Genomic DNA, 72089 nt, shown 5'->3' with positions numbered 1-72089 from the left:
CATCTATCCCTAGGGTCATCTGTTTTTATGCATCTCTTCATTTTATAAGTTGACCCTTTTGATATTTTTATTGCAGTTTGATTTCTCATATGAAAGCAATTTTTGTGCTTGGCTGGAAAGTTCCTCAAAACAGTCTATAAAACATTGCTTTTTCTCATTTTTGTGTTGAGCATATGATAGACTTTATATCATATATCTTGCCTTTTCTTGAATTCAACATTTCATGCTTCAATTTATCCAAAACTTAAAATATTTTGGCTTCTATCTCTCTTCTTTCTTAGATTTACTTACTTTATCTTCTCTTACATCATCAGCCAACTTTTTATTTCTGTTTTGTTTTGTGGGGAGAAGTATATGGGAGGACATTTTCAGAGAAAATCAAGGAAAGTTTTATTACTTAACAATAACTATGGAGATCAGACTAATAGGAGCTGTGTTGAACTATAGATTTTGGATCATTGTCCAGGGTCAGTTGCTAAAATCATACTCACCTTACACTCAATTCCTTTTTTTTTTTTTGCAAAGTTAGACATTACCAAGATGTCCTGAAGCTTCAGTGTTTTTCACATTTAGTTAAACCCATGCTTAATCCTTGAATGTCAAAACTAAAAGTAATCCAGAGTTTATAAACTATGCTGGTATAGAAGGCTGATTTTAGAATCAGTTATTTTTATGCCTTGACATTAAATACAGTAATACTAGCTAACAGCTATTGAATGTATCCTATGTATTGAGTACTGGTCTCAACATTTTCTGTGTATTAATTACCTTAATTTTATAACAATTTTTTGAGGCAGGTAATATTATTACTATGGGCTCCCCAGGTGGCACAGTGGTAAAGAATCTGCATGCCAATGCAGGAGAGACAGGAGATGCAGGTTTGATCCCTGACTTGGGAAGATCCTCTAGAGGAGGAAATGGCAACCCACTCCAGTATTCTTGCCTGGAAAATCCCATGGACAGAGGAGCCTGGTGTGGGCTACAGTCCATGGGGACGCAAAGAGTTGGAAGCACCTGAGGACACAAATACATTATTATTACTTTCATTGTAAACACAAAAGAGCTTGAGTCATAGGGAGTTTAGAAGCTCCTCCAAGGTCACAGTATTTAAAATGTCCCTGGGATTTGTCTTAGCCAGGTATAGCAAAATGTGCACATGTGAAAATGACTATCATGAAGAAGTTTTTACTCAGAGTTCTCTGGAAATAGGAGGCACAGACCATCACACAGGGCCACATGGGGAAGTACCAGGGTTGATCAGGAGGAAAACATAGGTAAAGTCTTCGTTGTGGTGTCCAAGGGAAGGAAGGGATAGAAGAGGCAGAGTAAGGAAGCAGAGGGCTGGGTAGTTTGAGTATTCAATTTCAGTGGGTTGTGGGGCCTGGGGACACCTCTCGTTTTCTGCTACCTGACCCTGGGATGATTAGGGCAGAAGAATAGAAGAATATTGTTCCCTGGTGGGTAAGAGCCAGATACAGGGATTGGTTTTGAATCCTGCCTTTGGACTAGTTAGTTTGCATATGAAAAGTGTGCTTAAACTGAGTAGGGTTGCAATCTGACTAGAGTGGCAATCTCAGAAAGGTCCTAGATGCTAGGGCATCAAGAATACAGGAAATCAGAAAATATAGTTAATGCAGTCACACAACTAGTGAATACTAGAGCAAGGATTCCTCTGTAATATTAAAAAAATATTTATTTATTTAGCTGGGTCAAGTCTTTGTTGCAGCACGCAGATCTTCACTGGGCCATGTGGGGCCTTTCATTGCCTTGTGTGGACTCTCTAGTTGTGGCATGTGGGCATAGTTGCCCCACAGCACGTAGGATCCTAGTTCCCTGACCAGGGATTGTACCCACACCCCCTGCATTGCAAGGTGGAATCTTAACCACTGGACCACCAGGGAAATGTCCTCTGTAATTTTTTTATCTAGGGCCTTCTGAAGTCATCTTAATTAATACTAATGGATTCTAGACAATTATAAAATATGACAGATGGATTAACATGCCGTCCAGAGTAATCTTAACTGTGCCCTCACATAACTGAGTGAAGAGCTTCAAAAGCGACATGGTAATACTGCTCGAAAGCTGTTATTTGACTTTTATTGGGTCCCAGTGGTGTGCTCAGTCCATCCCCATATATTGAGGTGAAGCAGCAGCAGCTGGTCCTACTTTGTAGATTGATTGATTTCAGTTGTGATCATTAGCCAGGCCACGATGGACAAAAAGCTATTAGCTTTTAGGTTATGGGACCCATGATAAAAAATAATGATCCTGACATGTAGTTCAATGCAAAGCTGTAATCAGTTGTAAAAGGACCTTTTACAAATTACTTTAACTGACCTTAAGCTAGACTTTTAAAACATTTATGCTTTTCCCAGCTCTATGCAAGATGCTATAGGGGGAAAAGCTCCCAAATTTGTCTATATTGGGAGACAAGGCCATAAGGACAATAAATAAATGTCAAAGTCTGGATGAAACATACTAAAGTGCAATGTGAATTTAGACAAAAGAATTTTGAGATGAGGGCAATTGGTTACTTAATGTTCTTTGAGCTTCAGTTATTTTATTTGTAAAATCAGAAACTAAAAAGAAGGCTGTCTTCACTGGCTTGACTCCTAGGATTGTGTGATGAAAGTGATACAATGTGTGTAAAATACTAGAGTACTGAATATTAGTTATAAATCAGTTCAAATGGGCTATTATACTTGTATATAGTATGTATATAAATTCTATATATGTATGAATCTATCAATCACAGATACAACTGCTTCACTACTAAGATATTAAGTCTCTTTCCCTTCTCTTTTATATCAGTAAAAATAAAGATGTGTTATTTCCAGAATCCATTGTTATAGGTAACTTTAAAGGGCTTCCCTGGTGGATTAGCAGCAAAGAATCTGCCTGCTCATGCAGGAGATGCGGGTTTGATCTATGGGTAAAAAAGATCTCCTGGAGAAGGCAATGGCTATTCGCTCCAGTATTCTTGCCTGGGAAATCCCATGGACAGAGGTGTCTGGCGGGCTACAGTCCATGGAGTTGAAAAAGAGTTGACATAACTTAGTGACTTCACAACATCGATAACAAAACAACAAAGAACTGATACCTTCTCTCCCATACGCAGGACATGGGATGGGAATCGATAACTGACAATACTACTAATACACTCATTTTCTCCTTTTTAAAACATGTGATAACAAGAGCTGTTCTGAGTTTGGTCACATTGGAGGTTTGATATCGCCATCCTGACTTCTGGAAAGGTCCTGTCTCAACAGATAGGCTGCGTCTTACTGGGCAGCTGCTGTCTTTCTGAGTCACTACAAGAGAGAGGACTTCTTGGGTTCCGAGGATCTGCTAGATCAGATTTAGCTGGTGTGCATCAGAAGGGACTTGATCTCCATGAAATTATAACTATGTGTCTTTTAAAACTTTTTATATTGTTGTAAAAACCTAATAACTTGAGATCTACTTTCTTAAAATTAATATACAGTTGTTATTGTTGTTTAGTCACTCAGCTGTGCCCAACTCTCTTGTGACCCCTTGGACTGTAGCCCACCAGGCTCCTCTGTCCGTGAGATTTCCCAGGCAAGAATACTGGAGTGGGTTGCCATGCCCTTCTCCAGGGGATCTTCCAGACCCAGGGTTCGAACCCACTCCTTCTGCATTGCAGGCAGATTCTTTACTGCGGAGCCACCAGGAAAGGCCGATATAGTACAATATTGTCAGCTGTAAGTACAGTGCTTACAAAGCAAATCTGTAAAACTTTTTCATCTTGCATGATTGAAATTCTTTACCCCTTAAATGGTAACTCTCTATCCACCCTGCCACCCCCGACCTTGGCAGTCTCTATTCTATTTTGTTTCTGTGCGTTTGATTGCTTTTGATACCTTGTGTAAGTGAAATCATGCACTTTGTCCTTCCGTGACTGGCTTATTTCACTTGGTGTAATGTGTGCTGCTATGAAAAACAGTATAGAGGCTCCTCAAAAAATTAAAAATAGAAGCTACTGTATGATCCCTCAATCCTGCTTCTGAGTATTTATCCAAAAGAATTGAAATCTGGATCTCAAAGAAATATGTGCCCTCCTATGGTTCATTTCAGCATTATTTACAATGACCAAGATGTGGAAACAGCCTAAATTTGTATCCACAGATAAGTGGATGATACAACATGGATTCCATCTATGTTTCAGGGGGAAGGTTGGGGGGAGAAATTTGTAGCTTTCTATCATATTCTCAGAAGGACCTGGGGTCCAAAGAGAGTAAAGTATGACTGAATTAGGGCAGGCTTAACAATGAACAAACACAGGATAGGTTAGACCTGCCCTTATCCTTCTGTATCTGGGCCTACTCCAACTTTTAAAGATTCCTCTTCTTGGGCTCTAAATCACTGTGGCGGGTGACTGCAGCCATGAAATTAAAAGACACTTGTTCCTTGAAAGAAAAACTATGACAAACCTAGACAGTGTGTTAAAAAGCAGAGACATTACTTTGCCGACAAAGGTTCATATAGTCAAAGCTATGGTTTTTCCAGTTGTCGTGTACAGATGTGAGAGCTGGGCCATAAAGAAGGCTAAGTGCCTAAGAATTGATGCTTTTGAACTGTGGTGCTGGAGAGGACTCTTGAGAGTCTCTTGGACTGCAAGGAGACCAAGCCAGTCAATCCTAAAGGAAATCAACCCTGACTATTCATTGGAAAGACTGATGCTGAAGCTGAAGCTCCAATACTTTGGCTACCTGATGTGAAGAGCCAACTCATTGGAAAACACCCTGATGCTGGGGAAGATTAAAGACAGGAGGAGGGGAGGATGATAGAGGTTGAGATGGTTGGATGGCATCACCGACTTAATGGATCTGAGTTTGAGCAAGCTCCAGGAGATAGTGAAGGATAGGGAAGCCTGGCATGCTTCAGAGTTGGATACGACTGAGCCATTGAACAATAATAACTTCTGTAGTTGCTCACTTCACTCTCTGCTTTCTGGATGGAGCTGGAGTTAGGAACGTCATGGTCCCAGCCTTTAAAACATCCTTGTCCCAGCACTGCTGTTTGCCAGGTAAATGAAAATGTTCTGAGCCCAGATTCAATGACTCGCCTTTCTCAGATGTGGGTAATTTCTATGAAATTTGTAGGACCAAAGCTTAAGAATGCAGAGAGTAGATGTGGAGCCCAGGGGTGACTTAGAATGGTGGAAGAGGGTCATACCCAGGTCCTGATTTATTTCTTGGGATTCCAGGCAACATGCTGTCCTAGTCATTACCCTTTCAGTTTTTTCTCCCTTTTGCTGGCTACTTGAAATTTTATCTCCCTTTCTGTGCACAAGAAAGCTGCTTTGATGTCATAACTTGTGTCCTTTCTACCTTGTGTCTTATAGTAAATTCTATGCTCAGAACTGAAAATCCTGTGTCAGTAGGAAAAAGAGAAATTGTAGGATTAAAACAAAATTGGTTTCCCTGAAAGTAAAGTCAATTATCTTAGTTGTATCCAAGTATAATCTAAAACTTAGTTGACTCCTTCTAAGTCATTAGTATCATTGATTTTATTTATTTCTATTTTAATTTTAAATTAATTTTTATTGGCATATAGTAGATTTACAATGTTGTTAGTTCCACGTGTACAGCAAAGTGAATGTATCAACTTTTTTAGGTCATAGGGCATATGCATTCTCCACGTGCAACTCAGATCAACTTATTTTTTTTAAAAAGAAACAGATCCTTTTAACAATGTGATCTAAAATTAATTTCTGAATCTTCAAGAAGGTTTTCTTAATAATACTTTCTAGGAAATGTATCCATTATTATAATTGCCTTTCTTAGGATCACAATTTCAGGGGTTAAGGGTTCTGTTAGTTTTTCCTCTGTGTAAGAGTTTGTGGCCAGAGGTTTCTGTCACAGAGGACTGAAGAATAAATCTTAGGTGAAAGTTTAACTTTTTTTTTTTTCCTCTCAGGACACTTCTAAGAGACCTATTTTTTTCCAAAGCAGTTTCCTAGTAACGTAATGATTTGGTAGTGAGAAAAGAAATTCCAAATTTGTTTTACTTATTGTTCCCGTCTACCTTTTTTCCTTTTTTTTTTTTTTAATTTATTTATTTTGATGATACTAGGTCTTAGTTTCAGCATGTGAAATCTTTGCTGGGGGATGTGGGATCTAGTTCCCTGACCAGGGATCCGAACCCTGGGCCCCCTGCATTGGGTGGGTGGAGTTTTAGTTAATGAGCCACCAGGGAAGTCTCTCCCCACTACCTTTCAGTTCAGTTCAGTCGCTCAGTCGTGTCCGACTCTTTGTGACCCTATGAACCACAGCACGCCAGGCTGCCCTGTCCATCACCAACTCCTGGAGTCCACCCAAACCCACGTCCATCGAGTTGGTGATGCCATCCAACCATCTCATCCTCTGTTGTCCCCTTTTCCTCCTGCCCTAAACCTTTCCCAGCATCAGGGTCTTTTCAAATAAGCCAGTTCTTTGGATCAGGTGACCAGAGTATTGGAGTTTCAGCTTCAACGTCAGTCCTTCCAATGAACACCCAGAACTGATCTCCTTTAGGATGGACTGGTTTGATCTCCTTGCAGTCCAAGGGACTCTCAAGAGTCTTCTCCAACACCACCGTTCAAAAGCATCAGTTCTTCGGTGCTCAGCTTTCTTTATAGTCCAACTCTCACATCCATACATGACCACTGGAAAAACCTTTAAATAAGCTTTATTTAAAAGATACCTTAAAATAATAAAATAAAAATAAAAGATACCTTATCCTCGTGCATGATCTTTTGTAAAATGTGTGTAATTCATTTAATGAAGCCTGTTAAAGGTACACTGAGAAGCTTGTGTATTTCCTATGGATTTTATTAATAAGTATTTGGATAAACTCAAAGTATAGAAACTTTGAGTTTCTAAACTCTGTATAGAATACTTTGTTCTTAGAGTTTACACTGCTTTCTGATTTAAAAACTAAAGAGAAGCCTGTAGTCACTGGCTTAAAGATTGATTACAAATAAATCTGTAGAAATAGTGCTTCTCACCCCCAGCTTCATTCCCATTTTATCCCCATTTTTTCTTTTTTTTTTTAATTTTTATTTTTCAGTGGGTTTTGTCATACATTGATATGAATCAGCCATAGAGTTACACGAATTCCCCATCCCGGTCTCCCATCCCACCTCCCTCTCCCTCTCCACCCGATTCCTCTGAATCTTCCCAGCCCAACAGGCCCGAGCACTTGACTCATGCCTCCCACCTGGGCTCATTATCAGAGAAATGCAAATCAAAACCACAATGAGGTACCATTACACGCCAGTCAGGATGGCTGCTATCCAAAAGTCTACAAGCAATAGATGCTGGAGAGGGTGTGGAGAAAAGGGAACCCTCTTACACTGTTGGTGGGAATGCAAACTAGTACAGCCATTATGGAAAACAGTGTGGAGATTTCTTAAAAAACTGGAAATAGAACTCCCCATTTTTTCTTACAAATCAGACTGACATTTAAATATTTCTCCAATTTTATTGGCATAACCAACTTTGTCAAAGAGCCATATGGTTTGTGCAAACACAGAGATAATCTTGGAACATTGACATATGTAAGTTTAATTTTAAAAGCCTATGAAAATAGTGGGAAGCAGATGGAGAGTTGCCATGGAAGTCATTAACACATAGAAGAAGAAAAATGTTACTTTAGGGCCATTGTCATTCCTAAAGGTATAGTCAGATGTGCAAGGGTTTTTCCCACCAAGTTGTCACTCAAAAAAAAATTGTTGGCATGTCATATTTTTTGTTTACCTATGATTTTGTAATGCTTCTATTGTACTCAGTATAAGTATGCATATTTTCATTGGTAAAGATATTTTTGTCAGGAAGAGATAATTAAGCCAGTTATTCACCAGTATTTTATTGCTATTATTTTAATTTTTGGCTGCCCTGGGTCTTCGTCATTGAGCTCAGGCATTTTTCCTCTAGTTGCAGTGAGTGGGGGCTGCTCTTTGCTGCAGTATGTGAGCTTCTCACTGCAGTGGCTTCTCTTGTTCCTGAGCACAGGCTCTAGGGAGTGTGGGCTCTAGAGCTTGGGCTCGGTAGTTGTGAGGCATGGGCTTTGTTGTCCTGTGGCATGTGGGATCTTCCCAGACCAGGGATTGAACCCTTGTCCCCTGCGTTGTCAGGCAGATTCTTAACCACTGGACCACCGGGGACACCCCAGTATTTTAAATTAAAATATTAGTCTCCATTTTTTTTCTGAGTGAAATTTAGAAAACAACTTTGTCACTTACTAGTTTTTGTTATCTATAAACAAGTTTTCGTCTTGGTAAAACAGAAAATTGAGTCTCAGGATTACATAGTCTTTAAAAGAAGTTAAATGTACATTTATGGGTTAATTGTTTTAGCTGTCAGAAATAGAGACTTAGGTCTGGATAGCTCAATGAGAGTGATTAAAAAACATTGCTTAGGCCTGATTTTTTATTAGAAATTATAATTGCTTGGCACTGCTCTTTATTATAGCTTAATCATAAACTTAAAAACCCCAGTAGGAATTCATTTGCTTTGCTTATTTTTGTATACTCCTTACCATGCCCTTTGGAAAATTCAATAACTAAATTCTATTTCTTTCCCATTTCTTCCAAGGCAGTTTAAGTTGCTTTGGTTTTGATGGAAAAGACTCATCAAATATAGAAAAAAGAATTAGAACTGGGGCCAAGGGAGATTTGAAGCATCTGCGTAAAAGAGAGTGTTAGTTGTTCAGTAGTGTCTGACTCTTTGTGACCCCATGGACTGTAGCCTGCCAGACTCCTCTGTCCATGGCATTTTCTATGTGAGAATACTGGAGTGGGTTGCCATTCCCTCCTCCAGAGGATCTTTAAGACCCAGGGATTGAAACTGTGTCTCCTGCATTGCAGGTGGATTCTTTACCATCTGAGCCACCAGGGAAACCCTTGAAGCATCTACATAACATTTTAAAAAATGTAAAGTTGAATTAATGCTGCTTTTAATCTTGAAAGTAAATAAGAATAATAAAGGGATATACATCTATTCCAGTTTGCAGTAGGAATTCATGAAATTTTTTTTTTTTACTAAAATACTAAAATTGCACAGTGAAAATCAATGGGAATTTAAAATGAAAATGTAGAAATCAAGGTAAAACCATGGTACATTTTTAAAAGAATACAGATGGATTAGCATCTAAATGATTAGTTTTTGGGTTTTCCTGGTAGATTTGGATGGCAAATTGCCTTTCTGCAATTGTGTTATGGCTACCATTGAAATTCAGTTCAGTTCATTTGCTCAGTTGTGTCTGACTCTTTGTGACAACATGGACTGCAGCACACCAGGCCTCCCTGTCCATCACCAACTCCTGGAGCTTGCTCAAACTCATGTCCACTGAGTCGGTGATGTCATCCAACCATCTGATCCTCTGTCGTCCCCTTCTTCTCCCACCTTCAATCTTTCCCAGCATCAGGGGCTTTTCAAATCAGTCAGTTCTTTGCATCAGTGTCCAAAGTGTTGGAATTTCAGCTTCAGCATCAGTCCTTCCAATGAACATTCAGGACTGATTTCCTTTAGGATGGACTGGTTTGATCTTGCAGTCCAAGGGATTCTCAAGAGTTTTCTCCAACACCACAGTTCAAAAGCATCAATTCTTCGATGCTCAGCTTTCTTTATAGTCCAACTCTCACATCCATACATGACTACTGGACAAACCATAGCTTTGACTAGACGGATCTTTGTCAGTAAAGTAATGTCTCTGCTTTTTAATATGCTGTCTAGGTTGGTCATAACTTTTCTTCCCTGGTGGCTCAGAGGTTAAAGCATCTGCCTGCAATGCGGGAGACCTGGGTTCGATCCCTGGGTTAGGAAGATGCCCTGGAGAAGGAAATGGCAACCCACTCCAGTATTCTTGCCTGGAGAAGCCAGTGGATGGGGGAGCCTGGTGGGCTACAGCCCACGAAGTCGCAAAGAGTTGGACATGACTGAGAGACTTCAGTTTCACTTTCACTTTTTCTCCCAAGGAGCAAGCATCTATTAATTTCACGGCTGCAATCACTATCTGCAGTGATTTTGGAGCCCAAAATATAAAGTCTCACTGTTTCTACTGTTTCTCCTTCTATTTGCCATGAAGTGATGAGACCGGATGCCATGATCTTAGCTTTCTGAATGTTGAGCTTTATGCCAACTTTTTGACTCTCCTCTTTCACTTTCATCAAAAGGCTCTTTGTTCTTCGCTTTCTGCCATAAGGGTGGTGTCATCTGCATATCTGAGGTTACTGATATTTCTCCCAGCAATCTTGACTCCAGTTTGTGCTTCATCCATCCAGGCATTTCACATGATGTACTCTGCATATAAGTTAAATAAGAATGATGACAATATACAGCCTTGATGTACTTCTTTCCTGATTTGGAACCAGTCTGTTGTTCCCATATCCAGTTCTAACTGTTGCTTCCTGACCTGCATACAGATTTCTGAGGAGGCAGGTCAGGTGGTCTCATATTCCCATCTCTTGAAGAATTTTCCACAGTTTATTGTGCTCCACACAGTCAAAGGCTTTGGCATAGTCAATAAAGAAGATATTTTTCTGGTGTTCTCTTTCTTTTTCAATGATCCGGTGGATGTTGGCAATTTGATCTCTGGTTCCTCTGCCTTTTCTAAATCCAGCTTGAATATCTGGAAGTTCACGGTTCATGTTCTGTTGAAGCCTGGCTTGGGAAATTTTGAGCATTACTTTGGAAGAGCGTGAGATGACTGCAATTGTGTGGTATCTTGAACATTCTTTGGCATTGCCTTTCTTTGGGATTGGAATGAAAACTGACCTTCCAGTCCTGTGACCACTGCTGTTTTCCAAATTTGCTGGCATATTGAGTGAAGCACTTTCACAGCATCATCTTTTAGGATTTGAAATAACTGGAATTCCGTCACCTCCACTAGCTTTGTTTGTAGTGATGCTTCCTAAGGCCCACTTGACTTCACATTCCAGGATGTCTGGCTCTGAGTGAGTAATCACACCATCGTGATTATGCAGGTCATGATGATCTTTTTTGTATAGTTCTTCAGAGTATTCTTGCCCCCTCTTCTTAACATCTTCTGCTTCTGTTAGGTCCATACCATTTCTGGCCTTTATTGTGCCCATCTTTGCATGAAATTTTCCCTTGGTATCTCTAATTTTCTAGAAGAGAATTAAGACCATTGCAATTAAGAAATGGAAAATCAGTTTCTGAGATCCAACAGAGTCTGTTATCGTCAGCATTAGAACCATGTAAGGAAAGCAAAAACAAAACACAGATTTAAGAAAATGGCAAAAAAGAAAGATGAGCAAGAATGGGAAAAACACTCAGAAGTGGCACCGCTGAATCTTTGAATAAAGCAGCCTTAGGAAAACTGCAACCAGAGACCTCTGTCATTAGTGAATGGGCAAAGGTTTAGTTGGCTTTATACCTGAGGGTTTGGGTGGACTCCGGGAGTTGGTGATGGACAGGGAGGCCTGGCATGCTGTGGTTCATGGGATCGCAGAGTCGGACATGACTGAGCAACTGAACTGAACTAAACTGATACCTGAGCCAGGAGTTCTTGAGAGCCCTCATTTGCTGTGGGCAAAGATGAATGAATGTTTCTATTTTGCGGAATGCTTTGGGAATTTAAATGTTTTGTTGAAGTATAACATACACACCGAGACAGACACAGACCATAAGGTGTAGCTCAATCACTTTCCACAAAGTGAAGGCAGTTGTTCCCAGAACAAGAAACAGGCTATTACCAGAAACTCTAGTTACTTTCTTCCCCACTGATAGAACTTCCTGTCACTGTGGTCCTCAGTGTAACTACCACCCTGACTTCTAAGCCCTAGAGCAGTTTTGTCTACTTCTGAATTTTATGTAAATTTAACCATAGAGGATTTGCTTTCTTCTTGGTAGCAGAGTATTATGCTTGTGAGATTTATTCCTTTTGCATGTAACAGTGTTAATTTTCAGTGCTCCATAGTTTTCTATGGTATGAGAAATCCATGGTTTTTGCCTAATACTAACAGTGTTGCTGTGAATATTCTTATAAAGTGTCTTTCTTATAGGAAACAGAGGTACACATTTCTTTTTGCACATACCTAGGAGTAGAATTGCTGGGGCATATGGTAATCATCTTTTGTGGAAACTGCTGAATAGTTTTTCCAAAGTGGTTTTATGAGCATTCTGTTCAGTTTGCTTCTTATCCTTGCCAACTCTTGTTATTACCAAGTCACTTTTATTTTTGGCCATAATGGCAGATGGTAGTGGTATCTCATAGTGGTTTTAATTTGTATTTCAACCAAAGAAATTGAACATGTTTACATGTATTTGTTGACTTTTCAGATATCCTTTGGCTAAGTGCCTCTTTAAGTTTCTTGACCAGCTTTTTTATTGGATTGTCTGTCTTTTTCTTACTGATTTTGGAAGTTCTCTTGGTTCTGGGTATGAGACCTTTGTCAGTAAGATGTATTGTGGGGCATTATATTTCTTAATTTTCATATGTTAAAATTTGTCAATTTTGTTACACTTTTGATTAGTGCTTTCTGTATTCTAAGAATTCTCTTTCTATCCAAGTCACAAAAATGTCTTCTTATGATATATTTCAGAAGCCCAAATGTTTTAAGCTTTCATGTTGAGATCAACATTATACCTGGAACTGACATTTGCTCATGGTATAAGATAGAGTTTCAAGATTGGAAAATTTCAGATTTAGTCTCTATGGATATACAACTGGCCCAGCAACACTGACTGAAAACCATCCTCTTCCTAATTAATCGTGTGTTACCTTTGTCATACATCATGTGTATTCTTTGAATGTTTGAATCCATCTCTCAAGTTCCTTAAAAAATATCTAGCTAGGATTTTGGTTGGGATTCATGAAATCTACAGATCAATTTTGGAGGAGGATTTGATATTTTTACAACATTGAATCTTCAAATCCATGAATATGATACATCTCTCCTAATAATATTTTCCAATTTTTTGACTACATATTATTACATATAACTCAGTGGATTTATTCCTGAGTTACTGATACTTTTTTTTAGTTATGATACTTTTAAACTGTTATTTAAAGCATTTCATCTTGTCTTTTTCATGCCAGTATATATTAGTACAATTACAAATGATTTTTGTATGTTGCCTTTGTGTCTAGAAACTTTGTTGAATTCCTGATGTTTGTCTGTAATCTTTTGATTTTTTTAAATATACACAGTCATGTTATCTGCCAATAATGAGAGATTTACTGTTTTATCTCTTCCTTTCAAATACTGAGAACTTATTTTATACCTGTTACTTTTTTTTTTTTTGCTTTTTTTTGCACTGACTGAGTTCAAGATTCCCAGTACCATGTTGATTAGAAGTGGTGATAACAAGTCTCTTATCTTCTTTATCTCATGGAGAAAGCTTTCAATATTTTATTATTATGTTTTCTGTAAGCCTAGAAAGATTTTATGTAAAGTTGTTCATGTAAGTTTTTTTAAAGTGATCTGAAATTTTTATGCCTTCTCTTTTATAACCAGGAAGCATTTGCAATTTCTATACCCACATAAAGAAGAAAAAAATTCTTTCTAAGATCTCAGACAATATGTACAAAGTTGTCTTCAGAGCTGTTTATATTCTTCATGAGGTCTGAAATTCCGGAAGCTGACATCATGTTAAATGTGGTACCTGGCTATATCACTTGACTGGGCTTTTACACTGATGTGAATGTTTGAGAAAGAAGAGAGATAATATATTACCAGGTCATGCAGTTTCCAGAATGATCGAACTTTAATAAAAATCAAACATTAATTATTTACTTCTAACATCAAATACTAATGATTAATAGCATACATGTTTAAAAAGTAACAATTAGAGTAATCCCTAAAGTCTTCAACTGTTTCCAGCCTTTGCCTAGTGTGATTATGGTTTATATTCAGCTTTAAAATTTTTAAAAATTTTATTTATTTTTTAATTGAAGTATAGTTGATTTCATACTATTCATGGGATTCTCATACTGTTCATGGGGTTCTCAAGGCAAGAAGACTGATGTGGCTTGCCATTCCCTTCTCTAGTGGACCATGTTTTGTCAGAATTCTCTACCATGACCCATCCATCTTGGATGGCCCTACACGGCATGGCTCATAGTTTCAATGAGTTAGACAAGGCTGTGGTCCATGCGATCAGATTGGTTAGTTTTCTGTGATTATGATTTTCAGTCTGTCTGCCCTCTGATGGAGAAGGGTAAGAGGCTTATGGAAGCTTCCTGATGGGAAAGACTGACTGAGGGGGAAACTGGGTCTTGTTCTGATGGTAAAGTAAAGTAATGCTCAAAATTCCCCAAGCCAGGCTTCAACAGTATGTGAACTGTGAACTTCCAGATGTTCAAGCTGGATTTAGAAAAGGCAAAGGAACCAGAGATCAAATTGCCAATATCCGCTGGATCATTGAAAAAGCAAGAGAATACCAGAAAAACATCTATTTCTGCTTTATTGACTATGCCAAAGCCTTTGACTGTGTGGATCATAGTAAACTATGGAAAATTCTTCAAGAGATGGGAATACGAGACCACCTGACCTGCCTCCTCAGAAATCTGTAGGCAGGTCAGAAAGCAACAGTTAGAACTGGACATGGAACAACAGACTGGTTTCAAATAGGGAAAGGAGTACATCAAGGCTGTATATTGTCACTCTGCTTATTTAACTTATATGCAGAGTACATCATATGAAATGCCTGGATGGATGAAGTACAAGCTGGAATCGAGATTGCCAGGAGAGATATCAGTAACCTCAGATATGCAGATGACACCACCCTTATGGCAGAAAGCGAAGAAGAACTAAAGAACCTCTTGATGAAAGTGAAAGAGGAGAGTAAAAAAGTTGGCGTAAAACTCAACATTCAGAAAACTAAGATCATGGCATCTGGTCCTATCACTTCATGGCAAATAGATGGGGAAACAGTGGAAACAGTGAGAGACTTTATATTTTGGGCTCCAAAATCACTGCAGATGGTGATTGCAGCCATGAAATTTAAAGATTCTTGCTCCTTGGAAGAAAAGTTATGACCAACATAGAGAGCATATTAAAAAGCAGAGACATTACTTTGCCAACAAAGGTCCATCTAGTCAAAGCTATGGTTTTTCCAGTAGTCACATATGGATGTGAGAGTTGGACTATAAAGAAAGCTGAGCGCCGAAGAACTGATGCTTTTGAACTGTGGTGTTGGAGAAGACTCTTGAGAGTCCCTTAGACTGCAAGGAGATCCAACCAGTCCATCCTAAATGAACTCAGTCTTAAATGTTCATTGGAAGGACTGATATTGAAGCTGAAACTCCAATAATTGGCCATTTGATGTGAAGAGCTGACTCATTTGAAAAGACCCTGATGCTGGGAAAGATTGAAGGTGGGAGGAGAAGGGAACGACAGAGGATGAAATGGTTGGATGGCATCACTGACTCAATGGACATGAGCTTGAGTAAACTCCAGGAGTTGATGATGGACAGGAAGGCCTGACATGCCACAGTCCATGGGATTGCAAAGAGTTGGACACAGCTGAGCGACTGAACTGAACTGATAGTTGGGTTAGTTACAGGTGTACAACACAGCCCTTAGGTTTAATATATATGTGTACATGTATTATATATGTGTATATATGGCTTCCCTTGTGGCTTATTTGATAAAGAATCCACTTGCAATGCAGGATCCAGGTTCAATACCTAAGTCTGGAAGATCCCCTGGAGAAGGGAATGACAAAAGTATTCTTGCCTGGAAGAATCCCATGGACAGAGGAGCTTGGCGGGTTACAGTCCATGGGGTCACAAGAGTTAGACATGACTGAGCGACTAAACCATGAACACACACACACAGATATATACACACACACACAGATATATACACACACACTCTTTTTCAGTTTCTTTCCCTTTGTAGATTTAGTTGTTATTCTGCTTTGAGCAAGAACAAGTAAATAGTTTCTTCTTTGAAAGGTCTTTAATGGTAGAAGATGCCTAGGCCTGTGCACAATTTCCTGGATGTCTTAAAAATTGCTCTAACTTGTACATATTGGCAGACTTTGGGTTACACTGATGGCCAGTCATCAGATCTTGGTAACTAATTAGACTCTTTTTGTGTCTTCTTTCACTTTTTTTTTCCCAGTGTCAAAGTTATTTTTCTATATTACAAAGTCTTCCCCGGTGGCTCAGTGGGTAAAGAATCCACCTGCAGTGGAGGAGCGCTGGGTTCGATCCCTGGGGTGGGAAGATCCCCTGGAGCAGGGCATGGCTACCCGCTCCAGTATTCTGGCCTAGAGGATTCCCATGGACAGAGGAACCTGGTGGGCTATAGTCCATGGAGTTGCAGAGTTGGACATGACTGAGCAGCAGAGTCCAGCACACAGCACTACAAAGTCTACAATTTTATCCCTTGGGAGAAGAATTAGGAGCTCCATTTCCATATCCATGACCTTCTTTTGTTCTAATTCAGATATTTCTTTTCCCCTCACATCTTCTTTCTTCCTCACTGAGGTCTTAGAAGTGCAAACTTGTATATGCAATATTTATTTCACTTTAGTATACATGGATGTAAACCACTGGCTGGTTTAAGATTTTCTTTGAATCCATTTTTATTTCTCAAAATATGTTTGTGAACTACCTACATCAAGACCAATCATGGTACTCATTAAAAATGCATGTTTCACAGCTCTATTCTAGATCTTTGAGTCAGTAATTCTAGAGATGGGTTCAGAGACTGTGTTTTAAGAATGTCATGCCAGTTAATTCACGTGCACACTGACTTTAAAACTTGTCACTTGGATAAGCTTCTAGTGTATTCCAAATGTGTTACATGTCTTCCTAAGTTGTGTTTCAAAATGATACTTTTTGAGAGAAGATAATGAAAGGTGTTTTGGGAGATGGTAGCATAGTTGAAAGTCCAGCCCTGGCTAGGGTTATAATGGATTAATTTTATCAGTGAATGTGGTGTTATTAACCTTTTAGCAGCAGGATGTGTCCCTGTTGTTTGGCTGAGGATGGGAATAGGTGGTGTTGGTTCTGGTCCCTCTATGTCCTTCAGCTGAGCTTTGCTTGTTCAGTCTCTGACAGCAGAGCAGCAATTTATTTCTTTCCCTGTGTGTGTGTGAGTCACTCAGTCATGTCCGACTCTTTGTGACTCCATGAACTGTAGCCTGCCAGGCTCCTCTGTCCAGGGGTTTCTCCAGGAAGAATACTGGAGTATTCTTTATTGTCGTGACCTCCTCCAGGAGATCTTCCCAATCCAAGGACTGAACATTGGGTCTCCTATGTTTCCTTATATTATTTGCACCACCCCCAAAAAAACCTATCACAAAAAACTGCAAGCAATGGCTTTCAAGATGGAATGATGTCAGAGAATGTCAGAAATGTCCCCTCTCTCCTGCCTCTGCTCTTTGGCTACTTCAAGAAGAGGAGGGAAAGCAGAATTAGGGACAGTAAAAGACTTTGCTTTTATGCATTGTATGATGGTCAAAATGTCTCAGATCTTTCTAGGTTTCAGTTTCCTCATTGTAATATGGGAGTATATGGTATAAGAATTCACTTTATACCTTTGCTGAAAGAATTAGCTAATGTGTATAAAGCGCTTGCCACAGTACATGGTAAGTAGTAAGTAGTTTTTATTATTGTATGCAAGGTTTGTGATGTGTCTAAATCGCAGGTGTCTAAATGCTGGTTGTGAAGATAGCACAGAGAAATACAGTGAAGGAGGGCTCTAGGACAGGGGTGATGGCTTTGCCTGTGTGTGCAAAGTCCTGTGTTACCATTATGACACTTTTGAATGTAGTGCCTGCCCTATTGTATGAGCCAAGGAAATTTGGACTCAGAGAAAGTGAAGTGTTCAATGTGTGTGCATGCTTGCTCAGTCGCTTCAGTTGTGTCTAACTCTTTGCGACCATATGGACTGTAACCTGCCAGGCTCCTCTGTCCACAGGATTCTCCAGGCAAGGATACTGCAGTGCGTTGCCATGCCCTCCACCAGGGGATTTTCCCAACCCAGGGATCGAACCTGCATCTCCTGCATCTCCGGCATTGCAGGCAGAGTCTTTACTGCTGAAGCACCAGGAAAGCCCCAAATGTTCAATACCAGAAGCTAAAAACAGCAGAGAAAGAACTCAGACCAAGAATATTTGACTCTTAACGTGTAGCATTGAGCGTTCAATCTCCTTAGACATTTGAAGGGCCTCATCTGATTTAGAGGTGTCAAGATATGATCTCATCTATTTGTCTTAATATATCTATTGAATCTGGCAAGTTTAGGAAAAGGGTCATTTCCTGGCTCCCAAGAAACTGTGATGATTGTTCATTGCAGTGCTCTGAGAAAGGACTATAGTATGCAACTGTCATAAGAATTAGGATTCTTTCTGTCTCTTTCCGAAGAAACATTAAGAGAGAAATACATGTATTAATTACAAATCTTTTAAGCAAGTAAATACAATGACCAGTTAATGGAAGCAGTTTATTCTGATTGATTAAACTATAAATGTGAAGAAGCCGTTTGAGGGATTAGAAATAATTTCACATAGACATCCCGGCTTCGTTTTAGTGGTGAGTCATTCCATAAATATCAAGTGCTTGAAATGGGGGGAGGTGAAAGATAATCATGTTGTGTTCTTTTTGGCAACTTAAAAACTGCTTCTTCTAGGGAACAGACTTTTGGTTGCCGAGGGGGAGGGACAGGTTAGGAGTTCGGGATTAGCACATGCAAATTGTTATTATACATAGGATGGATAAACAGCAAGGTCCTATTGTACAGAACAGGAAGCTCTATTTGATATCCTGTGATAAACCATAATGGGAAAGAATATAAAAAAGAACATATACATATGTATAACAGAATCACTTTGCTGTATCGTTGTTCAGTTGCTCAGTCGTGTCTGACTCTGCGACCCCGTGAACTTCAGCACGCCAGGCCTCCCCGTCCCTCACCATCTCCTGGAGCCTGCTCAAACTCATGTCCATCAAGTCGGTGATGCCATCCAACCGTCTCATCCTCTGTCGTCCCCTTCTCCTCCCGCCTTCAATCTTCCCAGCATCAGGGTCCTTTCCAGTGAGTTGGTGCTTCGCATCAGGTGGCCAAAGGATTGGAGCTTCAGCTTCAGTATCAGTCCTTCCAATGAATATTCAGGACTGATTTCCTTTAGGATGGACTGGTTGGATCTCCTTGCAGTCCATGGGACTCTCAAGAGTCTCCTCCAACACCACAGTTCAGAAGCATCAAAAGCACCAGCATAACAGAAACTAACACAACGCTGTAAATCAGCTATGTGACAATGAAGGTGTTAGTCACTCAGTCGTGTCTGACTCTTTGCGACCTCATGGACGCAGTCCACCAGGCTCCTCTGTCCATGAGATTTCCTAGGCAAGAATACTGGAGTGGGTTGCCATTCCCTTCTCCACAGGGTCTTCCTGACCCAGGGATTGAACCTGGGTTTCCTGCATTTCCTGCAAACAAATTCTTTGTCATCTAAGCCACCAGAGAAGCTCCAAATCAGCCATGCTTCAGTTAAAACTTTTTTAAAGAAAAAAATAACAACTAAAATCAAACAAACGAACAAACGCTGCTCGTTCTCAGTTGAGAAATGCTCTGACTTAGCTCTTCCCATCTTGTTTCTTGTGAAGGCAGGTAAACTGCATGCTGTAATGTGTGCTCAGGCCCCCCTTCAGAACTGAGGGTCTTATTCGGCCACTGGCAGCCCTGGGCTGAAGAAAGCCACCTCACCAAGTTCGTGATCCCTTCCTGGGGGTAGAGAAGCATCCAGGGATGGGTTATCACCAGGTATAAAGACCCAGCCGCCTTGTCCCAGCTCAGAACAGCTCTTAAGAGCTGTTCCTGCTGAGTGCTCCCTGTGAGTCAGCTGTGCTCTCTCTCCAGTTGGAATCTCAGCCCTGTTTCTCTCTCTGTCTAGTCCTGCTTCCTCACCTGACATTTCACACTGCTCACTAAACTTCCTGAATCCTTATCTCCTACTTGGGCTTCCCTGGTGGCTCAGAGGGTAAAGAATCTGTCTGCAGTGCAGGAAACCTGGGTTGGGAGGATCCCCTGGAGAAGGGTATGGGTATCCACTTCAGTATCCTTGTCTGGAAAATTCCATGGACAGAGGAGCCTGGCAGGCTACAGTCCGTGGGTTTGCAAACCTGTTTCCCACAGAACCCAACTTGCAACAGTAGGGAACTGAGAAGTTTTGTTCTCACTGTGGTTCTCACAATTAATGTATATAATAAGTGTAAATACTGATGAGTGTAGTGTAAATCAAAATTGTAGACTACCAAAGAGACTCTTAAGAGACTTTCGAAATTATTTAGACCAGTGGTCCCTAAAATTGAGATGCATATCAGAAACTCTTGAAGAGTTTTTTAATATATTTTTTATCTGGACCCTTTTCAGAGTCTTTATTGAACTTGTCACAACATTGCTTCTGTTTTATATTTTGGCTTTTTGACCATGAAGCATGTGGGATCTTAGTTCCATAACTAGGGATTGAACCTGTGCCTCCTGCATTGGAAGGCAAAGTCTTAACCACTGGACTACCAGAGAAGTCCTATGAAGAGATTTTTTTTTTTAAATTGGCTTTCCAGATTTTCTAATCATAAGCTTTAGAAGTGGGGCCCAGAGTTAAACAAAATAATTCCCTAGTAATTCTGATCCTGGCCTATAACTGATAAACAAAGAATAATTTATTTATGAATGACAAAAAATTATAATCTCAAATGCCTGTTCCCTAATTTCTGTTTTGTTTTTGGATGTATTGCATGGCTCATGGGATCTTAGTTCCCTGCATGCATGCTAAGTCACTTTAGTTATATCCGACTCTTTGAGACTCTATGGACTGTAGCCCACCAGGTGCCTCTGTCCATGGGATTCTCCAGGCAAGAGTATTGGAGTAGGTTGCCGTTTCCTCCTCCAGGAGATCTTTCTGACCCAGGGATCGAACCTGCGTCTCCTGTATCTCCTGCATTGGCAGGGAGATTCTTTACCACTGAGCCAGTATGCTACATAAATGGAATGAGTGAGAGAATAAACCTGCCATTTACATAGGGGTTAATGATTACTGCTCAGTGAGGGTAGATGTGTCTAATAACCCATGGGACATTTAAGCAAATATTATCAGACTCTCTATGACTAACAAAGGGAAAACTCCTACCAGAGCTGCCCCCATAAAACAAAGATTGCCCCAAGAAGTATTAGTGAGTTTGACATCATCTGAAGCTGTTCAAGCAGAGTATGGCCTTTGGCTCCTTAAGTGGGGATTTCTGCACAGAAATGTAAGTGTAGCTGGATAGTCTGGAAGAGTCCATGATGCAAGAGGCTCATGAGGAATTTTGTTTCCAGAGAAAGGACAATTTCAGTGGGATGGTGAGGTCAGTTTCAGAGCATTTAGCTGTGATTTTCAGTGGATCAGCTTTGGGTTAGAGCATGAACTTTGCTGTACCTTTAGTCAAAAATGAATGAATGCTCTGATATTTTCCTTTCTGTTAAAAAAAAAAAAAGGTTAGTTCTGGTCAATCTCAGATGGGAAGAATGCCGTGTGTGTGTGTGAGCAAGAGAGAGAAAGAAAATGGGGGCGGGGTGGGGGAGAGAGAAGGAGAAGGAGACCTTGAGCAATGAATGGTCCTTTTCCCACATTACAGTTCGTATCATCAGATTCCTCTGGGACTCTAATTGGAGACCAGAGCTGTTTTTTATTAATGAAATTTAATCTTTTTGCTCTAGAGATGAGCTCAGAACAACAACAAAAAAGAGAGATTATATTGTGCTAGTGAAGTGAAAGTCACTCAGTCGTGTCCACCTCTTTGTGATCCCATGGACCACACAGTCCATGGAATTCTTCAGGCCAGAATACTGGAGTTGGTAGCCTTTCCTTTCTCCAGGAGACCTTCCCAACCCAGGGGTCAAATGCAGGTGTCCCGCATTGCAGGTGGATTCTTTACCAGCTGAGCTGCAAGGGAAGCCCATGTTGTGTTAGAGAACAACTCAATATAGGTCACAGCAGCCTATATGTAAATGAATCTTTTTATGAATGGCATTCCTTAATGAACTTTAAAAAAATTTATTAGTTGGAGGATAATTACTTCACAACATTTCAATGGGTTTTGTCATACATTGATATGAATCAGTCATAGAGATAAGTGTTTTCATTTACTAGCAACAAAAGGGAGAATTAAATAGAGAATTTATATATCAAAAGCTATACTCTCTGTTCAAATAATTGCTCTGTAGATGTTGCCAAAAAAGCAGGTGGGCTATCAATGAGTGCCGTCAGACTGTCTTTAAAGGGCTCCAGTATTCAGAATTTTGTGAATGGATGTGTGAGTCTATATGTGTGTGTGTGTGTGTGTTCAGTTCAGTCACTCAGTCATGTCCGATTCTTTGTGACCCCATGAACCGCTGTCCATTGAGTCAGCGAGGACATCCAACCATCTCATCCTCTGTCGTCCCCTTCTCCTCCTGCCCTCAATCTTTCCCAGCATCAGGGTCTTTTCCAGTGAGTCAGCTCTTTGCATCAGGTGGCCAATTATTGGAGTTTCAGCTTCATCAGTCCTTCCAATGAACACCCAGGACTGATCTCCTTTAGAATGGATTGGTTGGATCTCCTTGCTGTCCAAGGGACTCTCAAGAGTCTTCTCCAACACCACAGTTCAAAAGCATCAGTTCTTCAGCACTCAGCTTTCTTTATAGACCAACTCTCACATCCGTACATGACTACTGGAAAAACCATAGCCTTGACTAGATGGACCTTTGTTGACAAAGTAATGTCTCTGCTTTTTAATATGCTGTCTAGGTTGGTGATAACTTTCCTTCCAAGGAGTGTCTTTTAATTTCATGGCTGCAATCGCCATCTACAGTGATTTTGGAACCCCCCAAAATAAAGTCAGCTACTGTTTCCACTGTTTCCCCATCTATTTGCGATGAAGTGATAGTGTGTGTGTGTGTGTGTGTGTGTGTGTGTGTGTGTGTGTGTGTAGATATAATTTTCCCAGAAAAGAAACTATTTGAGGAGGAGTATATTGTCAGGGTAATTTTTGAAGCACACGTTCAATCATTTTGATTTGAGCTCAGTGATTGAATTGTGATTTAGTAGAAAGAATGATGAAACCATAGTTATAGTATTGATGTCATTCTCATTTCTCTAGATGAAAGTGTGAAACTGTTAGTTGCTCAGTCATGCCTGACTCTTGTCACTCCATGGACTGTAGCCCACCAGGCTTCTTCTCCATGGAATTCTCCAGCAAGAATACTGGAGTGGGTTGCCATTCCTTTCTTCAGGGGATCTTCCCAACCCAGGGGTTGAACCCAGGTCTCTCGCATACAATAAATGCTACTTTTTATTGTCTTACAGATTATATTAGCTTAACACATGCTACCCCACTCCATGTCCTGAAATATCTTTTTTATTTAGACTTGTTCATTTAGTGACAATGAGCCTACTTTTTTCTAGGGATGAATTAAGATTCCTCAACGTATGTTTTAATTTTTTTTTTTTTTTGGTAATTATGACAGATAAAAAAAATATGGCTCAAGTCCCCATTTAATTTTTTTTAGAAATTTATTTGTAATTGCAGGATGCTTGCTTTACAATGTTGTATTGGTTTTTGCCATACATCACCATGCATCAGCCATAGGTATACATGTGTCCCCTCCCTCCTGAACCTCCCTCCTTCCTCCCACCCCATCCCATCCTTCTAGGTTGTCACAGAGCATCGGACTGAGCTCCCTGTGTCATATAGCAAAGTCCCGCTGGCTATCTATCTCACATGGTAATGTATATGTTTAATGCTACTCTGTCAATTCCTCTCCTTCCCCCCTCTGTGTCCATGAGTCTGTTCTCTGTGTCTGCATCTCTGTTGCTGCCCTGCAATAGATTCATCAGTACCCCTTTTCTAGATTCCATATATAGGCATTTATATACAGTATTTGTTCTTCTCTTTCTGACTTACTTCACTCTGTATAAGAGGCTCTAGGTTCACTCACCTCATTAAAACGGACTCAAATCCATTCCTTTATATAGCCGAGTAATATTCCTTTGAATATACATATACACACCATAACTTCTTTATCCACTCATCTGTCAGTGGACATCTAAGTTGCTTTCATGTCCTGCCTGTTGTAAATAGTGCTACAATGAACATTGGGGTGCATGTGTTAAAGTCCCCATTTTCAAGACCTTATTCAAAATATGGTAGAACTTCTTTGATCAGGGATAAGATGTATTCATAGTTATGCACAAATATAAAATGTATTTATTTACGGATTTTTAATTATAAACCCAACATATACATAAAAAATAAAACAACATATAGGGAAAAATCCAACCATTGAAACACAATGACCATTATCATTTTAGTGTGCCTCTTAAATCATTTATTCCATATTTAATTTTTAAAAAGTTAAACAATATGGTATGTAGATAGAATTTGAAATTCTCTTTTTACCATTTACTGTTATAAGCATGTCTAATTTGATGTCTTTACCAACATTGCAATTATTTTAACTTTTGATTCTATCAGCAAATCTTTTTGAATATGATTAAATTTTTTCTAGGTATAGTTCTGTGTTCCAAAAGTAATTAATATTTTAATAATTTCATATTTTCATGTTGCATATTATATTGCAAGGTCTAGAGCTCAAGAATTTTAAGTAGTTTAATATATTTGAACTAAGACTCCATAGGGTGGTGGGGAGAGATGACACAGGAGAGAGAAAGCAGATCTAGAAAATGAAGTGCCCTTGAATATTATACTAACAATTTTCAACTTTATTCTGTAGAAAAGAGATGTGTGAAAAATGAGATCAGATTCTTACTTTACATCATTTGCTTCCATGTGGATTATGGAGTAGATATGAAAGACAAATGTATAATACACTTAGAAAATAAGAAAGAAGAATCTCTTTTATGACCTCAACATATGAAAGAATTTCTAAAACAAACAGAAAAAGCAAAATCCATAGAATCTTATCAACAAATGCTATATAATGCCTATTAAGCCAGATTCTGCTCTATGTCATTTTGATTTATCAGTGGACAGAACAGAAGAGACAAAAATCCCTTCTCTTATAGAATTTTATATTCTTTTAGTTTCTAAAAAATAAATACAATGTATAATAAATTAGCCCTTCCTTACCGTGGGTTCCACATCTGCATTTATGGAGGGTCAACTGTACATATATGTTATTTTATATGAAGGACTTGAACGTCTACAGGTTTTGGTATTCATGGGGTCTAGGGACCAGTCTGTATCCATGAGGGACATCTATATGCAGTATATAAGAAGGTAGAAAGTGCCATTTTCTCCTGGATTGTTTTCTAAAACTCAGTCCTAGTTGTCTTTATTTTTTTTTTCTGTCAGTCTCTTTCCCTTAGAGAACTTACTGCAGTTCCCTGGCTGTAAAAACCACATTTTCATTTCTGGTTCAGAATTCTAGATTTGTAAATACAGTTGCCTACCTGACAACCTCACTTGGATGTATGAACATCTTAACATACTCATAATGAAACTCTGGATTTTGTCTACCAAACCTCATCTACCCATTCTGCTGATATCAGCTCCATCCTACCAGTTGCTCATAATTGGTCTTCTGCTACAATCTCTTTCCATTTCATGTCGCCGTTTTTCCTCACCTCTTGGGGCTTCTTTCTGTACTTTTTAACAAAGGAACGGACTCCCACTGAATCAAGGGCCTTGGCAGTGCTGGTTCCCTCTGCCTGGAATAGTCTTCCCCCAGAGGTCAACACGGTGAACTCTCACTTTTTCTAAGTCTTAATGCTGTGATTGTTAATGAAGCCCGTGTTGACTATGTAACTTTATAGTCATCGACGATTATTGCCTAAAAGTGAAAGTGTTAGTCACTTAGTTGCCTCCCACTCTTTGCAACTCCATGAACTGTAGCCCGCCAGTCTCCTCTGTCCAGGCAGGAATACTGGAGTGGGTTGCCATTTCATACTCTGCGGGATCTTCTTGATCCAGGGATTAAAGCTGGGTCTCCCTTACTGTGGGCAGATTCTTTACCATCTGAGCCACCCTTATTGCCTAGACTTATTACTTCATTAGTGGTTTCAAATGGTGATGTTTTAATTCTGTAAATTCTTCTTTTTTTGTTGATGGAATACTTTCATAAAAAGGAATGGTTTTTGCAGTGGAAATGTGTGGCCACAGGCTTGCTGATCTCCGATATGCTTGGTCTACAAGTGAATCTGCTGCCCGCCTTTTCCAGCTTTCACCCGGCATTGGTTGTGGGGACAGGTGGCTTTAAAGTTGTCTTTGGTTGTAATAACTGTTATCAGCGATTCCTGCCCAGAAGACTTTTTTTTTTTTTTTTTAACATAAAAACTGCATAAAAGGGAAGTGAGAGAAACTAGTTTCCAAAAAAGAAAAAGAGAATGGACCTTCATCAATTATTTAGTTATCCTGAGGTATAATTATACAGCAAAGGAGAGATAAATGCTTGATTCTTTTTATGAAAAGACATTTAGCTTGACTGAATGCCTTCAACAATTATAAGATCATTCATGTTTTCTAGCAGTCCTGTTCTAAATTATATTCTAATTTTTTCTGAATTTTATTTTTCTATTAATTTTTAATTCCACAAGCTAATCACTATAAATGTTATTATTTTCATTTTATATTGTTAAATAGTTTAAATATAAGCAATAAATGGTTGATTTTATTTTTTAATGGAATAGTTTATTCATTTACATTTATTATAATTAATATGCTTAAATTCATTTCTACAATCTTATTGTGGGCCCTTTGTTTAGCTTCTTTTTTTTTTTTTAAATTTTTCTGTCTTGTCTGCTTTTGGATTAAGTTGTTTTTCTGTTTTTTGTTATTTTCCCCTTCTACTAATAAAGACATATACACTTGATTCTTTTTGTAGTTACCCTCCTGCTAGATAATATAAAGACTTACAATGCTCAAATTTTTTGATCAGTATTTTAGTTCTATCTTAATGTTTTAACAACCACAGTAGATGCTGTTACTATTGATTTATACAAGGCTTTTTCAGACTCACCTTGTGTTTGCCATTTTTTGTTGATTGTTTGCATCTTAGCCCTTCCCTAAGAATTTATTTTCTGTCTTCATGAAGTACTTACTTTACACATTTCTTTAGTGATGACTGTTGTTAATATATTCTTTGAGCTTTTGTTCTTTGTAGATATCCTATTTCAGCTTTGTTCTGGACAGATTGTGTCAATGAGATTACAGTTCTATTTGAAAATTGCTCTCTAAGTATTTTGAAGCTATTTCATAAGTCTTTTAGCTTTGAGGGTTACATTTGAGAGATCATCAGTCTGTCATTCTATTGTAGAAAATCCGTTTTCTCCCTCTGGTGGTTTGTAAGGTTTTCTTTTTGTTTTCAGTCTTTTATAATTTCACAACAATATGTCTTGAATGTGGATTTCTTTTGATTTTACCCTCCTGGGGTTTGTGATTATGCATACATATATATATATATTTTAATTTGGAAAATTATCACCTCTTGACTATTTAAAGATTGATTTTCCTATTTTTTTCAGTCTTGGAACTCAATTTCATATTATACATCTTACTTCTTAAACTCTTATTTTCCGTCAAATGGTCTGTGATCCATTCTGTATGTATTCTCACTCTATTTTCTGGGTTTCTTAATCATTCTTTTCCCCCCTATGTTTTCCATCCAAGAAACTCTTCTGAATAATTTCTTCACAAATATTTTCTAGTTCTCCAATCTCTCTTCTACTTTGTTTATTCATATATTTAAACCAACATTAAGTTTCTAATTTCAATTATATTTTTATAAATTTGGTTTTATCTTCAGAGCTGCATGGTCAATTTTGAGAGTCTCTTGTTCCTTCATTTATACTTTCAATATACTATTTTATTTCTTATTGCTATTATTACATAAATATATGTTTATTTTGTAGTAACCTTTCATTCAGTATCTGGTCATTCTAATATATGTAGTTGTTGCATGTGTGATTTTCTTGTCTTCTTGGTTGTGCTACTTTTTACTCATAGAAAGTTGCATCTTTCTCTTGTTCTTTGTTTTTACTGTTGAGTTCCTAACCTTGGAATTTTATATTTGGAAATCATTTGAGAAGTCGGTTTGAATGCATTTGCCCAGAAGTAGTGTATTTGTTTTTGTCAGGTGTCTGGGGCCACTTCTGCCTTAGGGCTACTTAAAACATTTCAGTTTAGAATTTTTCCAACAGCAGAGGAAATATAAATTTCACCTCTGATCCCACAGTGGGAATGCCTATGATTCTGGGTCCTCCAGGGAGAATTTCTATCCCCTTTCTCCCAGAGCCAAAGTTATAGAGTATACATACTTCCTCTGTACTTCACTTTCCCTCTCCTTTACTAATGTATGCCTTTATGCGGGATTCTTTGATTTGTTTTTCTACTTTTTAAAGAATCCAGGCTTTGTGTTTTTTCCCTAATGTGTGAGTCCCATTAAAACTCAATTCCCAGGCCTCTTGGGAACTATCCAGCTGAACTCCAATTTTTATGCGCATTTTGGCCTCTTCAAGATTTATTTGGGTGAGGGGGGAGGTCCTGCTAGTTCTGTCATGTATTTTAAAAGAAGGCTTTGCATTTTTATCTAACTAGCTTGATGTGTAAGAAATAAAGAATCTGAATAGATGAGAAACCATGGGAAAAATGTAACATTTTAAAGAACAACCTTAAAATGAGTTATTTAGACTCAGAAACTTTTATGGGCAAATACTGAAACTGCTATGAAACTGATACTTCTCGTAGTCTATAAAACTTTTTAGATCATAGGAAAAGAGTAGCCTTAAAACCTACTGAAGATAGTTTCAGTAAAATTTGTGGGCCAGTCTCATTTGTGCATATCAATTTAGGAATTGTGAACAAAAATACAACATTTTAAAGCAGGATTTGTTTCAAAAACACAAAGATAATTGACTATTAGGAATTGTAATATTATAGTACAGTATGTCAAAGGATAAAATATATGTTATCATCTCAGTAAATCCTGAAAAGGTGCTGATTATATTCAACACACATTTAGCATAAGTGCTTAGTAAACTGGGAATGGGCTTCCCTTGTGGCTCAGCTGGTAAAGAATCTGCCTGCAATGTGGGAGACCTGGGTTCAATCCCTGGGGTGGGAAAATCCCCTGGAGAAGGGGAAGGCTACCCACTCCATATTCTGGCCTGGAGAATTCCATGGATTGTATAGTTCATGGGGTTGCAAAGAGTCGGACACAATTGAGCGACTTTCACTTCACTTTTTCACTTCAAGCTGGGAATAGAAACATTCATAACATGAAGTATAGTTTTACTAATTAGATAATATATTGTTTATTGTAAAAATTTGAGTTTAGAGCCCAGAAAAAAATGTCAAGGAGGTGATTTTATTTTTGAGAATCTTATTTTTTCTAGTCCAAGATGGGGGGGAGGGGAAAGGGATTACTGAAAGAGAGTAAGATTAGAATTAGAAAAGAAAATTAAGAACAGAACTTTAGGATGCCCATAATGGGTAGTTAGGAACTGAGAAAAGGTGGTTAAAGAGTTTGAGAATGTGGGCTATATAACTTCTTGGAAAATATAATGAGGAGAGTATTTTAAGAATAAGACAAGAACAAATGAAGTAAAATACCATAGAATGGTTGAGAAAGAAAAAGCACTAAGGGAAGAATCATTGCATTTGATTTTGAGCCACTGGTGACTTTTCAGCGAGGTGTTTCAATAGAGAGTTGTGGATAGAATACAGTTTATAGCTTATTGAACTATGGACTCAAAGCGGAGTAAATAGGTTATACATTTCTCTGCTTCATTTGTTGGTAAAGAATAAGAACTGCTATAGCCAAAATGGATAACCAACAAGGACCTATTGCATAACACATGGAACTCTACTCAATGTTATGTGCCAGCCTGGATGGGAGTGGGGTTTGGGAGAGAATGGATACATGCATATGTATGGCTGAGTCCCTTCACTGTTCAGCTGAAACTACCACAACATTGCTAATCAGCTGTACTCCAATACAAAAGAAAAATTTTTAAGTCTGGAAAAAAAAAGAGTAAGAGAGAAATAAGATAAACCTTAAGAATTTATTTTCTTAAATAAGCAGTGTTATTTATTGACCAGAAGGAAAGAAACTTGTATGGGGAGATTAGAGGTTTGATGGAATATGTTTTGGATATTAATGCCACTCAAAGGAAGGAAACTTTCAGATGGAGAGTTTAAGACTTTGATGAAATACTGATTTGGAGAAGTCAGGAAACCATAGGATAAACAACTAAGTAGTAAAAATTAACCTTGGTATGGAAAGAGACACTTGATTATCTGAGAAAGAAAGAAAAGATAAAAATATGTGTTGAGCACACAAAGAAATTTAGGAATAGGTGGAAGAAGATTAAGAGAATTAATGTTCAGCCTTGATTTCATTGAAATGAGGTCATTTATTGGGACTGGAGATATACAGTATGAGTAAGCTTTTGGAGACTTGAAAAATGTGGGAAAAGTTCTCGGTGAGGTTTCATAGTAAGTAAGTTAATCAAGGATGGTAAAAAGAAAAATTAGCAGAATTCAGAGGATCTGAAATAACATTAATTGATAAATAAGAAGCTTAAAATGTAGTGTTTTCCATTACACCATTTCCATACACCATTTTCATGGTGTAACTATAACTGTTGCAAGTCAAGTTGCCCAGAGAGCACATTTGCAAATAGGACGTTTATTGAGGGACTGCTCTTGGAATCAACACTTGTGGAAGAGGATGCAGGATTGGGCAGAGAGAGCTGTGATGCAATCTCAGCAAAGGCTACCACTAACCCCAGAGGATAGGTACCCTGCAGAGCCATCCTCCACTAAGGTCAGGGGACCAGGCTGGTATAGCCACATGTTGATCTATTATTCATGCAAGCAGCCTCTACTTAGAGGATGGGACCTTGGGCAAGAGGGCTCTCTTCAGCTGGGGGCATTTCTAGAAAGACCTGATGGGCTGGTAGCTGACAACTCTTCTGTAGTGGGAGACGTAAATTGGCAGTCCTGAAGGGACTGGGCTTCACAGTATAGCGTCCACTTCAGTCTACTCTTGTGATACTTAAATCCACTTTTTAAGTATTTCTTCTGGGAGGAGGTCCTCCAGGAGTCTGTTGGACCTATTTCTATGGGGGAAGCTTACAGAGGATAGTTAGCAGAATACCCCAAGGTCTATATTACTTCGCTGGGCTTGAGTGACCACTGATAGTCATCCGCTCTGACTTCTTTAATATATGTTTCCCTCATCCTCGGCTTGCATCTCTTCTAGTCTAGGTGGCTTATCTTCTGAGCTAGTTGACCCCTGGTCACCACGCCCTTTTCAGACTATGGGTGTTGCTCTCATCAGTTTACCTTCAAATCTGGGCAAAAGAATACTCAGAGGTGCCCCAGTGGATCGCTTGGGTGCCAAGTATGTTCCTCTCTATCTTATCTCCTTGTGATGATCAGGGTCAATTATTCCCGACAGGATGATGTTGTTCTTCTTGTATATTGCGTCTTTGGCAAATGGATGCCAGTGTTTGGGTGCTAACCGTAGATTTAAAATTGCTGAATCTCCTTTGGGAACAGGAGAGGGGCCTCCACATTTAGTTTGAGCAAGGAGGGCTTGGCCTTCCTTGGTGGTATAGACAGTAAGGAATCTGCCTGCTATGCAGGAAACCTGGTTTTGATCCCTGGGTCAGCAAGGTCCCCTGAAGAAGGGAATGGCTACCTACTCCAATATTCCTGTCTGAAGAATTTCATGAACTGAGGGTTCTGGAGGGCTACAGTCCATGGGGTTGCAAAGGGTTGGACATGTGTAGACTGAGTAATTAGCAAGGGGGAAGCATTTGTTCTTAACAGGGAGGAGTAGGCCACTTCTGCATACTTGGAGGACTTAGAGAAATCTGTGAATTCTGTATTTATAATGCATCAACCTGTCCCATTTCTCAAAGTCCCATTCTTTGCCAGCGACAGTCTTGACCTTGGCATAATGGATTGAGAAATTAATTTTCTTTGGAACTTTGCTTAGTACTGGACCTATTTCTCAGCTTTCTCTGTCCTCTAGTTGCAGGACTTAAGATTATCTTTATGTGCTGCCAAGGAGAGACCTCCTGACTTTCACATTTAACTGTTTATTTTTTCCCCAAACTTTGGATTTAAAAAAAATTGAGACATAATTCACGTCATAAAATTCACTCTTTTAAAGTGTAAAATTCTGTGGTTTTAGTATATCATCAAAGGCGTACAGCCACTTCTAATTTCAAAATATTTCCACCACCCTAGAAAGAAACCCTGAGCTCATAATAGTCTTCATTTCCTTCTTCTAGCTTCTGGAAAACACTAATCTACTTTGTCTCAGTGGATTTGTCTCTCCTGGACATTTCATATAAGTTTTAATAAAATGCATGATTTTTGTGTCTGGTATCTTTTACTTACAATCATTTTTTCAGGGTTTATCCATGTTGTAGCTTGTATAAGTACTTCAATTTTTATGATTAAATAATCCACACTATGGATACATCATATTTTGTTTATCCTTTTATCAATTGATGATGATTTGGGTTGACTCCACCTTTTGGATATTATTAATAATGCTGCTGTGAACATTCATGTACAAATTTTTTGACATATGTTTTTAAGTTGTCTTGGGTGTACACATAGAAGTGCTATTGATGGATCATCTGGAACTCTAACTTTTTGAGGAACTGCTTTTCAAAGAACCTGCATAGTTTATTTTTTTTTTAATTTAATTTAATTTTTTTTTTAAATTTTATTTTATTAGTTGGAGGCCAATTACTTCACAACATTTCAGTGGGTTTTGTCATACATTGACACGAATCAGCCATAGAGTTACACATATTCCCCATCCCGATCCCCCCTCCCACCTCCCTCTCCACCCGACTCCTCTGGGTCCTCCCAGTGCACCAGGCCCGAGCACTCGTCTCATGCATCTCACCTGGGCTAGTGATCTGTTTCACCATAGATAATATACATGCTGTTCTTTTGAAACATCCCACCCTCACCTTCTCCCACAGAGTTCAAAAGTCTGTTCTGTACTTCTGTGTCTCTTTTTCTGTTTTGCATATAGGGTTATCATTACCATCTTTCTAAATTCCATATATATGTGTTAGTATGCTGTATTGATCTTTATCTTTCTGGCTTACTTCACTCTGTATAATGGGCTCCAGTTTCATCCATCTCATTAGAACTGATTCAAATGAATTCTTTTTAATGGCTGAGTAATATTCCATTGTGCATATATACCACAGCTTCCTTATCCATTCATCTGCTGATGGGCATCTAGGCTGCTTCCATGTCCTGGCTATTATAAACAGTGCTGCGATGAACATTGGGGTGCACGTGTCTCTTTCATATCTGGTTTCCTCGGTGTGTATGCCCAGAAGTGGTATTTCTGGGTCATATGGCAGTTCTATTTCCAGTTTTTTAAGAAATCTCCACACTGTTTTCCATAGTGGCTATACTAGTTTGCATTCCCACCAACAGCGTAAGAGGGTTCCCTTTTCTCCACACCCTCTCCAGCATTTATTGCTTGTAGACTTTTGGATAGCAGCCATCCTGACTGGCGTGTAATGGTACCTCATTGTGGTTTTGATTTGCATTTCTCTGATAATGAATGATGTTGAGCATCTTTTCATGTGTTTGTTAGCCATCTGTATGTCTTCTTTGGAGAAATGTCCATTTAGTTCTTTGGCCCATTTTTTGATTGGGTCGTTTATTTTTCTGGAATTGAGCTTCAGGAGTTGCTTGTATATTTTTGAGATTAATCCTTTGTTTCTAAGAAGCTGCATAGTTTAAATTCCTATCAGCATTGTACGAGGGTTCCAGTTTTTCCACATCATGATTGACAGTTGTTATTGTTGATCTTTTTGACTAATCCTCTACTGGGTGTAAAGTGGTATCTCATCATGGGTTTTAAAAAACTTACTTATTTGATGGTTGTGTCTTAGTTGTGGCGTGCAAACTCTTAGTTGCATCATGTGGCATCTCTGACCAGGGATTGAACCTTGGCCCCCTGCATTGGGAGTGAGGAGTCTTAGCCATTGGACAGCCAGGGAAGTGGTTTTTTAAATTTAAATTTTCTTTTTATTGGAGTATAGTTGCTTTTCAATGTTGAGTTTTTGCTATACAGCAAAGTGAATCAGCTTTACCTATTGATGTGTCCCCGCTCTTTTGGATTTCCTTCCCATTTATCATTATGGTTTTGAGTTGCATTTCCTTAATGACTTATGGTAGTGAGTATGTGCTTATTGTCTACTTGTTTATCTTCTTTGGAAAAATGTCTATTTAAGTTCTTCGCTCATTTTCACTTGGATTGTCTTTTTATCACTGAGATGTCCTTCGGATATTAACCCCTTATCAGATATGTGTTTTGTAAATACTTTTCCCACCATCCTGTGGTTTGTCTTTTCACTCTCCTTGTTGTTGCTCAGTTGCTAAATTGTGTCCAACTCTATGCGACCGCTTCACAGTACATCTGACGCACAAGAGCCTTTAATTTTAATTAAATTCAATTTATCTATTTTTCTTTTGTTGCCTGTGCTTTTGGTTTCATATTTAAGAAATCATTGTCAAATCTGAGATGATGAAGATTTGCCCCTTTATTTTCTTCTGAGAATTTTATAGTTTTAGTTCTTTCTTTATTGAAGTGTAGTTGATTTACAACATTGTGTTAACTCCTGTCGTACAGCAAAGTGATTCAGTTATACACACACACACACACATTCCAGATTCTTTTCTATTATAGATTATTACAGTATTGAGTATAGTTCCTTGTGCTGTACAGTAGGTCTTTGTTGGTTATCTATTTTTTTGTATATTGTAGTGTGTGTGTGTGTTAATTCCAAACCTAATTTATACCCCTCTCCTTCCCCTTTGGTGACCGTAAATTTGTTTTCTATGTCTGTGAGTTACTATCCAGTTGTAAAAAAGAACAAAGTAATACCATCTGCAGCAACATGGATAGACCTAGAGCTACCATATTAAGTGAAGTAGCTAGGCAGAGAGAGACAATGATGATATAATATTGCTCATATGTGAAATGTAAAAACATGATATAAATAAACTTCTTGATAGTTTTAGTCCTTAAAGTTAAGTATTTGATCCATTTTGTGTTAATTTTTGTATATTCTATGAGTTAGAGTTCAACTTTATTATTTTGTGTGTGTGTATCCATTGTCCCAACATTACTTACTGAGGAGACTATTCTTTCTCTTTTGAATGGACTTGGCACTATTGTCTAAAGCTAACTGGCTGTAGAAGTATGAATTTATTTTCTGGATTCCATTGATTTATGCCTATCTTTATACCAATACTACACTGCCTTGATTACTGTATCTTTGGTAGTAAGTTTGAAATCAGGAGGTATGAGCCCTCCAACTTTATTTCACATATAGCTTTCAGTTAACTTATAACCACCAGACTTTCATTCTTTTTCTCCAGAACAAAAATTCCCAGGAACTTCTCTAATTATATATTTTTTAGAATGTCTATTTCCTCAAATTCTCCAAGTCCTGATACAATGTACCTGCTAATCCATTTCTGTCCACTGGTGTATCATCCTAGTTCACCATGAGTGAAAATAACAATGGCACTGTATATTTTGATTTGGGCTTCCCTGGTGGCTGAGTGTAAAGAACCCACCTGCCAATGCAGGAGACATGGGTTCAATCCTTGGGTCAGGAAGATCCCCTGGAGAAGGAAATGGCAACCCACTCCACTATTCTTGCCTGGGAAGTCCCATGGATAGAGGAGCCTCATGTGTTATAGTCCATGGGGTTGCAAAAGAGTCAGATATGACTTAGTGACTAAACAACAGCTACTTTGATCCAGCTTCCCTAGAATCTAGTCCTGTAATATTCTTCTGGCTCCTTCTGCTACATGTTGAGTAGGTAGGGGGTGGGTAGGGGGACCTGGAGTTATCTGAGATCCACCACCAGTGATGGAGTTCTCATTGCCAGTCAGCCAGAGGATATGCAAATACCAAAATCTCATCTTCACATCTGCTTTTTCAGAGGGTACTGGTACCAACAAAGCAGGTTCTGAGACTGACATCTTACTGGGTCGTGTTTTGGGGGCCCAGTATTGGAGAAGGAAAGGAAGAAGTATTAAAGAAAGAATTGGGTTGTGATGCAGTCTCCATGTAGCCGCAGCCAACTTCTAGGGGAGCTCAGAAACTGGGGGAAAGCCCTTCAGAGTTGCTCTGAGTTGGGGTGAGAGAGTCAGTAAAGTCTTACACGAGTTTTTGTTTGTGGATATTGCAGTTGTCTTCAGCTGAAGTTAACGCCTGAAGAGGTCTGAGAGCTGAGGACTCTGCCAGCATCTCGCGCAGCCACTAGGGAATAAGCCCTTCAGTCTTGAAAGGGGACCTGAGTGCTTATCACAGAGCCCACCACCATCATCATTCAACCAATAGTAAAATTCCAGTGATGTGTTAGAGACTGTTACAGGCTTTAGCATCCATTTATTTTCCCATTGATAGGAAAGGGGGTGCTAGAGAGCAGGAAGGTTTTAGGCACTGGAGGGTAGTGCAGGACCACATCTTGGGGGTGGGGGGAATGGTTTGCAGAGAAGGGAAAGGTGGCTGATGGAGAAGAAATGCTTCTCTGATTCCATGACTGCATCCGGGATTTGCTCTCTATACATATATATTATGTCTGTTCTTGCAAACAAAACTGTGTCTCTGTTCCTGTCCTGCAAATAGGCTCATTTGTACCATCTTTCTAGATTATGTCTGTATGTATTAATATATGATATTTATTTTTCTCTTTCTGATTTACTTCACTCCATTTAACAGACTCTAGGTTTATCCACAGCATTGCAAATGACCCAATTTTGTTCCTTTTTATGGCTGAGTGATATTCCATTGTATATATGTGCCACATCTTCTCTCTCCATTCATCTGTCAATGGATATCTAGGTTGCCTCCTACTGACTTTCTTAAAGTCATGTGGCTTATAAGTGGTCAGACATCTAGATTTTCTGACTTCTACTTAGATTTTTTTTCGTCTTTCAGATGTTGCCTCCTGTAACTGCAGACTAGGATCAGCACCAAGCTTGCCAGCCAGCTCCCTGGGCCTGTTCTTGGCAGCGGTGGTGGAGCTGTGTGGACTGCATGTGGAAGTCCTATTTTTGAAAGACCTCAAGTGGCCTAGGTTTAGCAGAGTCAGCTCCAAGATTGGCTGAGGCAAAGCGTTCCTGGCATGGAGTCTCTGCTAATTCACCAAGTTCTTGCAGACAATTTATAATAAATATGAGGGGACATTGAACTCAGCCAGCTCACTTCCCATTTTTGTTCATTTCCAGGGTGGATACGAAGTTTGGCATCTCGCTGGGGTTTTTTGCTGCCTGAATATGTCAGTCTTGATGTGAAAATAGCCTGCAGCTTACTGAGGTCGAGGTGGGTTGATGAGGGCTCAACTTCTCAGCAGCTCTGAGGAGGTTGGAGAGGAAGATGAAGGAGATCATTAAAGCAAAGAGCTTTTATTTAGTGGTGAATATAGCTGGCATTGTCTGAGCTTTAGAAAATAAGAGCGATTGCTTCATGAAGTCTAGGTTAACAGAAAGGAGGTTATTTCTCAACATTAAGAGATCAAGGAATTGTTTTGTGGATGTGTAGGCACAGTAGGTGGAGAAGAAAATGACAGTCCACTCCAGTATTCTTGCCTGGAAAATCCCATGGACAGAGGAGGCTGGCGGGCTATAGTCCATGGGGTTGCAAAGAGCCAGACATGACTGAGCATGCCTGCATGCAGATACAGTAGGAGAGAGGCAATGATTGATGGCTTAGGAGTGTGGAGGTAAAACAAAGACCATGGTCCAGGAGTCCAGTCTCTGGATGCTTGTTCTGATTCTATTATTTAGGAACATTAACCTTTGGGTGAAAGTCTTGCTCTCTCTTGGTTTTAAATTTTCCATCTTTAAAATGGATCTGATGACAGATGATTGGTTTTATTCCTTTGCTTGCCCCAAGAAGAAAATGAAATAATAGATATAAATGTGTGAAGTTGTGTAGACAAAAGACTACATTTCTAGGGCCCTCTTATATGATTCTCAAGGCTTTGGGCAAGTTTTGAGACTCTGGGATATGTATGAAGTGGACAGTATTTTGGAAGATCATAGATTTGGGAGGTCCTAGTCATCTCAGGAAGATTGGTTTAGAGGAAGGAAACCAGTTTAGTTCCCTTTCTCTAGGTTGCAGGAGTCTTGGTTCATCTATTTTTTTGAAAGTTCTCTGAAAATTGAGAATCCACTGGGCCCTTATAGGTGGCTGTAGTCTGTTTGGCCCTGTCTCAGCTCCCTTGGACAAAATGAAGTTGTCTTGGAGCAACTAAAAGTTCAGGAAATGAGTCAGAATGACTGAGAGTAGCTGGTGGTGCAAGATGATGTGGCTCCAACAAAAATATTCTCTTTGTGTAGAAATTTAAGGTTTGAGAGAAAGCTTACATCTCTTGTGAGAACTCAGTCAAATTATGATGATATTTTGGAGTGAAAATTCTCTACAAATTCCTGCTATAGATAAGTAGATGACAAGACCATGATGTTTTATGAAGACATGGCAGAAGCAGGACTCATCTGCTCTATGGAAGTAACTTTTGACTCATCCTTCTGTGTCTAGTCTCCTATGTTCCAGTTCATTCTTCAGCCTGTTGAAATAATTGCCTCTCTAAATCTGCTTCTGCCACACATTTCCTGCTTAACTTGCTTTCAGACTAAGGTCTACATTCTTTAATGTAGCAGATGCTAGAATCTAGGGCAGGGATTTCATTTGCCATGTACCTACATGATCTAGGATAATTTCTAGCACGTAGTTGAATGCCCAACAAATATATGTTTATAAATTAATAAATAACATTCATGGTTTGGTTTTAATCCACCTGTATCCTCTTATTCTACCTGTTGGGGACAGGTGTTCCCTGAATCAGTTTGCTTATAGTTGATGTCTTTGAAGTGCTTTTCTTGCTGACTGAAGTGATCTCCCTTTTCCCCCATGTGTCTGAAAAACAGTCTGTTGATTCTTGAACATTCAGCTTAATTGTCATCACTTCTTTTAATAACTTCCCTGACCCTCATGATCGCTGTTTCTATTCGACTTTGTTCAGCAATGGTCAGGCTTTGGATGCTCTAGAGCAATTGTTTTCAATCTGTATGCCTTACAAGGTCTTATCTTGCTCACCTTTGTACTAGTCAAGTTCCTGGGCATAATAGGTGCTTAATTAATATGTGTTGAATGAGCAAATGGATATACTTATGATAAACCAGATAGTTTAATGATAGTACCATATTCTCTTCATGACTTATAATTAAGGAATTGGAATGGAAGACATGTCAAACAGTAGGTATACTGCGCTCAAATATTGCTTCTGTTCTCAGGTTACAAAATGAGAACTAGCAACATGTTTCGTTGTCACAAATCTTATGGGCTTAACTGCTAAACACAAGTTTAAACTCTGGTGCTAATGAGGTTTGTTCTTCCCGTGAAATATCCTCTGTCATTTGGGAGAAAACTTTCTTCTGAGGGTACTGACTGCACCACCAGCTCTGGCTCAGTATTTCACACATTCCGAAAGTGGACCCGTTGAAAGAAAGTAATAATTCAGTACAATTGTTTTTACTTCTATTGGAGGAACAATTTTAAGTATTTGTGTAGTGGATGGTAGGACTTTGTGTAACAAACTAGATTATGTAAGATAGTGATTCAAATAAAACAGCATGATTTAGTGTCAACACAGTACCTAAAATAAGAGAGTATTTGATAACCATTAAATTGCCTTGAAAATGAATTCTTGTTTGGATCTTTATTGGAGAAGGATAGTTATATTGGTGGTGGTATATGGTAAAAACAGAGACATATTTCAAAGTTAAGCAAAGCCCTGGAGAAAGTTTTTTTATTTCTCTTGATGTTCTCTTTATTTCTCTGATGTTTCACATTTACTAGTCTTAAATAACTCTTTAGTTGGTTAGAACCTCTTTAATGATAACCAGGACACAGAATTAATTAATGACTTAGCACTGTGAGTGCTAGGGACAAAACAGAATGTTCCTCAGTTGTGTTATCATGTCCATTTTAAGGATCACGTATCACATGTGATGCTTCATGACCATATTTAGATTATCAGGGGATATCTGGAATTAAAGACTGTTCTTTCTTACTTCCTCCCTGGTTAGCTCTTTGTTCAAAGTATAGTTAATTATTAGCTCTCTCAAACAGATTGTTCCAAATCTGCTGTTCTGCTATTAATTTTCCTTATCTACTCTGTGTCCTTGTGTTTGGGTCTGGATTATCTATATGTTGCAAGCTCTCTGTGTCAAAGGAACTCATCTAGGTGTCGTCTGATCTACACAAAAATCTTGTGAAGTGAATATTATCCTTCCTATTTTGTAGGAGGGAAAATGGGTTAAGAAATATTTGGAGGACCATACTGCTAGTATTCATTCATTCACCATGCCTTTAGTGAGCTCAGGGCAAGATACTGAGTTTATGGTTGCCAAAAAATCTTTGCACTCATGGATGTGAGTTATAGATCCTTTGATTTGAAGGCTGACACCTAGGGGCTTCGCTGGTGCTCCAGTGGTTAAGAATTCACCTACCAGTGCAGGGGATGAGGGTTTTCTCACTGGAAGGGAAACTGAGATTTCCACATGCCATGGTGCAGCTAAACCTGCACACCACAACTACAGAAGTCCAAGTGCCTCAACAAAGACCTAACATAGCCAAATAAATAAAGATAGACTGACACATGCCCGAGCCTCCCAGACTGTTAAGATTCTTGAAAGTAGAGGCCATATTCAGGGACTACATCAATATAGTTACTGAAAAGTGAAAGCGTTAGTCGCTCAGTCGTGTCTGACTCTCTTGTGACCCCATGGACTGTAGCTCGCCAGGCTCCTCTGTCCATGCAATTCTCTAGACAAGAATACCAGAGTGGATTGCCATTCCCTTCTTCTGGAGATCTTCCCGACCCAGGGATCAAACCCCGGTCTCCCACATTGTAGGCAGATTCTTGACCATCTGAAGGAATTGAATGGAATTCTGACAACTAAGATTTATTCTTATCTGCTGTCCCTTGCTTTTTTCCCTTAGTGGATGTTTGACAAGGTGAATACCGATGTGTGGGTAGATGAAACGGATAGCCAACTCCTAAGCTGATAACCTTCAGTGATTTTTCTTTCCCCTACATTCCCACCAGTGGCCACTTAACTGAAGGCGCTGTCATTTCTGGCTTCCCCTGTGTGTGTATGTTAGTTGCTCAGTCGTGGCCAACTCTTTGCGACCCCATGGGCTGCAGCCCATCAGTCTTCTCTGTCCATGAGATTTTCCAGACAAGGATACTGGAGTGGGTTGCTATTTCCTTCTCTAGGGGATCTTCCTGACCCAGTGATCGAATCCAGGTCTCTTGCACTGCAGACAGATTCTTTACCAGCTGAGCTACAAAGGAAACCTCTGGCTTCCTCTCAGTTCAGTTCAGTCGCTCAGTCGTGTCCAACTCTTTGCAACCCCATGAATCGCAGCACACCAGGTCTCCCTGTCCATCACAAACTCCTGGAGTTCACTTAAACACATGTCCATTGAGTTCGTGAAGCCATCCAGCCATCTCATCCTCTGTTGTCCCCTTCTCCTTCTGCCCCCAATCCCTCCAAGCATCAGGCTCTTTTCCAATGAGTCAGCTCTTCCCATGAGGTGGCCAAAGTGTTGGAGTTTCAGCTTCAGCATCAGTCCTTCCAATGAACACCCAGGACTGATCTCCTTTAGGATGGACTGGTTGGATCTCCTTGCAGTCCAAGGGACTCTCAAGAGTCTTCTCCAACACCACAGTTCAAAAGCATCAATTCTTCGGTGCTCAGCTTTCTTCATAGTCCAACTCTTAACATCCATACATGACCACTTGAAAAACCATAGCCTTGACCAGATGGACCTTTGTTGGCAAAGTAATGTCTCTGCTTTTTAACATGCTCTCTAAGTTGGTCATAACTTTTCCTTCCAAGGAGTAAGTGTCTCTTAATTTCACGGCTGCAATCACCATCTTCAGTGATTTGGAGCCCCCCAAAAATAAAGTCTGACACTGTTTCTTGTCTATTTCCCATGAAGTGATGGGACCAGATGCTATGATCTTAGTTTTCTGAATGTTGAGCTTTAAGCCAATTTTTTCGCTCTCCTCTTTCACTTTCATCAAGAGGCTTTTTAGTTCCTCTTCACTTTCTGCCATAAGGGTGGTGTCATCTGCATATCTGATATTATTAATATTTCTCCCAGCAATCTTGATTCCAGCTTGTGCTTCCTCCAGCCCAGAATTTCTCATGATGTACTCTGCATATGGCTTCCCCTAATAAGCTTCAAATACATATGGTATAGAAAATGCATAATCTGATAGTTAATATCTTGGTACAAATTAGTTTATTAGGTAAACAGCTTGTTTTGGCTAGAGGGGCCCAGGTCTGAATCATATGTTAACAAAGAATTCCAGGTAGGCTGTTTTGTCTGAGGTTTTTTTTTTTTCTTCAAGGGAAGATGGGTATGGTCTAAGTAACTCAGGTCAATCACAAGGCCTGGGGCAGTGGAGATGTATTTGAAAGTATAGACCAAGTGCTAAGGAGCTTCAGGTCATCTATGGACTGTGTGGGTGTGTTTCATAGCTTTGTCTAAAACACGGTTCATATCTGGGAATTGTCGTTTGTGACTAAGACAACAGCACTCAAGTGAAACTTGTGTTTCTCTTTGGATTTGGCTGCTGAAAGACTGTGCAATTTATGTAGTGCTTTCCTGAATGGGAGACCATTACAGTTCTATGATTAGGTCAGGTCAGCAATGCATTAGAAGGCCAGTGCTGTATATTATTCACCATCTGAGAGGAAGCTCTCAATCATGTATTCCATGACAGTAGCTTCAAATCCATGGTGCCCATCTTTCAGTTAAAGAAGAATTAAGTGAAGAAATGGAACAAATGGTGTTTTACGAATGTTGTTGCTATAGATAACCTGCCAGAGTCGCTTTGTGATCTTAATTTAAAACATATTATAGAGAAGGGATACTTAGAGGCAGGAAGTAAGTGGTGTTCCATACAGCTAGCTAAACGAAATGAGAATGTGATTCTTAATGACTCTTGAGACAATGTTGAGGACAGAAGGATTATAATATTTTTGAAAAGAAGTGTGTAAATCTAATAAAAAGAGAAAAAGATGTTTTGTTTCCTGTTTTTGGAGCCAGCAGGATTTCCAGCTGCATGAAATTTCAGGAAGTGATGTGACTACTCAGTAATACTTTGCAAATTTCTTGGGAAATGATGAAATCATTCTGATGGCATTAAAATGGCTATTGAAGTAGTATTTGCCAAATGTTGTTTCTTACCTCTTTAAACCTTGTTAATTTACTTGAAAATGAAAGCAAAATCTTACCAAATATTTTCCATAGGCTTTTTTTCCCAGGAGTGAAAATATATTATGAAAATTCAGATCACCAAAGCCAATCAAATACTTGTTGAGTGCCTGCTATGTGCCAGGCATGGTGGTATTGGGAAAACACAAAGAAACTAATTTTTTTTTTTTTATCTGATTCATGATGCCTTGCGTCAGAAAAAGAAATGAGCTTTAAAAAACTAGTATTGTTGCTTTACAATGTTGTTAGTTTCTGCTGTATTCAGAAGTGAATCAGCTATATGTATATATATATCCCTTCTCTCTTGGGTCTCCCCCACCCCACTCCCTATCCCTCCCCTCTAGGTCATCACAGAGCATTGAGCTGAGCTCCTTGGGCTGTAGAGCGGCTTCCCACCAGCTATTTTTCACATGGCAGGGCACATACATCAGTCCCAGTCTCCCAGTTCATCCTACCCCCTGCCCCATGTCTACCCATCTATTCTCTAGAGACAAATGGATTTTTACTTAAAGTGCCAACTCTGGTTGGGAGGTTGTAGATGTTGGAAGAGTGGTACTGAGGTTTTTGAAATCTCATTTGGGTTTAGCAAGAAAGAGCTCTGGCAGTTAGGGATGCCTTCCCTGGCACAAAGTTCTGAAAGCAGTGGTGTTGGTTTGACGACTGTTGCCCGCATTTCTTAACGTGGCTTTGTTGTGAGTGTGGTACTGATTCAGAGTTTTTGATTTTTTAAAAATTTGACTGTCTAAATCTGTACCTCTTGGTGCGTTCTCTTTCCTGGATTGTAGATAATTTCCGACCTTCTGTAGAACATGTCTTCTTAGATGTCTTGTGGGAACTTTTAGACATTGTGTCTCAAAACCGACTATGTTATTTTCCCTTGGCAAAGTGATTAGTTCTGTCACGTTCTCTACTTTAGTTCATGGTATCATCTTCATTCCTGTTTCTTAAGTGAGAAATGGAAGATTCCTCCTTGCCTCTTTGCCTTCCCTTACTCCATTACATCCAGTTGATAAAGAATATTCTATCAATCCAGAGATGAAGGAAGAGTGATGTTGATGAGATGAGAATTCAGAAGGATCAGGAACTGAAATTACAAGAGAAATTCTTCCAAGTCTTGGAAACAGATTGAGCTTGATTTCTGAGCCTAATTCAACTATTGTGAATTAATTTCTTATTTTCCAAGTGCAAGTAAGATTATTTTATGATTAGTATTATAGAAATAAGTGGGAAAAGTTTAGATGTGTAATTTGTTAAAAGGAAAGTGGAATTTCTTGTCTTAGTGCAACTCTTGGGGGTACTTTTAAGTCTCTTAAAAGGGAAAAAAGTTGTATCAGTTCAGTTCAGTTATTCAGTCATGTCTGACTCTTTTTGACCCCATGAACCACAGCATGCTAGGCCTCCCTGTCTATCACCAACTCCCGGAGTTTACCCAAACTCATGTCCATCAAGTTGGTGATGCCATCCAGCCATCTCATTCACTGTCGTCCTCCTCTTCTCCTGCCTTCAATTTTTTCTAGCATCAGGTTCTTTTCCAATGAATCAGATCTTCACATCAGGTGGCCAAAAGTATTGGAATTTCAGCTTCAGCATCAGTCCTTCCAATGAACACCCAGGACTGATCTCCTTTAGGATGGACTGGTTGGATCTCCTTGCAGTCCCAGGGACTCTCAAGAGTCTTCTCTAACCCCACAGTTCAAAAGTATCAATTCTTTGGCACTTAGCTTTCTTTTTAATCCAACTCTCACATCCATACATGACTACTGGAAAAACCATAGCCTTGACTAGATGGACCTTTGTTGACAAAGTAATGTCTCTGCTTTTTAATATGCTGTCTAGGATGGTCATAACTTTCCTTCCAAGAAGTAAGTGTCTCTTCATTTCATGGCTGCAGTCACCATCTTCAGTGATTTTGGAGCCCCCCAAAATAAAGTCAGCCGCTGTTTCCCCATCCATTTGCCATTAAGTGATGGGACCAGATGCCATGATCTTCATTTTCTGAATGTTGAGCTTTAAGCCAACTTTTTCACTCTTCTCTTTCACTTTCATCAAGAGGCTCTTTAGTTCTTCACTTTCTGCCATTAGGGTGGTATCATGTGCATATCTGAGATTATTGATATTTCTCCTGGCAATCTTGATTCCAGCTTGTGCTTCATCCAACCCAGTGTTTCTCATGATGTACTCTGCATAGAAGTTAAATAAGCAGGGTGACAATATACAGCCTTGATATACTCCTTTTCCTATTTGGAACCAGTCTGTTGTTCCATGTCCAGTTCTAACTGTTGCTTCCTGACCTGCATACAGGTTTCTCAAGAGGCAGGTCAGGTGGTCTGGTATTCCCATCTCTCAGAATTTTCCACAGTTTATTGTGATCCACACAGTCAAAGGCTTTGGCATAGTCAATACAGCAGAAGTAGATATTTTTCTGGATCTCTCTTGCTTTTTTGATGATCCAGTGGACGTTGGCAATTTGATCTCTGGTTCCTCTGACTTTTCTGAAACCAGCTTGAACATCTGGAAGCTCATGGTTCAGGTATTGCTGAAGCCTGACTTGGAGAATTTTGAGCATTACTTTACTAGCGTGTGAGATGAGTGCAATTGTGCAGGAGTTTGAGCATTCTTTGGCTTTACCTTTCTTTGGGGTTGAAATGAAAACTGACCTTTTCCAGTCCTGTGGCCACTGCTGAGTTTTCCAAATTTGCTGGCATATTGAGTGCAACACTTCCACAGCATCATCTTTTAGAATTTGAAATAGCTCAACTGGAATTCTATCATCTCCACTAGCTTTGTTCATAGTGATGCTTCCTAAGGCCCACTTGACTTCACATTCCAGTATGTCTGGCTCTAGGTCAATGTCAACAATCACACCATCATGATTATCTGGGTTATGAAGATCTTTTTTGTACAGTTCTTCTGTGTATTCTTGCCACCTCTTCTGCTTGTGTTAGGTCCCTACCATTTCTGTCCTTTATTGAGCGCATCTTTGCATGAAATGTTCCCTTGGTATCTCTGATTTTCTTGAAGAGATCTCTAGCCTTTCCCAGTCTATTGTTTTCCTCTATTTCTTTGCACTGATCACTGAGGGAGGCTTTCTTACCTCTCCTTGCTCTTCTTTGGAACTTTGCATTCAAATGGGAATACCTTTCCTTTTCTCCTTTGCTTTTTACATGCAATATATTTTAAAAATAAAAAGAGTTTTCGCTGAGAGCTGCACTTTTATCTACAGAGAGGTGTCTGGGTTGACATTTCATTAACTGACTTTCCTTCTGATTCTGCGCGACCCTGTTTTTACAGCAAGCGGGCCTCTCCTGACCCTTCCTCCTGGAAGATCCAGGGGGCTTCCAGAAGCAGAAGGCAACTCTGCTGTACTATTAAGGAGTGGGATCCTTGGAGCCACAGTGAAGCACATGTTGAACGTCTGTCTCTTTGGTGAGAGGCTGACCCTGTTCTCCATCTTCATTAAACTCGTCTCATGAAGTCCCTGGAGGGCTTACTGGAGCGCCCATCTCCTGGGAGCTCCTGGACCACCAGAGGTCAGCTTCCCAACACAGAGCCCCCAAGGGCCTTCCAGGCCATCTATCCAGAGTGGTGTGATAAGACCTCCCTCCACCGGCTATGGCCTTAGAACAGTGTCCAAAATACCTCCAGTCTACCAGTTTCTGGGCAGGCAATCTCAGTGTCAGTGTTATCAGAGAACTAACTGTTACCAGGCCCTCAAAGGGCCTCTTCATCTGGATACTCCTTGTTCTGGAAAAAGCCTGTTTTATCACAGATGTGAGTGGGTCGCCTGTGGCTGTGGAATGGAGTGATCTCACTCGTCTCTGATGTCCTGAGCAGCCTGCCTTTGTCTTCTCTTAGATGGGGACTTGTGCTGCAACTTTAGCTATTGGGATATGGTGTTGTTTTCAACCCTACTTTTTAAGCATCTGCCAAGAATTCCTTTGGACTTGGGTGTCTTATGGTCAGTTTAGTTGGCATTCAACTTTTCTCTCATGAGAGCTCCTCTGTGTGCAGATAACAAGTTAAGAGGTGTGAGGGTTGGCTGTAGGAAGGGGAAAGGTGGTGTCCTCTGTGTCCTGTTCTCACTTTTACATTTTTTTAAAAGTTCTTCCTCCAACTTGACAAGTCTGTGTGTGGTTATTGGTCTGAAGTGGGCAGGGGAATGACAGTGCCTGCTTGGGACATGGGCATTTTGGCCACCATGTGGCTTAAGTAAGTATTTCTAATGAAATAAAGTTGAATGTATATCTCCAAAAATAACACAAGAATCTTGCAGGAAAAAAAAGGAACAACGTTTATAAATGTCTCTGGAATGCCAGCTCTCCACCTTATCTATTACGATTGCCCTAGTTCACTGTCTAGTTTTCCTCCTAGAGATAAGAAAGTCACTGTTCTCTAGTCTTTCTCATTATCACATTCTACCTCAATCCTGGTTAACTTTTTTGTTTGTTTGTTTTCTTTTTCTTTTTCTTTTTTTTTTAAATTTTTTATTTTTCAGTGGGTTTTGTAACTTTTATACTACAATCGGCATTGTCTTTCTAAATCTGATCGTGTCCTTCTTCTGTGGAAACTCCCTTCTTATATATAACATGCAATGACCTCTCCTTAGCTTAGAAATCTTTCATGGGTGGACATGGTACTTGTCCCATCATTTCTCACTCTTACCCATCCCAGGCATCCCATTGGTCAAATACACTGAAGCTCTTGCCATTCCTGAGACTTGCCATAGTCCTTCATGACTATGTATCTTTGCAAGCTGTGCCTTCTGCCTGGGATGTCCCACTCACGGCCCTCAAAGTTGTATCAATCCTTTTTGTTTTTTTCTTTGAATATCCTCAGAGTGCTTTGTATATGGCTCTCTAGATATAGGATCAAGTCCTAGGTCTTTATTTTTATTTTACGTTTTTCTTGGCCATGCCTTACAGCATTTGGGAATCTTAGTTCCCCAACCAGGGATAGAACTTGGGCCCTAGCAGTGAAAGTCCTAACCATGGGACCACCAGGGAATTCCCCAGAGGTGGATCTTTTCCTATTATGTTTTTGAGGTGTAGGTCTGGCTGCCAGCATTCTGGAAGCCTAGGGTGGTAACTCTTCAGCTTGTAGATTTTTATGTCATCCCTTTGTGACCTGCCTCCACTGTGTTTTTTTAGAGACTTTCGGTTTGCATTTTCTGTGACAGACGTCCCATCTTCTTCCAAGGTGCAGGAGTGGTACGTGCTCCTGCCCTCCTACACACTCTCATAATTCCTGTCTTTTATGGGATTCTGCAGTACAGCTGGTCATGGGTCATATTTGTTATTCATTTGAACCCACTCAACGTTCTCAGATCTGATACATTGGTTATCATCCATTCATTCACCTTCTGTATTACAAAATTTTGTTAACTCTCATTGGCTGCTGTATTCATTCTATTCCTGTTGTCCTGTGGGTCATTCACTTTTTATTTATTAATAATTCTTTTTTAGTCCATTTATATTAGTATTTTCATTTCTTGAATCTTCTGTTTGTTCAGTGTACCATGCTTAGTCAGAATCCATATAGTAGTTGTCTAATTTTTCTCCTCGGCATATATTTATTTATTTTTAAGGGGATACGTGAGCATCAGAGATTAACAGTGACTAATTAATAGCATTTACTTATTGGGACAAGGAGCTTTTGAAATCCAGGCTTTGGCAAGTCTTTCGAACTCCATCATTCATCACATCCCCACATGTACACTGTTATTCAGCCATATCAACCAACCTGTAGTTTGCTGTTTTGATGTTATTTCCTAAGAACAGTTGTTGGTTATGTTCTCTGGGTTTGGAATCCTGTTTATCTAGGGTAGACCTCTCACTCTTTTTCTAAAAAAGAGACTTATTTATTTTTGGCTTCTTTTGTTGTGAAGAATGGACTCTAGGCACTCATGGGCTAGTAACAGCACGTGGGTTCAGCAGTTTCAGCTCACAGGCTCTAGAGTGCTGGCTCAGTAGTTGTGCCCGGGCTTAGCTGCTCCTCTGTGTGTGGGATCTTCCTGACCAGGGATCACTTGCATTGTAAGGCTAATTCTTAACCACTAGACCACCAGGAAAGCCCCTCTCACTCTTAAATTTGGTTTAAGTGCCCTTTATTTTGGAAGCACTTCCTTATCCAATCCCAGAGAGTGATTCATACACTCTTTCCTTATCTTCCGTCTAAATAGCTTTGCTTGGTTCTTGCAATGTCTTTGCCTTCTTAATTATAAGAGTTATTGATGTATCATAACATAAGGTCTACATTTATTCCTACTGTTATCTTCCTTACCTGTACTACAAAGTAGCACTCAATACTCATTTGTTGGGTTGACGATGACCTGGAACTCTACTCATGAAAGTGATCTGCTTTCCTTCCTTTGGAAAGTCTGTCTTACTGTGGATGCTTTCTTCACAGTTGCAGCCACTCCATGGAGTCTAGTAATCAGGTAATAATTGACAGACAGTACACGTACATGTGAAATATGAGGTTAATGGGGTCAAGTGTGTGTTATTCATTGTGGCACAGGGCAGCTTGATGAGCCTTGCAAACACACTTTAGAAATTCTCAAGTCTATATACTGCAGGTAAGAAACATTTGATATTGAAACAAGTGGCTGATTATTGAGAATTGATTGATTATTAAAGCAGTAGTCGCTTGTTCATTCTGTTATGCAAACAGGGAACACAACTAAAAATATCATGAATGCTCTCAAAAAGCCAGTCCCAAAAAAGACAATTAGCATGAACACCTGGAAGCATATTTTACCAGGATATGTATTTACTAATATTTGAGTAACATTAGGGGTAATGTCACTCATGGGGCTTCCCAGGTGGCACAGTGGTAAAGAATCTGCTGGCCAATGCAGGAGACTCAAGATAAGGGTTTGATCCCTGGGTTGGGAAGATCCCCTGGAGAAGGAAATGGCAACCCACTCCAGTATTATTGCCTGGAAGATTCCATGGACTGAGGAACCTGGTGGGTTGCATGGGTCGAAAAGAGTCAGATGCAATTGAGCGACTGAGCACACACACATAATGTCACTCAAATTCCCAAAGTAGGGAAATGTCTTTAGGGTAGATATTTCTCTAAGCATTTCCCCTTTCCCTCTTCTTTGTCCCCACAACTTCAAGTACATGCTTAGAAATCTCAGATGTATAATTTCAAGGACCCAGGGGGGAAATAGAGAGGCAACACAGTAAACCATAAGAAGCATTAGGCTCTGGGTTTAGGTTGCTCACTTTGAGGCCCATCTTCAATGGTACCAAATGTTTGACCTTCTCTAAGGTCATACACTTAGTACCCTTATGTATCTCATTTGTAAAACAGGATTAGGAAGATATATCTTAGTGTTGTTGTAGGATTAAATGAGGTAATACTTATAAATCTCTTACAGAAATGCTTAGTATGTTCTATGCAGCCAGTTATTGTTGTTATTCCCATATTGTCTTGTGGTTATATATCAGTATTGATCTTTTTTCTAGGCGTAGTGCTAAATTTTCATTTTTCCCCATAATTCTTTATATTACTGGTAAGACCTATATTCATACCAGTGACATAAAGAATTAGTGCCAGGATCCCCTATGTGTGCTGTAATGAATGCTTCTTAGTATTTGTAATCTCTGCCTCCATTCTAGGCTCCAACTTTTAGCTCTTGTTGAAGAAAGGGAGTGTCTGTGGCCAATGAAGGAATGTGTCCTTCGGTCAGTATCCTACTTGATTCCTGTAAAATGTGTTTTGATATTTTTAGGGTACACTGTCTGAAATGGAACTTACAGTAATCTCAAACAGAAAAGCAGAAGTTATTAATTTCTCAACAAATGGTAATTGTTGATGAAATATCTGAAGTAGTAATGATGTAAAATCACTCACACATACTCTTTATTTAAAAAAAAACTGTATTGGATTTACAATGAGTTTCTGCTGTACAGTCAAGTGAGTCAGTTTATATATATATACACACACACACATACACACACATATATCCTCATACACATATATCCACATATATCCACTCTTTTTTAGATCCTTTTTCCATATAGGCTGTTATAGATTATTGAGATAGTGAGTAGAGGTCTCCTGTGTTGCACAGTAGGTCCTTATTAGTTATCTATTTTCTGTATATAGTAGCATCCACACATATTCTTTTTTAAAATTTTATTTTTAATTGGAGGATAATTGCTTTACAATATTGTGTTGGTGTCTGCCACCTATCAACATGAATCAGCCACAGGTATCACACATACTCTTTTTTTTTTTTAGAATTTTTGTTTATTTACTTTGGCTGTGCTGGATCTTCATTGCTGCACATGGGCATTCTCTAGGTGCTACTCTCTCGCTGTGGGGCTCAGGTTCTCGATGAACTCGCTTCTCTCGCTGTGGGGCATGGGCTCCAGGGTGTGAGGGTTTCAGTAGCTGCAGCACATGGACTCAGGAATTGTGGTGCATGGGCTTAATTGCTTCCAAGGCATGTGGGATCTTCCCAGAGCAGGGATTGAACCCATGTCCCCTGCACTGACAGGTGGATTCTTTACCACTGCGCCACCAGGGAAGTCCCACATGTATTCTTGATATGTGGTATGAGATGTCATGGATTTGAGCTGGTATAGTATTTCATATGTAAATAGAGGCTGCTCAAAGCCTTGAGAATAATTTGTTTTCTTAATCAATATAACCTCTCATCTCCTTTTCACTTAGAGTACACTTTGCTCAGTAATATTGCCTTTCTTTTTTTTTTTTAATATTGCCTTTCATATATAGTATGAAAACAAATTCAACTCTGTCTTGATAAATTATGATACAGTACAAGTTAGTGTATGTATTTCTGCACATGCATATTATATTTATTAAAAAAAGTGACAACCTGTGGAGATTTCTGTTTGTAGATGAAAATACTAAGCTGTTATTAATTAAAAAAAATTGTACTATACAAAAAATAAGCCATTAAAGCTAATATTACTGAAGGAACCAGGAGATGTCACATCGGTCATCACGATCTGTAATTACGAATAGACTCACAGAACAAACACTTTAACAGAATAAGTCCATTAAGTAAATGTGACTTCCCGTTGAGAATTTTTTTCTGAATGAAATGACCAGGTCTATTAGGGGAAGTTTAAATACCTCACTAAGACTTTCAGAAACTCTTTGGAAATATTTTCAAACACAACTATCAAATTAGTCACTGTGAACTTGGAAAAACGTTTCATAATGTAGAGAGTACTCACTTAGAGGCAGAAGATAAATAGTAGGGAGATACAGATAGTTCTTGAGGTAAGAATATTAATAGTGTTGTGTGCTAAGGTTTAGAGGAAGGGAGTGAATGGGTGTGTGTACCCAAGAGCAAAGAAACGTAGTTGTTTCCAAAAGCTGACTCAGTAGCTGTTGAGCCACCTTTCACTGTTGGGAAAGCAGCGCTCAGAGAGCCAGCAATCATCAGGTACTGCTCTGTGATGATCAGGGATGCTTGGGATCGGTTGTCCCTACTGGGAGGCTCACGCCATGGTCAGCAGCCCTTGGAAGTATGTCAGTGTTCCAAACAGTAAAATTCACTTTAGCTTAACTCTGCAGGAAGGAAAGTTATTAAAATAAAACACATTTGACCCTTCAAAGAAACTACATGAGACCTAGGGAGGCTGGTTCCGCCACTGCACAACCAGAAGCAGTACTCAGAACAGACCCTGGTGGCTACCCAGCAAAGACACCAAGGTTGCCTCCACATGGTGTGACGGCCACATTTTGTTCTGGACATTGCCGCTTCTGGACTGGGCCCCAGAAGTTTGGGGTTTTCTGACCCTGAAAACCCAGGTACTTCTGCTGCCACGCTTACATAAAGAGGCATGTTACATCTGCGTCTGTTTTCTCACATCACCGGCTTCCCAGATGAAAGTCTTGTGTGGGTGCGTTGCATGACTTTACCCTGGTGCAAGCAGAGACAACAGTCAGTATGTGTGAGAATGTTCAAAAGAGTAGTGTTCAAATGCGTGCTGGGTTACCACAGACAGGACACGTATTCACCATACCCCCAGAAGTGGTAGTTAGATGGTATAAGAGAGGAGTGTTACCAGCTTTGTGTTCCAATCATTTAATTAATTTAAGTTAATATCAATCATTTAATTAATATAATCATGTAATTATATCATTTAGTTGATACCAATAATTTAATTAAATGTTATTTGCATTAATAATACAGTATTAATAAAATGTTGTAGTATGAATACTTGCTCTGTATTTTAGGTTAGATCTAGAGTGCTGTGGATGGAAAAAGCATATATCAAGGCTAGAAAAATGGTTGGAGGAACTTCCTTGGTGGTTCAGTGGTTAAGACTTGCCTTCTATTTCAGGGGGTGCAGGTCCAATCCTACATGTTTTGTGGCCAAAAAACCGAGACATAAAGCAGAATCAATATTGTAACAAATTCAATGAAAATTTTAAAAATGGTCCACATCAGAAAAATCTTAATAAAATGGTTACATTAGTCACTCAACCCTAAAATCTCAATATATTAGAATGAAAGAATACTTTGAAGGTCACTAAAAGAGGAATATGAACACATATAGTAATGAGCTTGCTGCCCTTATTTAGATAAACTTGACATTTTTCTCCTTTGCTTTTCATTGAACTATGAACATAAAGTTACCATGGAAATTGTAACACTTTATTCCATTTTTTCCCTCGCATATCTGTCTCTAGTTTGTTTTGTATAGGTTCTAGTACTGGCGCATGGGAAGAAATGAAAATGTCTAAAGTAATGGTAGCAAAGTGCAAACAGGAATGTCTGGGGTATGCTCCTCACTTTTTTGAGACATACTATGACTCAGCTGGTAAAGAATCTGCCTGCAGTGCAGATCTGGGCTCGATCCCTTGGTCGGGAAGATCCCCTGACTTCCCATAGACAGAGGAGCCTGGCGAGCTCCAGTCCATGGGGTCACAAAGAGTCAGCCATGACTGAACAACTAAGCACATGAGTATCAGTAGTGTTTTTTCCAAAGGTACGTTTTGGTTTTATGATCATTGAGAAATACAGATGAGGCCATGAAGTGGCCATGGACAGGACCAAAGCAAAGTGAAGGCAAGTACTCCGATTGACAGTTAGGATTCAGGTGAGGGAGAGATCGACATGTGTGGATCAGTCAACAGAAAGACTCATTCCTTCACTTTGTTTTGCCTTTGATTGGATGACTGGTGGAACAGTTATTTACATAAGGATAGGGTAAATTTGCCAACATCCGCTGGGTTATTGAAAAAGCAAGAGAGTTCCAGAAAAACATCTATTTCCGCTTTATTGACTATGCCAGAGCCTTTGACTATGTGGATCACAATAAACTGTGGAAAATTCTGAAAGAGATGGGAATACCAGACCACCTGACCTGCCTTCTTGAAAAACCTGTATGCAGGTCAGGAAGCAACAGTTAGAACTGGACATGGAACAACAGACTGGTTCCAAATAGGAAAAGGAGTATGTCAAGGCTGTATACTGTCACCCTGCTTATTTACCTTATATGCAGAGTACATCATGAGAAATGCTGGACTGGAGGAAGCACAAGCTGGAATCAGGATTGCCAAGAAAAATATCAATAACCTCAGATATGCAGATGACACCACCCTTATGGCAGAAAGCGAAGAACTAAAGAGCCTCTTGATGAAAGTGAAAGAGGAGAGTGGAAAAGTTGGCTTAAAGCTCAATATTCAGAAAACGAAGATCAGGGCATCTGGTCCCATCACTTCATGGCAAATAGATGGGGAAATAGTGGCTGACTTCATTTTGGGGGGGCTCCAAAATTACTGCAGATGGTGATTGCAACCATGAAGTTAAAAGATGCTTACTCCTTGGAAGGAAAGTTATGACCAACCTAGACAGCATATTAAAAAACAGAGACATTACTTTATCAACAAAGGTCCATCTAGTCAAGGCTATGTTTTTTTCCAGTAGTCATGTATAGATGTGAGAGTTGGACTATAAAGAAAGCTGAGCACAGAAGAATTGATGCCTTTGAACTGTGGTGTTGGAGAAGACTCTTGAGAGTCCCTTGGACTGCAAGGAGATCCAACCAGTCCATCCTAAAGGAGATCAGTCCTGGGTGTTCATTGGAAGGACTGATGTTGAAGCTGAAACTCCAGTATTTTGGCCACCTGATGTGAAGAGCTGACTCATTTGAAAAGACCCTGATGCTGGGGAAGATTGAGGGCAGGAGGAAAAGGGGAGGACAGAGAATGAGATGGTTAGATGGTATCACCAACTCAATGGACATGAATTTGGGTAAACTCTGGGAGTTGGTGATGGACAGGGAGGCCTGGCATGCTGCGGTTCATGGGGCCGCAAAGAGTCTGACACGACTGAATGAACTGCACTCAACTGAGGGTAAAGTTGACATGATTACCTCAGTTAATCTACTTTTCGAGACAATTTTATTTATGCTCTTTCTAAGAATGCAATTGAGCACTTCATATATGTTTTCAATTTGAAGTAAAAAGATTTTGATATGATTCAGAATATGTTACACATTCCAATGAGGAACACAAAAATGCATGAAATACTTATAGTATTTGTGGAAAATGACTTGTTGGTTTTAACATACTTGGATATTAACAACATTCTTTTTGAATAAAGGAATGATTGTGCTTCTAATTAAGCCTTTGTTCAATTAATGAAATTAGAGCATCATAAGAGAGATTATTATGATTTTATTGAAACACCTGTTACCAAATTGCATAAGGACCCATCTCTTGCTAGAGATTTCACAGATCTCAAATAGTATTGTATTTATATATTTAATTTCATTTAGTGGATTATAGTTTATCACAGGTCAGTGCCTAAAGGATGCCAAAAGAAACCTACCTTTTTAAGGCCACAGCTGGAATTATTATTCATGTTTCTTGCGGTCTTTCGTATTAGGAGTCGAATGAAGTTAAATTCCCGTTTGACTGTAATTCTAGGCAGAAAAAAAAACCTGAATAATGTTTTCTGTTGATAGAAAATGGAGCCTGTTATTCCACTTTTTCCCTTTACTTTAGGATTATCCAGAGCTAGAAAAATTGTCCAAGTGTCCATCCTTGTTCAAATGGGTCTCCTGAAAGCACTGTAGCTGTTGATTTTTCCAAAGCTTAAGTGCGACCCCATGGAGTGTAGCCTGCCAGGCTCCTCTGTCCATGAGGATTTTCTAGGCAAGAATACTAGAGTGGGTTGCCATTCCTTCTCCAGGGGATCTTCCTGACCCAGGGATTGAACCCGGGTCTACTGCATTGCAATCAGTTTCTTTACCAACTGAGCTACGAGGGAAACCTATTCCTATTTAGTTTAAATAAAATTATTTTTCTGGTGAAAAGGCAAATATGTATTTACTGTAGAAAATTTGGAAACTATAGAAAAGTTGATGAGAATAATCAATTTCTAATCCAATCTAATCTACTATTATTACATGTTCTCCAGCCTTTTTGGTAACAGTTTGATCATCATGAATGTTTTTTAATTCAAGTATAATTGACTCAAGATGTTATATTAGTTTCAGGTATATAACATAGTGATTAAATATTTTTTTTTTTTTTTTTTTTAACATAGTGATTAAATATTTTAATGCATTGCAGAATCATCCCATGATAAACCTAATTACCATCTAATACTGCATGAAGTTGTTGTACTATTATTGACTATATTCCCTGTGCTATACATTACACCCCCATAAGTTATTAATTTTGAAACTGGAAATTTGTATCCCTTCATCTTTCTCACTATTTTGCCCATCCTCTCCCCTCTACTCTCCTATAGCAACCAGCAGTTTTTTCTCTATGAGCCTGTTTCTGTTTTATTTTTGTTCATTTGTTTTTTAGATTCCATGTATAAATGAAATCATATGGTATTTGCCTTTTTCTGTTCGACTTACTTCACTGAGTAAAATACCTTCTAGATCCATGTATATTGTTGCAGATGGCAAGAGTTCATTCTTATTATGGCTGAATAATACTCCATTGTGTATAATATACCACAGCCCTCTTTATCCATTCATGGACACTTTGTCACATATCTTGGCTATTGTAAATAAAGCTGCAATGAACATACAGATTCATATCTTTTCAAATTAGTGTTTTTGTTTTTTTCCTGGATACATACCTGGAAGTGGAATTGCTGGATTGTATGGAGGTTCTATTTTTAGTTTTTTGAGGAAACTGCATACTGTTTTCCGTAATGAATATAGCAATTTGCATTCCCACCAATAGTATACTATGGTTCCCTTTTCTTCATATCCTCACCAACACTTATTTGTTGTCTTTTTGATAATAGCCATTTAACAGGTGTGAGGTGATGTCTCATTATGATTTTGATTCGCTTTTCCCTGATTATGAGTGATGCTGACATCTTTTCATGTGTATTTTGGTCAGCTACATGTCTTCTTTGGAAAAATGTCTACCTATTCAATCAGGTTGTTGTTTTTTGTCATGGTTGATTTGTATGAGTTCTTTGTATATTTTGTATATTAGCCATTTATCAGGTATATTATTTATAAATATCTCCTCCCATTCAGTAGGCTACCTTTTCATTTCCTTGATTGTTTCCTTCAGTGTGTAAAAGCTTTTTAATTTAGTGTAATCCCATTTGTTAATTTTTGCTTTTGTTTCCTTTGCCTGAGGAGCCACATCCAAAAAAAAAAATATCACTAAGACCAATGTCAAAGTGTGTACTGCCTGTGTTTACTTCTAGGAGTTTTATGGCTTGAAGTCTTACATAAGTCTTTAACCCTTTTTAGTTTATTTTTATATATGGTTTGAGCAAATAATCCCATTTCATGCTTTTGCATGTGACTGTCCAGTTTTCCCAGCACCATTTATTGAGGAGGCTGTTATTTATTGAACACACTCTCTTCTTAAAGAGTGTATATTTGTGCCTCCTTTGTAGTAATTTGTAGCCTCACATGTAATTGACCAAATACATGTGGATTAACTTCTGGGCTCTCTATTCTGTTCAGTTGATATATGTGTTTGTTTTTGTGGCTGTATCATAATGTTTTGAGGGCTACAGCCTTATAGTATAGTTTGAAATTAGGGCGTGTGCTACCGCTAGTTTTGTTCTTCTTTCTCAAGACTCTTTGCTGTTCAGGGGCTTTTGTGTCTCTATATAAATCTCAGAATGATTTAAACTAGATGTGTGAAAAATGCCATTGGTGTTTTGATAGAGATTACACCAAATCTGTAGTTGCCTTGGGTAGTCATGGTCACTTTAACAAATGACCATAATTCTTCCAATTCATGGACATGGTATATCTTTCCCTTTGTTTGTGTCTTCTTCAATTTCTTTTTACCAGTGTCTTACAGTTTTCCAAGTATTGGTCTTTTACCCAAGTAGTTAGATTTATTCCTGGTTATTTTATGCTTTTTGATTTATGGCATAATGCTTTATGCCATTGTAAATGGGATTTTTAAAAAAATTTCTGATAGTTCAGTATTAGTGTATAGAAAGGCAACAGATTTCTGTATTAACTTTGTATCTTATGACTTTACTGAATTCATTTATTAGTTCTAAAAGTTTTCTGGTGGTCTTTTTTTTTTTTTTTCAGTGGGTTTTGTCATACATTGATATGAATCAGCCATAGAGTTACACGTATTCCCCATCCCGATCCCCCCTCCCCCCTCCTTCTCCACCCTCTGGTGGTCTTTTGGTGACATTTTCATATATACTGTCCTGTCATCTGCAATGTGACGATTTTACTTAATCCTTTATAATTTGCGTTCCTTTTATTTCTTATCTTATTGCTATGGCTAGGACATCCAATTCTATGTTGAATGTAAGTGGTGAGAATGAATTCTTGACAAGAACTCTTGTCTTGTTCCTCATCTTAGAAGAAATGCTTTTAGCTTTTCAGCATTGAGTATGATGTTGGCTGTAGGTTTGTCTTCTCTGGCCTTTCTTTTTTTATATTTTATTTCAAAATAAATATCTCTAAAGTGATACATGTAACATTTCTTATGTTATGTCCTTTCTATATCCACTTTGAGCATTTTTTTACCAGAAATGGATGTAGTGTCTTTTTATATGTCATTAATGTCTATGTATTTGCTAAATATACTTATTCACAAATACTACCTTAATTAGGATCATATCTAATAACCCTTTTTATATCAAAATATACTAAAATACTAAAAGCATATATAAATGTTTCAAAATATGCCCATAGCATATTCCCATCTCATACGCTATTTTTTGAGGTATAATTTTTCCTGGTGCTACTGTATTCCATTTTAATGAGAGACAGAAATTCATTTTATCAATTTAGTGTAGGTGAACATTTATGTTTTTTTCAATTTGTTATTAGCTTTCATTAAACAACCTTATAAATAATTCAGTGTTCATTCTAGAAATGGGATTGGTGAATGGAAAGGTATGGATATTTGTATATTTTAAAGGATATGACTATATCGTCTATTTCTATATCACTTCACTTTTTCCTACCAGTTGCTTATGTGAGTAGGGTGATTTCCTTACACTGTCATTAATTAAATTCTCAGCTAGACTGGTGAATTACAGAAATTCTTTGACTTTTAATTTATTGGCCACAGATATTTTTATTTTTACCATTTTGATGAATTATTCTTTCACATTGTTTCCAAAATGCTAATTTCTGGGCTCAAGGTTATAAGTGAGTTCCAGCCTTGATTCTGCTAATAACTAACTATGGAAACTTGATAAAATTTAACCTTTCAGGACTTCTTTTTTAAAATCTAGATCGTCTCAAATATATTTTGGTACCGATATCAGTTTGATATATTCAAAAAGAAAATTTGATTGTGTGATGCCATTATTTTCACTTGGGAGTAGCATCCCTTGGTCTAGAGGGAAATGTCATTTCTTGCTTTGTGGGGCAGGGCCAACTTTTTGACTGATAGGTGAACTTCATCAGGAGAGAATCTAGCAGACCCTATTGTGCTTCATTGGGTTGTGTAAGCCTATAGTTTATGGTTTAGTGTTTGCTAGTATATTCCTGACAAGCTCTCCTGGATTTTTAGTCTTACTTATGGTTAACATTTTTTGAGTGGAGAAACTCAGTAGGTATTTTCCAATTATGAGAAATTGAGTGAGTGATCCCAAGTGATTGGTAAAATGATCTGCCTATCTCAAAAGGTGTTTTGAAAAACAAATGAAATAATATATAAGAAAATATTTCATTGTTGAATGAATATTTCTTTAGTAAATATATTAAAACATATTTAATTATTACATTATGGAATGCAATGCAAATATAAATTGTTCTTGGTCCAAATATTGTTATCACAGTTAATTTGTGGTAGTTTTCAGTGTTGAGTGAATATGAGAAGTGGCGTGTTCTACATAAACTAATTTCCTCCAGGTTGACTGTTGTCACGAGCTTGGTGTCAACTCATGACTGGTTTCTTGCATGCTTGTGGATGTGGTTTCAGAGCTCTGTCATTAGTTCTTTGGCAAGGTTAGTGAAGGCATACACACTGACCTAAAGATGTTGTCAGAACTAGAAGCAGTATGTGAGCTGCAGACCACTGCATCCTTTCATCCTGTGCCAGTGATGAAAAAGGAGAGAAAATATGTCACCAGAAAATACTAACCAGAATGACTCATTGATCCTGAGATAGTTTTAATTTAAAATGCAGGCGGTGAGCAATGTAGTGTGGCTTATACTCATTCATGCTCATACACAGAGGAAACAACACAAGATGTGTTACCATCTTTCAACAGAAGAACAGCAGATATGTTGTTTTTGTTCCCATATAGATTTTATCTATGCCTAAGCCTAGATTCATTTATACTAGTTACTTGATTTAATATTTTAATAATTGACTTTTCCAAACAACCTCACAGCATGGCATGATGAGAAAATAAGACTTTCAGTGCCAAGAATGAATGAATGGTTATGGGATTATACTGACAATATGGGTAAGGCAGAAAATTAACAGGAAGCCAAGGAGAATTCCATGGACAGTTCATGGGCTATAGTCCATGGGGTCGCAAAGAGTCAGATATGACTAAGCGACTAACACACATGCACAAAGACCCTTAAAGAGCTGTGCTAGTCCATCTTATTGATATTGAATATGGTATACTTAAAGTGTTTTTTTTTCCTAGTTAAATGCTTTCTGCATAGGAAGTTTTATGTACTTTTTGAATAAAGAATATTCCAGTTGCCTTATACACTCCTTAGTGATTTTAGGATTGTGCTAATCAGTTATCCAGTATTTCAGGCAATCAAATACATTTTTTTTTTGGCCTCAGGCTTAGTACCAAGTCATCGGTTGCATTATTTTGTTTTTATGTGAAATAGTCTCTCAGAAGCTCCACTGCTGTGGGGGGTCTGCTTAAAAGAAAATCTTTGCTGAAGGAGGTTTTGGGAGGGATTGAGCAGAATGAGTGTAGTTGGTGGCCCAGATGTTACCATCACGGCACCTCATAAAGGATAGAGCCAGTATGTATTTTGGCCTGACCTTCACCTGCCCACTGACGTCATTGTGGAGGAGTGAAGTGATGGCTATATCAGTTGTGTGACTTTTCAACTTAACTGTGTTCGTTCGTTCTTAACCGAACTCCATTAACAGAGCTGCCTCTCAGTTTGCTGCTGTCAAACAGGAACCTTTTAACAATTCTGACAGTATTTCTCACTCTCATAAGCACTCCAAATCTTCTGCTTTTTAAAGAAAGCTTTTAAAAGAAAGACATCGTCTACTTACACTTTGAGCTAATAGGTTTATAGCTTTTTGATATGGTAAATATTGTAAGATATAATTAAGTACTTCATTTCAGAGAGTAACACTTGGGTACATTCACACAGCTTGTATACTTTGGACATTAGATCCCATGATTTTTCTGTTTAGGCTCTTTACATTGAGTTAGTGGGGAACTCAGTGTTTCCACAAGGCATGGTGAAGACTCACGTTCTAGGAGTTATCTGTGGAGTTAATTTTATTGGTTAGAAAGACAGTATTATACAGCTTATGCCAGCAGATGGCACTCTTACCTTTGGGCTTTTATAGAGAGCTGCTTGGGCTGGTGGTGACTTCGCTCAGCCAGATCTCAGAAACTGTTGAGGATTGCATTTCCCTATTTTAATTTGAACACAGTTTTATAGCAAAGCAATAAAGTTATTTTTACTGTTATAGAGAAAAGCAGATGAATGGACAAAACCACTTCTATAGATAGACTGTTCAATTATTTGTTAGCACGTGAAACCGTTAAGATCCATATGGATGAAATATGCACTTCCTCCAAATGCAAGTTCTATATTGTATCAGTGTCTTTTCTTCCTTTTATTTATAGCTCAGAATCTTAATCTGATAAATTCAGCTGGGTGGACAATAGAATGAGAACAATGCCCCTCTTTTCCTTTGTTTTGGGAATTTCATATGATCTTGGAGTTGTAGAATTTTAGTGCTTCAAGCAACCTTAAAGAGCTCCTCTAGTTGAACAGATAGACTTTTAGGTGAGGAAACCATGACCCACAGAGGCTAAACAATTTGTCCAATCTGAGGGCACAAACATCTGTTTTCACTAAAAAGCAGAAAATGGGCCTCTTCGAATAGCCTAATACTCTATAATTTCATATTCCTGTTACTGTTCTCTGATGGCCTAGAAAGCAGGAAGCTTTGGGCACTTGACCTTTTGGTAGAGATTGGTTCATTCACCATGCTTTGCCTGCCTTCAAAAAATTTGCACAGAGCAGTTAAAATTCCAAAAGTGCATCTCAGAGATCATTCAGTGTTCAAATGAGGTCAAAATGTGTATGTCAGGAGCAACATTTTTTTCCCATGGTAATTACTAATTTAAGGAGGGCCATGTGCATCCTTAATCAAATTTAACCAGCGAGGGGAAATCCCTAGACCTTAGGTAACTGTGTGCCGCAGGTATAAGATGTCAAAACTCTGAGTCAACTAAGTAAACTTAACTTCATGAGTAGTTGCTTCCTTTGCAGTAGAGAGATTTGTAGAGCCAGGGAACATTCATAGAAGGAGTATGGGATTAGCAGGGTGAAGTTTCCAGTTAGCTTATGGCAACAGGGAACTGGAAAACCCTTCCTGCTACAGCATGATGCTGAGAGGCAAAAAGCATCTCATTTTATTGTTCTGAATCAACTTAAATATGGATGGTGCTGCCTGGCTAGCAGGTCATCCCCACTCAAGTTGGTCCCCTTTACCACCCTCACCTCCCACTCCCTTCCCCATGTCTCACTCAGAACAACAGGAAGAGCCAAGGGGGCTGAGAAAACACCAGGAATATTGGACAGAGTGGCCTCTGTTCTCTGTCCTGGTTGACAGTTGCTGAAGGGTTTGCTGTTTAAGCTTGTGTGGCTTGTTTGAAGGTGGCTCCCCACCTTTAAAGGTGGTTCACTGCCTCCAGGGGCAGAGAGGCTTGGGCTCCTGAACTGTGCAATGTTCAGCATCCTGAAAGTCACAAAGAGGTTTGGCTGCTTCTTGGATGCCATGAGGGGCCAGCATCTTGTGTTCCCAGCCTCGCACCTCCACTCGAGACCATCACCCCTGGCTTCAAGTCCCTGTAAATCCAGTTCTCTTCAGAATCTGTTGGGGCAAAAACTTCCATGCCCTCCACCTCTGAGAGCATAACTTTAATTCACCCCAGTGGATCTGAAACCAGAACCTTTTCTCCTGAATTGAGTTTACTAGACAAGTCATGTCTAGTAAAACAGAAATTAAGTGTTAATTTTTTTTTTTTTTTTGGCCAGTGAGTAAGTTTTTAGCAAGAAAGAGAAGATAGATTTTAGTTTCTCAATAATATGGCCTATTTCATGAGGCTACGCTTTATTCTAGACACACGTTTTTAGGATGGGTGATGTTTTCCCAGGAGGCAAAAGAAAAATTCAGATTCACAGAGGTTGCTGCTTCTAGTTGTTTTTCTTACCAAGTCCCCAAGCACCTGCTGGGTGAAAAATAGGTCGAGTTTAAGGGAAACAATTGTTAGAGTATTAAGATTATGTATGTGGGGAGAAAGATGAGTTGCTTTTCCTGGAGGTGTGGGCCTCATCAACTATGCAGCTGGAAAGAATTCTTGCTGCTCAATGTTCTGTGGCCCAACCTGATTTCTTATCTTCTTAGAAACTCTTGGCTTTCTATACACTGGAATTCACACTGACTGCCTACTTACTCCTCAGGGATCCTTGAGGATTCGCTGGGCTAATGTATGCTAACTGCTTTATCCTAGTCAATAATAATACAAATAAGGACTATTAAGACATCATCTAGGCAAGTGAAACCATTCCCCTCATCCCCTCTTTTTTTGTTGAGTTGTTCTTGATGTATTGCCTAGACTAGGATCTGAGATAAACTACTAGAAAACTTTCCAATGAGGCAGAGGAAGAAAATCATTTCTGATACACTGCCCTACCTCCCCAGATGTTGGTATAACAGCTGAACTTGGAAGTGTGCTTCATCTTCTATGTCAGTTCAGTTATGTCAGTTTGGGTTCAGGCTAGTTTGTGAAAACCGATGGTGTGTAACTCTTCCGAACATGGTGTTTGGAGCATCATGACAGTAACTGAAAACCAGCCACAGTGGGAGGATCTGCAAGATAGCTGATTCTTAAACCCTCAGCCCATTGCAGCCTAAAAATCACTTTTGAATTGGTTTACTAAATAATTTGGGCTTCCCCTGTGGCTCAGCTAGTAAAGAAGCCGCCTGCAATCCGGGAGACCTGGATGCGATCCCTGAGTTGGGCAGATCCCCTGGAGAAGGGAAAGGCTACCCACTCCAGTATTCTGGCCTGGAGAATTCCATGGACTGTAAAGTCTATGGGGTCGCAAAGAGTTGGACACCACTGAGAGACTTTCACTTCACTCACTAAAAAAATTTGTTTTTCAAAAGTGACTGGGAAAACCAAGTAGTTTTTCTTTTCAACCTCATGAAAAGAGTATCTCAGGGAGAGCTTGGGTGTTTCATAATGGGAGGACTATTTATTGCCTTCCCTTCAAAATATATTGATAGCAGTAATTTTTAAATGCCAACACTTTGTTTGTTTAACAGAAGTTAATTGCCAGTGGGCCAATATAACATGACTTCTATTTCCTAAAAAGAAAAATATAAGAAAGCAAGCAAGAAAAATCTTTCAAATCAATGTTTTAAAAAGGTATATGGAGAGATAATAAAGGAATACCATTCAGTTCTACTGCAGGTAACCTCTATTTTTAGAAAGAGCTATTTGTACTGTAAGGGCTTCCCTGGTGGTTCAGTGGTAAAGAATTTGCCTGCAATGCAGAAGACACAGGTTCCACCCCTGGGTCAAGAAGATCCCCTGGAGAAGGAAATGGCAACCCACTCCAGTATTCTTGCCTGGGAAACCTCATGGACAGAGGAGCCTGGTGGGCTGTAGTCCACGGGGTTGCAAAAGAGTCAGATACGGCTTAGCCACCAGACAACAACAAATTTGTATTGTAATCTACATTGTTTTGTTTTTTCTCCTTTCAGCTTTTCCCCCCCAAGTTTCATCAGAGATTTGTCCTGTTAAACCTAAATCACTTTGACAGTTATCACAGATTCTAAGCAATACTGTGCTAAACCTCAGGGGATGTCAGTGGATTAAATAGGATAATGAATTAATGGCTGCCAAACATGGTGCTATTGAAAAAAAAAATTTACCCCTTTTCCCAAACACCTGTTTCCATAAACCAAATTCTGTGCTTGACTCAGTAATGTTTATCACTATCAAGTGCATCTTAATTTTTATTAGACCCAGGGTAAAGGACAAAGAAATGGTTTTCAGTGTATTATTATCGTATTTCATAGCAGGATTGCTGAACAGTTGAGGATTCTCTTAAGTCTCCAAGAAGCTCAGGTATCAAATATTATCGTTTGAAAAAGAGTGAAAAATAAGACACCTGTGAGAAATGAAGGCAAGTGGTGGGAGACCGTTTTCTAGGATGTGGAACCTTGTATCATCGTTGATGCCGCCATCTCTGTAGCTGCTGTTCATACTTCATGGACTCTCAGCTCCACAGCCATAGACTTGCTGAGCAGTGCCTCCAAGATCCTCAGGAAGTCATTGATACAGGCTTCCAACTCCAGCAGCATCTCATACTGGCTTTATTAAAATACTTTAACATCTGGTGTGAACCACAGATGCACTGGAGCTCTGAGCCTCAATTCAGAGGGGGAGCTGAACCATACATGAGCTCCGCAGATGTGTGTCTCTACCTGGAGGGCTGGATCCCCTCCTCCATCCCTGCAGAAACATTTGGGCTGGCATGGAGTCTGGCTACAGTGCAAGAACTTAACATAACTTTATACTTCATATAGAGGCTTCTTTTCTTGTATTTTCTAGCCCTGAAATGGTTATCCAGAAGTTCACCCCCAACGACATTTCTTATATTTTAAAAGCTTTTTATTTAAAGAAATTTTCATTGGATTATGTGTGTGTGCACATGTGTGCAAGCATGTGCGCTCAGTTGTGTCCAACTCTTTGCGACTCCATGGATTGTAGCCCTCCAGGCTCCTCTGTGCATGGACTTTTCCAGGCAAAAATGCTGGAATGGATTGCCATTTCCTACTCTAGGGGATTTTCTCGATCTAGGAAAATCCCAGACTTGGGATCTAACTCACATCTTCTACTTTGGCAGGCAGGTTCTTTACCACTGGTGCTGCCTGGGAGGAGGGCATGGCAACCCACTCCAGTGTTCTTGCCTGGAGAATCCCATGGACAGAGGAGCCTGGCGGGCTACAGTCCATGGGGTCCCAAAGAGTCAGCCAGTGCTGAAGGCACTTAGCATGCACACGCAGACCACTTGGGAAGCCCTAAAATGGCTTTATAACGTTGTGTTAGTTTCTGCTGTATTTTTATTTACTTATACTTTAGTTTACTTTTTTATTTTTTAAATTGGAGTTTAATAACTATGACATTATGTTAGTTTCTGCTTTTTTCTTTTTTTTAACTCACATTTTATTAGGAGTGAATTTTGGACATTTGAGGGTTAGAGTCACAAGAATAACTGGGTTTTCCTGTGAGTTTAAGCAAGTCAGATATTAAAAGTTCATGGATTTGAGCACACACTTCTAAAATCAATTTAACCCTCATACCTAATCTTACTAACCCAACCTAATATGAAAAAAATGCTCAGAATTTGACATGGGACCACTTATAAAGTAAGATCCTCAGGTTCCATTGTTATGTTTCCATGTATTGGAGTTTATTTATGAAGGCAATTATTTAACAGATGTCTTTGGAGACCAAACGCTTGTATATGAAACAAATCAAGAAGAATTTAAAATAATAAATAATATTTAGCATTTACTGTCTACTTTTTCTGTGCCAGGAACTGTGACAAAGGCTTTCAAGGGATTATTCATTTCTGAAAAAAATCTCAGATTAGAGACAGGATATGAACACAACTGGTCTACATCTGGGGTTAACCCTCTGAGTAGAGCTATCACATTATACACAGTAGTGTAAACGGGTGCTCAGGGGACAGCTTCAGAGGGATCCAGGAGGGAAGATTTCTTGCAAGATGTAAATTTGGAGCCAGTTTTGGACATGTTTCTGTGGTCTCATGCCATTGGCTATGTTAACTCAAGTACATAGATTACAAATTTGAAAATTATTTAAAATTCTGGAAGGAGTAAATGCCACATGTACTAAGACATCTACAGGGACAAGGAAGTGGTCTCTATTTTTCATCACTTTATCTCTCTGATTCATCAAAATACCACTGACAGAGCTTCTGTGAACTGTCGTTTCAGCTCAAATACATTTCTACCATCACTTTCCCAAGTTGTGGTTCACAAATTCCTATTAGTCACTGCTTTTGAAGTTGGTTAACAGAATACTTTCATGGTCTTAGCCCTTATCAGGGTGTCTGGCTTATCATAGGTTTTTACAGATATTGGTTGAATGAATTTCTGATAAAAGATTGCCTCGTTTTTGTTTTCAGTTCTTTTTCTTGTTTTTAAATCCACCCTGTTTTTATTAATGAAACTTTCTCACTCCAATCTCCCGCTACCCCTCCCCTTGCAGAGGAAAAATATATAATATAGAGCCCTTCATGATAATAAGAGTAGGAGGCATTAATGACAACCTTTCCGAGACTTGTGGTGAAGGCTGTTCTAAGATGGGATACAGAAGTCTCTTGAAAGATAAAAAGTTCAATTTAGACAGACGGGCTTCTTGATCCTCATTTATGTTGAAGTGGTGTGTGTTGGAAGGTTGTTCTATCTGTGGCTGCCAACTAGAATCTGTTGATGATTTGACTGTGAAAGTATTCAAAGGAGTGCCTGTAGATGTGGTCAGGAATTACCTAACAGATGCTTTTGACTGGACAGATACAATTCTTTTTGGACGACACTCCTGCTTTTCCCAAAGGGACATTGTCAATACTGTTTGCACAAGTGCTTCCTATCTGTAACTTTGCCAGAACTGCGCTTTGTGTGATTCTTCTGACATACCCAAGACTCCTTGACTTGCCAACATTCAGACATCACTAATGACCTCACTAATGCCATTTTGATAAAACATTTACATCATTGCTTCTCTTATATCTCATTCTTGACGCATATCAGAATGTCTCTGCTACATTTCCCCACATTCTTCATTGACTGCATATTTGTTTGATGTGTTTTTTGAGTTGTTACTGTTCTGTACTTTCAATTTCCTTTTGGCTAGAACCCAAATGTTTGGTTCACCAGGCCATGAGCCTTGCACCTTGGCGAGAAGAATTATGCTGGAGGCCTGATAACGAGGAATATTGCCTATTCAGAGGTCTCCTATGGTTCACCTCCCTGCCTCACCCGTTACTTTTTGAGAAGTGTTCCTTTTCTTCTTCGTGCTTCTTTAAAATAAAGACAGCCAGTTGACCTTGAAGAGTATCTGCAACTGCTGTCCTTTCTTGTACCATTTCTAGCTAATGTCATTTCCACAATGGTTTTCGTCTATGGGTTCTGAGTTGCCTCTTTTCTGAAACTGGTTCCTTTCCTAATAGAAATCGCTTCTGCCTTAGATTACTGTCACTTCATGGTCCCCTGGTCCTGATACTGACTTTATTTGTTCAGATTTCTGAATGACGACTTTACCTTGACCTCTGGCTATATGGTCCTTAATTTTGGTCTTACTAAATATCCTGGTTTATGCTGATACAGCTCGTTTATATCTAATCTATCTCAGAAATCCCAATAAAAATATTGATCTAAACTAGTAAAAGTGAATTTTGTCCTTAGTTCTTCACTCAGCTGTTAGCTCTTTTGTTGTTTGCCAGGATCATTCTTTGTTAAATAGCCAATCCCCACTAGCACCCTGCCAACCAGTTACACCCCCCCTTGCTCCCACAAAACAATGACAAAACATTAACTAGCTTTCATTACTGTTGAATGTTTAATATGCAGATGTACACTCTGAGCATTTAGAGCGGTATAGGTTCGATCCCGGGCTCCGGAAGATCTCCTGGAGAAGGGAATGGCAACCCATTTGCCATTCTTGCCTGGAGAATGCACGGACACAGGAGCCTGGCAGGCTATAGTCTGTGGGGTCACAAGGAGTTGAACAGGACTGCGCAATTAACACTTTCACTTATAGTAGTCACTACAGGATCTACTTCTTTGTTGCCTTATAAACGTCCCCATCCCCAGCTTTATGTATACGTGTGTGTGTGCTTAGCTGCTCAGTCATGTCTGACTCTTGCAGCCTTATATACTGTAGCCCACCAGGTTCCTCTGTCCATGGGATTCTCCAGGCAAGAATACTGGAGTGGGTTGCCATTTCCTTCTCCAGTTTTATGGGTGTATCCCAATTACTCTGCAGTGGTTTCTCATCCCTGGCTTCATATTTGAATTATCTAGGATGTTTAAAAAAAAAAATGCTCCAACCCCCTTCCCTTCCAGACATATTTAATCTGAATCTCTGGGATATGGGAACTGGATGTTTTTATTTTTATTTTATTTATTGATATTTAATTTTATTTCTTGGCTTTTTTTTCCCCCTGGATGCCCTGCATGATGGCATGTGGGATATTTGTTCACTGACTAGGGATTGTACCCTTACTCCCGGCAGTGGAAGCACGTAGCCTTAACTGCTGGACTTCCAGGGAAGTCCCAGAACTGGATGTTTTTAAGGTACTTCCTAGATGATTCTAAAGCCCAGTTGTAATGGAGAACTGTAAAGTCAATCAGTGTGTTGTGACATTTCCCCAGTGGCTGTTATTAGTGTGCTATTTAAGGCGAGGATGCATATTCACAATTAAGGATAAAGTTAAGGAGGAAATATGTGACCCCAGTTGCTGCTGGTTGTCATCTTATGGTCAGCCTTAGGATGAAGTTGATATTTTGAACAGTAAAGCAGAGAAAGTGATCTTTAATGACACCTTAAAGCCATTGAATCAATTAACCCTGAAACTTGCTGTGCCTTTGGACTTCTTCTTATGTGAGGAAGTAAACGCTTAAGCTAAGGAAACTCAGATCAAGAGGTTAGATGACTCATGGAGGAAACTGAAACCCAAATCGTACAATTCAGTGTTCTTTCTGCGTAGTCTCTGAAAATACTTCTCCAGATACTAATGAGTATTAAAGAAATAAGAAAACAGAATCTACTCCCAAGAAAGTCACAATCTCTTTGAGGGAGATAAAGTTGTTGGAAACCTTATCAAATGATCATTGTAACTAATTCTGATAGCATGTTAGTTTACAAAGAATTTTGACATCTCTTGTCCCTTTTAGTCCCCTCAAACTATTAGGCAGGATAGTATTATACCTACTTCATAACTAAGAAGATTGAGGTCAGGAGAGGATTTTTTATTTACCTGAGTTTATCCTAAAGGAAATCAACCCTGAATATTCATTGGAAGGACAGATGCTGAAGCTGAAGCTCTAATACTTTGGCCACTTCGATGAGAAGAGCTGACTCATTGGAAAAGACCCTGATGCTGGGAAAGATTGAGAAGGGGGAGACAAAGGACGAGATGGTTGGAGGCATCACCGATTCAAAGGACTTGAGTTTGAGCAAACTCCAGGAGATAGTGGAGGACAGGGAAGCCTGGTGTACTGAAGCTCATGGGATAACAAAGACTCAGACACAACTTAGACATGGAACAACAACAACAAAATGATCCAGTTGGTAACTGCTAGGAGCTGAAGCCAGGTCTTTAGACTCAAAATCCAGTGTCCTTTTTGCTGTACCTCTAGCTGTGAATGGTCTTTATGTTTTGGAATTCCATCATCTCTTCCTTTCCTGGATATGGGGACACAGGGATTCAGGAGAGAGTAAAGTTATCCTTTCCCTGGGGCAACAGTGACTTAGCGTACAAAGCTATCTGATCTGTATGGGATGTGGTAGACTTCTGATTTCTGGAAAGAGGATGGAGTTCATGGAAATTATTGAGTTCAGGGGAAGAAAGTTTTGTCTTGGGAGTTAAGAGTCTAGAATTTCTGGGGAAGATTTCATCTGAGTTAAATGGCTCAAGATTACTCATCAATGGCAACTGGATTCAATTGTGGGAGCAGGAGGCTGCCTATTTGATTCCTGTATTATAGTCTGATCTTATGCACTGCCTTTACATCCTTTTCTGAGTATGATAGCTACATCCTTGATACACATAGAAGTTCCTGTCATCTGTGATCTGGAGTGCTTTTAGTCTTTTTTCCCAGTCCACCGAACTCAAGATAAATCACTTGCCTCCATCTGTAAACTAAACTGCTCTGCAACAAGTTTTTCCCTAACTTCCCACAGAGAACTGCCTAGCAGTCTTCCCCTTACATTGCTCATAATTCTGGGAAGATAGTAAACCAATTAAATAGTGCAGCTGTACAAACATCCCAGCTGTAATCTATGAAGTTTGGATCA

At 39.1% G+C, this 72089-nt stretch overlaps 1 pseudogene; it reads left to right on the top strand.

The window, feature by feature from the left end:
* The first annotated feature begins 42463 nt into the window (after positions 1 to 42463).
* On the top strand, positions 42464 to 46918 carry LOC136166100 (hypoxia-inducible lipid droplet-associated protein-like; annotated as a pseudogene).
* Positions 46919 to 72089: the final 25171 nt, after the last annotated feature.

This window comes from Muntiacus reevesi, chromosome 1 (genome assembly GCF_963930625.1).
Source record: "Muntiacus reevesi chromosome 1, mMunRee1.1, whole genome shotgun sequence".
NCBI classification, from domain to species: domain Eukaryota; kingdom Metazoa; phylum Chordata; class Mammalia; order Artiodactyla; family Cervidae; genus Muntiacus; species Muntiacus reevesi.
The sequence above is the reverse complement of the archived record's forward strand: the minus strand, read 5'-3'. Positions and strand labels throughout refer to the sequence as shown.